General features: G+C 36.5%; 8 protein-coding genes across 12 annotated transcripts; 5 read left to right on the forward strand and 3 right to left on the reverse strand.

Moving 5' to 3' along the window:
- Positions 1-8847: 8847 nt before the first annotated feature.
- On the forward strand, positions 8848-17259 carry LOC110697283 (phytochrome B-like). Its single transcript, XM_021874648.1, has 4 exons — positions 8848-11228; positions 12357-13164; positions 13688-13981; positions 16562-17259. The coding sequence occupies exons 1-4, from the start codon at positions 9179-9181 to the stop codon at positions 16779-16781; spliced, it is 3372 nt and encodes a 1123-aa protein (XP_021730340.1). The 5' UTR covers positions 8848-9178; the 3' UTR covers positions 16782-17259.
- A 3164-nt stretch (positions 17260-20423) lies between these two features.
- Positions 20424-29679, forward strand: LOC110697284 (tyrosine-protein kinase receptor UFO-like). Its single transcript, XM_021874649.1, has 13 exons — positions 20424-20924; positions 22087-22504; positions 22657-23308; positions 24674-24714; positions 25249-25317; positions 25528-25628; positions 25857-25935; positions 26051-26149; positions 26249-26317; positions 26447-26496; positions 27197-27278; positions 27786-27880; positions 29070-29679. Exons 1-13 carry the CDS (start codon positions 20482-20484, stop codon positions 29194-29196), a joined length of 2325 nt encoding a protein of 774 aa, XP_021730341.1. The 5' UTR covers positions 20424-20481; the 3' UTR covers positions 29197-29679.
- Positions 29680-29987: 308 nt separating this feature from the next.
- LOC110697285 (huntingtin-interacting protein K-like) lies at positions 29988-35654 on the reverse strand. Its single transcript, XM_021874651.1, has 4 exons — positions 35356-35654; positions 35183-35238; positions 30459-30525; positions 29988-30385 (listed from the first exon to the last, which is right to left on the reverse strand). The coding sequence occupies exons 1-4, from the start codon at positions 35482-35484 to the stop codon at positions 30305-30307; spliced, it is 333 nt and encodes a 110-aa protein (XP_021730343.1). The 5' UTR covers positions 35485-35654; the 3' UTR covers positions 29988-30304.
- Positions 35655-36416: 762 nt separating this feature from the next.
- LOC110697286 (NAC domain-containing protein 68-like) lies at positions 36417-43161 on the forward strand. Of its 2 annotated transcripts, XM_021874652.1 has the most exons (4): positions 36430-36989; positions 39610-41424; positions 41689-42023; positions 42165-43161. In XM_021874652.1, exons 2-4 carry the CDS (start codon positions 41244-41246, stop codon positions 42816-42818), a joined length of 1170 nt encoding a protein of 389 aa, XP_021730344.1. In that variant the 5' UTR covers positions 36430-36989; positions 39610-41243; the 3' UTR covers positions 42819-43161. The 2 variants fall into 2 exon arrangements, 1 of the variants encoding a protein (XP_021730344.1); XR_002506479.1 differs by lacking the exons at positions 39610-41424; positions 41689-42023; positions 42165-43161 and adding an exon at positions 37541-37599 and having other exon boundaries at positions 36417-36989.
- On the reverse strand, positions 37664-39602 carry LOC110697287 (probable pectinesterase 67). Its single transcript, XM_021874653.1, has 5 exons — positions 39248-39602; positions 38755-38917; positions 38464-38670; positions 38117-38364; positions 37664-37837 (listed from the first exon to the last, which is right to left on the reverse strand). The coding sequence occupies exons 1-5, from the start codon at positions 39538-39540 to the stop codon at positions 37681-37683; spliced, it is 1068 nt and encodes a 355-aa protein (XP_021730345.1). The 5' UTR covers positions 39541-39602; the 3' UTR covers positions 37664-37680.
- Positions 43162-44763: 1602 nt separating the features above from the next.
- Positions 44764-46214, reverse strand: LOC110697428. The gene is made up of 2 exons (XM_021874805.1): positions 45638-46214; positions 44764-45559 (listed from the first exon to the last, which is right to left on the reverse strand). The coding sequence occupies exons 1-2, from the start codon at positions 45734-45736 to the stop codon at positions 45104-45106; spliced, it is 555 nt and encodes a 184-aa protein (XP_021730497.1). The 5' UTR covers positions 45737-46214; the 3' UTR covers positions 44764-45103.
- Positions 46215-54873: 8659 nt separating this feature from the next.
- On the forward strand, positions 54874-58451 carry LOC110697288 (pentatricopeptide repeat-containing protein At2g37320-like). 4 transcript variants are annotated; one of them, XM_021874655.1, is made up of 4 exons: positions 54874-55280; positions 55537-57294; positions 57404-57462; positions 57880-58451. In XM_021874655.1, exon 2 carries the CDS (start codon positions 55607-55609, stop codon positions 57212-57214), a length of 1608 nt encoding a protein of 535 aa, XP_021730347.1. In that variant the 5' UTR covers positions 54874-55280; positions 55537-55606; the 3' UTR covers positions 57215-57294; positions 57404-57462; positions 57880-58451. The 4 variants fall into 4 exon arrangements, with proteins under 4 accessions (XP_021730347.1, XP_021730348.1, XP_021730346.1 ...); XM_021874656.1 differs by having other exon boundaries at positions 55547-57294; XM_021874654.1 differs by having other exon boundaries at positions 54874-57294.
- A 3007-nt stretch (positions 58452-61458) lies between these two features.
- On the forward strand, positions 61459-62892 carry LOC110697290 (peroxidase 29-like). Its single transcript, XM_021874658.1, has 2 exons — positions 61459-61908; positions 62200-62892. The coding sequence occupies exons 1-2, from the start codon at positions 61491-61493 to the stop codon at positions 62358-62360; spliced, it is 579 nt and encodes a 192-aa protein (XP_021730350.1). The 5' UTR covers positions 61459-61490; the 3' UTR covers positions 62361-62892.
- Positions 62893-63823: the final 931 nt, after the last annotated feature.

Consider the following 63823-nt stretch of genomic DNA (forward strand, 5'->3'; position numbering starts at 1 on the left):
CAGTTTGATGCCGAACTGATCTGTATACCGCTTCAGCGGTAATTTATCGAATTGCCTCCCATGATCGAAGACAAATACTCTCGGGATGCCGAAACGAGTGATGATATTCTGCCAGATAAATTTTCTGACAGTTTGCTGTGTAATGTTCGAGGCTGCTTCGGCCTCGATCCACTTACTGAAGTAGTCAACACCGACTATCAGCCATTTTTTCTGGTACACAACATCTGGAAATGGTCCTAGTATATCCAGTCCCCATTGGGCAAACGGGAGTGGATTAAGGATCGACTGAAGATCCCTAGCTGGCTGGTGGATAACTGGTGCGTATTTTGACATTTTTCGCATTTCCGGTCCAGCTCCTTAGCATCTGAGATCATGGTGGGCCAGTAATATCCGGCCCTCAATGCCTTGTGGGCTAAGGTCCTTCCCCCGATGTGGTTCCCGCAGATGCCGAGGTGAATCTTCCGTAGGATATAATCTGCATCTGTTGGTCCCACGCATTTCAGCAATGGGGCTGAGAAGGACTTTTTCAGAAGCTCCCCCCTGAAGACAATGAACCTTGAGCTGGTTCTCTTCAGCTTGGAGGCCAAAATTCTATCTTCGGGAATCTCTCCCCGAAGCTTGAAAGCTAGGATGGGGTCCATCCAGCTAGGCTCTGGGTCAGCGCAGCACACTTCAGGTGCTTCGTCGACACTTCTTTCTCAACGCACTTCCACATACACAGATCTGTTCAGTTCAGTGAGAGTTGAACTTGCAAGTTTGGAGAGTGCATCGACTTGAGTATTCTGACCCCTTGGGATCAGCTGAAGCTCAAAAGTTCTCAGCTTTGCAATGACTGATTTGATCTTGGCAAGATAGGCTATCATGGAGGGCTCTTTGGCCTCGTAGCTGCCACTGATATGATATGCAACTAGTTGAGAGTCTGTTTTTAGGCAGACATGCTCGGCTTCCAGGGAGATGCACAATTCTAGGCCAGCGATTGCTGCCTCATATTCAGCTTCGTTGTTCGAAGCCTTAAAAGAAAATTTTAGTGCATGCTCAAAGGATTTGCCTTCGGGAGAGGTTATCACTACCCCTGCCCCCGAACCATTTACGGTGGAGGATCCATCCGTAAACACGGTCCAGACTTTCCTTTCATTATCTTGCGTCTCCTGGTACGAGCATTCGGCCAAGAAATCCGCTAGAGCTTGAGCCTTGATGGCAGCCCTCGGCTGGTAGCTGATGCTGAATTCGGTGAGCTCAAAAGCCCACTTGGCCAGCCTACCAGATTTTTCAACTTTGCCGAGAAATTTTTCCAGCGGCTGATCAGTTAAGACCACTATCTGATGGCAATCAAAATAGGGCCTCAGCTTCCGAGCAGCTACCACTACCGCAAAAGCGACTTTCTCGAGTAGAGGGTAGCGAGTCTCGGCATCCGTCAGAGTGTGACTGACGAAATAGATCGGTTGCTGAATTTTGCTTTCTTCCTTCAGCAGCACTGCACTGATGGTGGATGGGCTAACGGCCACATACAGATACAAATTTTCTCCTTCTGCTGGGCTAGCCAGCGTTGGGAGTTGAGCCAGATGCTCCCGAAGCTGCTTGAAGGCTTCTTTTTGCTATTTCTCCCAAACAAGCTCTTTTGTTTTCGGGAGTTTCAGGGCTTTGAAGAAAGGTAACCCCTTATCCGAAGCTCTGGAAATGAACCTCGAGAGGGCTGCCATTATTCCGGTGAGCCGCTGAACATCCCGCTTTGTTTTCGGCTCAGGAAGGTCGAGCGCTGATTTGACTTTGGAGGGATTGGCATCAATCCCCCTTTTGCTGACCATGAACCCAAGGAATTTCCCTGACTTCACGCCGAAGACACACTTCTTCGGATTCAGCTTCATTTGATGCTTTCTTAAGGTGGCGAAGGTTTCATCCAGGTCTTTAACATGGTCCTCATATTTTTTGCTTTTGACGATCGAATCGTCGACATAGACTTCCATGTTTCGGCCCTTTTGATCGGCGAAAACTTGATCCACCAGCCTTTGATAGGTTGCCCCCGCATTTTTCAATCCGAAGGGCATCACTTTATAATTGTACACCCCGGCGTTCGTGACGAATGCCGTCTTTGCTCGATCGTCAGGGTGCATGAAGATTTGATGATTCCCCGAGAATGAGTCCATGAAACTAAGCAAGGCATGGCCACTTGTCGAATCGACTAGCTGATCGATCCTCGGCAAGGGATAGAAATCCTTCGGACAAGCCTTATTTAGGTCCGTGAAGTCAACGCACATCCTCCAGGTACCATTGGCCTTCTGAACCATCACCACATTTGCCAGCCATTCTGGATATTGACAAGGCTCGATGAAGCCTGCCTCCAGCAACTTTTTGACCTCGGCTGCGATGTCTCGGTTCTTATTAGCGGAGTAATTCCGCTTCTTTTGCTTAATTGGTCGACACGTTGGGTCAACATTAAGTTTATGGGAGATGAGGTCTGGACTTATCCCGGGCATATCAGCTGCCGAGAAAGAAAACACATCTCTGTTGTCCCGAAGGAGCTGAATAAGTTCACAACGGGTGTCCGGATCAAGGTCCATCCCGATTGTTACACATTTCTCAACGTCTCCTTCGGCCAACTCGACCGTTTCAGTCTGCTGGTCCATGTCCATTGCTGATGGACTGGACTCTTCACAATCTGGCCTGCTGCCTATGTCAGCAGGTGTCCCAGTCTTTTTGTTCTTCGGCTGGCTCTCTGAGTCTTTCGGCTCAGCTGAAGAGCTAGCCTTTTCCCTTTCTGGCCCTTTTTCTCTGGGCACAGATCCTTGGGCCGAAGCACTTAGGTCTTTCGGCTTTTTTGTGCTTGGCTCTCTTTCTTTTTCTTTCTCCTCCTCATCCTTGTCGTCGTCATCTGGGCGACTAGTGGATGGCTTGAGGTAGTTGCACCTTCGGGCGTCCTTTTGGCTGCCCTGGATCCTTTCGGGGAAGCCGGCGTCTGAGACGTAAATCATCAGCTGATGATAAGTTGAGACGACCCCTTGGATCTCGTGAATTATGGGTCTCCCCAAAATCACGTTGTACACTGAAGGAGCGTCAATGACCAAAAATTCAGTCATGACATTCCTGGCTGCCTTATCGCAGCCGATGGTGACAGGAAGTGTCACCTTCCCATCTGGATAAGTTGAAGCCCCGTTGAATCCGGATACCGGGTAGGGTACCGGCGTAAGGTGCTTGGGCTTCAGCTTGATTTGATTGTAGGCCTTTCGGAATAGAATGTTTGCTCCGCTGCCACCGTCAACAAGGACCTTGCTGACGTCGTGGTTGGCCACCGTGGCGATGATCACCAACGGATCCTCGTGAGTCGGCGGCTGTGAACGTCATGTTCGGCACCGGCGACTGGGGAGGCTGAATGTCAGCGTTGTTCACCTGGTGGGTCAGAGCCCTAAGGTGTCGCTTGTGTTCCCTTCGAGAGCATATTCCTCCCGAGATAACATTGATTGGAGAGAATTTTCCCTCCGCATTTTTACTGTTCTTCCGGGGGAAGTCGAGGTCTTGCCGAGGGTCCTTTGCTGACTTCTCGGCCTCCTTTTTCTCGCGGTGATCCGCGATGTATTTTTTCAAGTATCCCTTCTGGACCATGTCCTCTATCTGGTCCTTCAGTTGGATACACTCCTCAGTGTTATGTCCCGGAGATTCGTGGAACTCGCACCACTGATTTTTATTTTTTCGCTGATACCACTCTGGGAGTGGTCTCGGCTTTCGGTAACACTGCTCCTCCTTCGTCACGCTGTAAATTTTGGCGCGTGGAAGAGAGAGCGGAGTGTAGGACTCGTATTTGGCTGTGTATGAGGCAGATTTTTCCTTCTTCGGCTCGTTGGCCGAAGATTGTTCCGAGGCCTTGGCCTTTCCCTTTGTCCTCTGGCCTTGGCCTACAGACAAGGGTGTTTGTTTTTGCTTCCCTCCCCCAGATTGAGGCTGGGTTTTTGTTTTGTTCCACTCTTCGGCTCGGATGAATTTATCTGAGGCGTTCAGAGCTTCCTCCAAGGTCTGCGGGGTATGCATGACCATGAAGTCTAGGAACTTCCCGGGCTGAAGTCCATTCTGCATTGCAAAAACGGCTAGCCCCTGGTCTAGCTGAGAGATGCTGGATGACTCGTTGCTGAAACGGGTCAGATAGTCTCGGAGGCTTTCGGTCTCCCCCTGTTGCAGACCCATGAGTTCTGCAGTAGTCTTCTCTCGGCGGTTTGCCGTGGAAAACTTGCTCCTAAATTTGGAGGACAGATCATCCCACCCTGTTATAGAGCCTTGCTTCACTCCCTTGGAGATCCATGCTTGCGCGACCCCCTTGAGAGTGGTTGGAAAATATTTGCACCAATCGCTTCAGATCTGGGGCAAAGATGCATATGAGCCTCATACGAGGCAATGTGGTCCTTCGGATCCGAAGTCCCATCATATGTGATGTGCGACAGTATTTTAACCATGGGCATGTGCTCTTCCAGTATCGATTGCTCGAATGGGGAACTGGTGGGTAGCATAACGGCCTTGCCCTTGTTCCTGGCCGAAGGGACCGCGCTCCGCCCTCTTAGAGAGGTAGGAGTGGTTTTCGTCCCTGGCTGGGAAGTCTGGGCCTCGGCTGCAGGGAACGAGAGGCGATTGTGCACGCTCGGTTCCTTGCCGCCGAGTCGGTCGAGGACGCTTCGGCGAACAGTCTCAGGTTGTTCTCGGCGATCAGATTCTGGCCGAGAAGCTGAGCTGCTGCTCTTATGCGTTTCTGGTCGGGGCTGAAAAATTGAGGGTTCTTTTTCCTCTCTCTTTCAGTTCTCCAGGTATCCTCTTCCCACTTTTCCAGTTCCCGGAAGGAAGGAGGTTTCCCACCATCATGGTCTAGCTTCCTCCGCTGATGCCGGGTATGCGGAGGAGTTCGATCGCGAGGTGGAGGCATATTTTGTGCCCTCATTGCCTCCATGAGCATTGCCAGCGCTCTCGCCACCTCCTCCGAGCTGGGCCCCGTCAAAGGGGTCCTCGGCTGAGTGTGGGAATGAGAGCGGATGGTCGATGGTTGGCTTTGGGCCACTGAATGAGTCCTATGATCGGACTGACCTCTGCTAGACCGTGAGGGACTCAGCCTATGATGAGAGTTGTGAATTACGGGAGAAAGGGAATCCTCCCTGTATGATCCTCTCCCCGAGCTGGCACCCTTGGGAGAGTTCCGGTCCGGTGAGGGTGATGGTGTAGGAGTTTTAGGCTTTTCGCCTGCTCCTTGACGGAGGCTTTTGCTCTTGCGGTTCTTAGCCATTGCTACTAAGATGATTGCAAGATGATTTTGATTAGAAATTTGGCTTAAAGATTTTTGAAAGTCTTCCCCACAGACGGCGCCAAATTGTTTCGGGTGAAAACAATGGGACCTTGCCGAAGGTCCGATGAAGTGGTGAAGACTGGATTCGGTCCAAGTGATGTTGGGCCGAAGGTTTCCTGCACAGCAAACGCACGTAAACTAGCGTCGGGGGTGTTGCCGAGGGAGGCCCCTCCGATGCTAAAGTCAGTACAGTGTGTAGAGAGAGAAAGCTATGCAAGAGAATTAATTGCTTGAGGCTTTGTTTGAATAAATGTACAAATGTAATATTGATGGTTTTTATACCTTTGTATATATGGAGAATGTGGTCCTTGGCCCAATTGACTTGCCTTGTGGACTGATCTTGACTTTAGCACAATTGGAGAGTTGAACCTTGACCTTGGGCTTTTAATTGGATCATTTAATGACTAGGCCCAATTGGACTAAATTGGACCCAAACACTACCATTTTCATGATATTTGTTTTCCAATAAATTTTCATTTTCTAGGAGGCATGCAAGATTATTTGATTCATCATAAGAAAGAAATAAATAAATTATTATTATCTAAAGAGACATAGCTACATGGACACAAGTAAAGCAACTTGGTCCATTTCATCACGAGCTAGAGATGAAAATTTGAAGATATCCTAAAATTATTTGATTCATCATGAAAATTTATTTGAAGAGTACCTAAAATGCAAGATTATTTGGTTCATTGTGAAAAATTATATGAAGATATCCTATAAATGTGTCAACCAAACAACTCTTTATACTTGATCAACTTCATAATCTCATAAAATTTCAACTTCCCACGACTTCTTATGTGAATCAAACAAAAACTATAAATTTCACGATATGCCTACACTCACACAAAGTAAACTTCCGAGCTTAGAAAAAACAAACGAATAATAAGATTCAATATTCCATGTCATAATTTAATTTACACTCCACATAGCTTGTCAAAATCACCAAATTTATCTATGATATTTTATGATTATATTCCATCATTAATTTGGATGATCAAATTATTCTGTTCTATGGTATATACCTATGAGATTGAAGAATCGTTTTGAAAATTATGAGAAAAGCCAGGAAATGAGTTTTAATTTTTCCCCCTCTTTTAAAACAACATAAATTTTTTTCTTTCTAATAGATTATTGATATATTTTAGCATATAACTTTAGGCATAAAATTATTGTATTTTTCTCGAAACATGACAAAATGTATCCAAGGTAAAGTTCTAAAGGTGGAAGAGCACTAGAGCTTACAGAAGTTTGATGAGATATTGATGGGACCAAATGGCCCCAATTCGCATGTAAATCTATAAGATCTAAACATATAGCATACTTTCTAATAAGTGTAATAATTATTGGTGTTTTGATATGACATTCCCTAGGGGATAACAATAATTTTTTTTTTTTTTTTTTTTTTTTTTTTTTTTTGTGAATCGAAGATAAATGATCAAATTGATATATAAAAAATGCTTGTAGCATAATCGTTGGGAAAAAAAATAAAAATAAAATAACCACAAGCAATTTTAGGATGAATAATTATTGAAAGTTATAAAATCAAACAAGTTTTAAACTTGGCTGAATATAATACTAATAATAATAATAATAATAATAATAATAATCAACACTTCAATAATCCTAAGCTCCTTGCCTTTTCACCCTCTCATCACTTCTTTCAGTTGATTTTAACCTTTTCTTATTTTCATGCTTGTACGTATCTCGTTTATTATCTATTTATCTCCGATGATAGAGATACATTCTTCTCTTTCATTTCTCATTGTTGTGAAAGAATCAAGTTGAGTGAGATCACGTCAGTGCGAGAGAGAAGAAATGACCAACTAAGAAAGATAGTGAATTCAGGTTTTTCTATTTTTATTTTTATTCATGATAAGCATAAAAGACATCGGTATCAAAAAAGATATATAATGTTTCAAATTTGTACGCAATAATAAATATAAATAACAATATAAGGAAGAAGTAAATGGGAAGGGGGTGGGGAAGATGGTGCTAGATTTTATTCTAGATCTACTCTGTATCTTGTTTAAGTAGTTTTTAATTTAAATAATGATATTTTTTTATGAATAAATTAAATAACAATAAATTATTTATGATGGAAAAAATTATGAGAATTTTATTATTAGCTAAGTTGTTTAAGTATGAAGATGGTAACTATAAGCAAAAATTGGAGAGCATAACCTAATTTGCTAAGAAGTAATTTGTAAAATATAAACATTCCTTTTGAACATCTTTAATCAAATTTAAGGATCACTTAATTGTGACTTTTAAGTACGATGGAAACAACTTGCTAAAGTAATTTTTTTTTCAAGTACTATAATATTTAGAGAAACATTTTTTATTATATAGACCAATCAAGACATAGATTAGAATCAAGCAAAGATCCCTTAATAAACCACCCATTCATGTCTACGTCCCTCCATGATTTGACATCTTACCATCTAATTAGGGCTATTGTACATACTATATAATCTTATTTATTTGGTTTGTCCAATAATATATTAATATACTCCGTATTATTGTTCACTCTTGCCCCCCTTTGCTACTCTTTATATTAGTTAAACATTGCATCATATTCGTCATAATTTTTGTTGATTTCTCTTTATTATCAACAAAAAATTATTCAATATATATATATATACATATATATATATATATATATATATATTACATACCATAGCTAATACAATTTGATCATCAAACTAGTTACTACTAACATCTACTGTATCAGTTGAGAGACTATACAATTGACAATCCACTAATCATCAAACTAACCAATACAAATATCTATTAGTTACTACAATCTACTACCGCTAATATCATCAAAATAAGATTACCGATTAATGAATTAAATTGAATTTCTATAACCTAAACCCGATAGTACGGAATGGTCCGTATATAGCCAATTTAGTAAGAGCACAACTAGTCATAAGCAAGGCGTGGCATGGTGGTATGGAGTGAGAATTCGGGAGAAGCAATACAAATGTCATTTATGATAGAGAGTAACATAAGAGGAGATATTTTTCACGAACAAAAGAAAAGAAATTTAAATGATATGCTTCTAGGGCTTTGCTGGGTGCATGATAAGGAATCTCAATTTCACAATAACTTTTTTCGTTTAAAATTACAACACGACACAACATGAGCACATAATAGACACTGCACAACACATATACAATGATGGACCATGTGCGACATTATTTAATTGAAAAATCACGATAGAACATGACATGACACGACACGACATGACAACACAATACAAAACTCCTAAGCTAATCCATGAGCCGAGACTAACCAACTCCAAAATATGCAAATTCGACATGAAACACGACCTGACACAACCTACCCAACACAATACAAAACTCCTAGGCTAAACCTTGAGCCGAGCCTTACCAACTCCAACATACAAATTCGACATGAAACACGACCTACAACCTATCTTTATCGTCTAATCAACCCCATGACACATAAGTTAGCATGAGACATGATTCGACACGAGTCACATGACCCACAACCTATCTTTATTGCACATGCTCATAGAGGGGCAGTAATATAAAAGGTAAAAACTCGACAAATGCAAAAATGGAAAACCAATCTAAGAAAAGAAAATTAATGAGAAAGTGTGTTGGCTTACAGTCCATCTAAAAACAGCCACGACTACCAAATCCAAAATCCAAAATCCAAAATTTCACACTCTTTCTCTCTCCTACAACCCCCCTTCTTCTCTAGTTCTCTATCACTGTTGTCTTTGCCACCAACATTTTTCCGCAGCACCCCAATAAACACCCTCTCTTTCTCTCTCTACTGTCCCTGTTTCTCTCTCCTCTTTGGAAAAATAGGGAGAAAACAGCATAATCTGAAATGGGTTCTGCTAGCAGAGGTTCACAATCCCACAATCAAGTTCATAATCCTTCTGATTCAATGAGCAAAGCAATAGCCCAGTACACTGTTGATGCTCGTTTACATGCTGCTTTTGAACAATCTGGGGAATCTGGTAAGTCCTTTGATTACTCACAATCTGTAAAATCATCTTCAATTCAATCTGTTCCTGAGAAACAAATTACTGCATATTTGTCTAGAATTCAAAGGGGTGGTAAAATTCAGCCATTTGGGTGTATGATTGCTATTGATGAATCCAATTTTAGGGTCATTGCTTTTAGTGAAAATGCAAGGGAAATGTTGGGTCTTAATCCTCATACTGTACCTTCAATTGAGCAAGAAAGGCCTGAAGTTTTGATGATTGGAGTTGATGTTAGAACCCTATTTATGTCTAATAGTGTGGTTTTGTTGGAAAAGGCATTTGGGGCTAGGGAAATTACTCTTTTGAACCCTGTTTGGATTCATTCTAAGGTTTCTGGGAAACCCTTTTATGCAATTTTGCATAGGATTGATGTGGGGATTGTTATTGATCTTGAGCCGGCTCGGACGGAGGACCCGGCGTTGTCGATTGCAGGGGCTGTTCAGTCTCAGAAGCTTGCCGTGAGGGCGATTTCGCATTTGCAGTCTTTGCCTGGGGGAGATATTAAGCTTTTGTGTGATACTGTGGTTGAGAGTGTAAGACAGCTTACTGGTTATGATAGGGTTATGGTGTATAAGTTCCATGAAGATGAGCATGGGGAGGTTGTGGCTGAGAGTAAGCAGCCTGAATTAGAGCCTTATATCGGGTTGCATTATCCTGCCACGGATATACCTCAGGCGTCGAGGTTTTTGTTTAAGCAAAACCGGGTTAGGATGATCGTGGATTGCCATGCCAAACCTGTGTCTGTGGTTCAGGATGAACGTTTACAGCAGCCTCTTTGCTTGGTTGGCTCCACACTTAGGGCTCCTCATGGTTGTCACTCTCAGTATATGGCTAATATGGGCTCGATTGCCTCTTTAGTCATGGCAGTGATTATCAATGGAAGTGATGATGAAGCTGCTGTTGGAGGTAGGAATGCAATGAGATTGTGGGGTTTGGTGGTATGCCATCATACATCTCCACGGTCTATTCCTTTCCCGCTCAGATATGCTTGTGAGTTCTTAATGCAGGCGTTTGGCCTACAATTGAACATGGAGTTGCAATTAGCTTCGCAGATGTTGGAAAAACGTGTTCTAAGGACTCAAACTCTGTTATGTGACATGCTCCTCCGAGATTCTCCCACTGGAATTGTTACTCAAAGCCCGAGTATTATGGATCTGGTGAAGTGTGATGGGGCAGCCCTCCTGTACCGGGGTAATTACTATCCGTTAGGTGTGACCCCAACTGAGGCCCAACTAAAGGATATTGTGCAGTGGTTATTGACTTACCATGGGGACTCTACTGGTTTGAGCACAGACAGTTTAGCTGATGCAGGTTACCCTGGGGCAGCAGCACTTGCTGATGCAGTTTGTGGCATGGCTGTTGCTTATATAACACAAAGGGATTTCCTTTTCTGGTTCAGGTCACACACTGCAAAAGAAATCAAGTGGGGTGGTGCAAAGCATCATCCTAAGGACAAGGATGATGTACAAAGGATGCATCCACGCTCTTCATTTAAAGCTTTCCTGGAAGTTGTCAAAAGTCGGAGCATGCCATGGGAGAATGCAGAGATGGATGCTATTCATTCGTTGCAGCTTATTCTGCGAGACACGTTCAAGGATGCAGACGCTGCCAATTCCAAGGCAGTTGTGTATACTGGGGGTGGAGATATAGAGATGCAAGGGATGGATGAACTAAGTTCAGTTGCAAGAGAAATGGTTAGGTTGATTGAAACTGCAACTGCACCAATATTTGCTGTTGATGTAAATGGATGCATTAATGGGTGGAATGCGAAGATTGCTGAGTTGACTGGGCTCTCTGTGGAGGAAGCCATGGGAAAATCTTTAGTTCATGACCTTGTCTTTAAAGAATCTGAAGAAATTGTTCAGGAGCTTCTTCATCACGCTTTAGGAGGTAACTTGCTAACATAAATTCTTGTTTTGATAGATTTACTGAAGTTTGGTCTCAGAAACTTTATTGGACTATTGGATTACAAATGAGGACTACCTTTCCCTTTTTATGGTTAATAAAAGGTTAATTTAGCTTTTCTTATTATTAGACTGCTGCTTTGAGCTTTTCCACTGTAATAATTAATGGTACAAATTGGCCGTAAATTATTGTTTTCAAGTAACCAAGGTCTTGGATTAGAGGGAGCAAGAAATCAAGGTGCGTCATAGGTGGTTTATACAAAATATTTAGAATTAATTTCTTGTAAAATGTTCATACTTTGGAATGTAAGTACAGTCTGCTAAACCAAATGGAATTAACTTATTACCTCCGTTTCTTATTATGTGCGACAAGGGGTATTATTTGTGAGATATAAAATATTCCTTTGTTGCACATAATAGGAAACGGAGGTAGTATTGCCAAAGTTTTGAATATTTCCTGTATTGTAATTTTATTATGAGTAGCTACATGGCTTCACTGGTGATAAGAAAGAGATTAGTGTAAACAATAAAACAATAACAGTGTAACATACCTTTGAGTAACACTCCAATATGAAATGTTATTTTTGTCTAGATTAGGTAGATCCATTAAAAGGATGACGTGTGGTGAGATACCTTTTACTTTATATTTTTCTTGTTTACAAAAGAAAGGTATGGAAGTGGTGCCTCCTAAGGTTGTGGTAGTTCCATTATGATTATGATGGTATTATGGTATGTCTTATTATGATGCTTCGGGTTAACTGTGGTAGATTAGTAGTATACGAAGTATTTGATAGTGTTGTGGTATGTTTAATACACTTGATGGTAGGGTGCGTAATGTGCAAGATTTGGTATCTTTTGAGGAGTTATCTCACTTTACACAACAATGGCAAATTGACAACATCCTTTTGGCAAAGATTATCAATTGATCACCAAAGTTGAATTTCACCCCTTACTTTGGTCCATGTAAAACTATATTAGGGTTTCCAAACACCTGAGTATTTATTTTTCTCTCTTTGTGGTGCATCTGTTATTGACAACTTTTAGAATTTCCTTGGCATTCTTCGTAAAGGTAGTAACTTGACAAGTATTTAACTCGCTAAATTGGATGTTTCAGGTGAAGAAGATAAGAATATAGAGATAAAGTTGAAAACATTTGGTTCCGAGCAGCATAATAAAGCTGTTTATGTAGTTGTGAATGCTTGCTCCAGCAAAGACTACATAAACAATATAGTTGGAGTATGTTTTGTAGGCCAAGATGTTACTGGTCAGAAAGTTGTAATGGATAAATTCATCAACATACAGGGTGATTATAAGTCTATCATTCATAGCCCTAACCCTTTAATTCCCCCTATCTTTGCTTCGGATGAGAATACTTGTTGTACCGAGTGGAACACTGCCTTGGAGAACCTTACTGGATGGAGCAGAGGAGAGGTCATGGGAAAGATGTTGGTTGGGGAGATTTTTGGTGCTTGTTGCCGGCTTAAGGGTCAAGATGCTTTGACCAAATTTATGATTGTTTTGCATAGTGCCATTGGAGGGCAGGATGCTGACAAATTTCCATTTTCTTTCTGTGACCGTAATGGAAAATTTGTGCAAGCTCTATTGACCGCGAACAAGAGAGTTAACATGAATGGCCATATTATTGGAGCCTTCTGCTTCTTGCAGATAGCAAATACTGAATTGCAACAAATGATCAAAGTCCAGAGACAACAGGAAAAATTGTGCTTTGAAAGGATGAAAGAATTGGCTTATCTTTCTCAAGAAATAAAGAATCCCCTAAATGGGATACGGTTTGCTAATTCACTTTTGGAAGCTACAGATTTGAGTGAAGATCTGAAGCAGTTTATTGAGACAAGTAATGCCTGTGAGAAACAAATTCAGAAGATTGTGGAAGATATCAATGTGGAAATCTTTGATGATAAGTAAGTTTTCAATTGTCATATTGAACACTCTTTTAATGCTCATGTTCAAATACTAATATTGAACACTCTTTTCTAAATATTATTGCAATTCATGCATTCAACCCTGGAGTTCATTCTCACACAGATCTGATATTTTTGTGGCCTATTGTTATGCTTGTATTCTTCTATTTTAACGGGATCATCATTATCTTGGTGTGTGTTAGATTGTGTTTCTCAGACCATAGGGCCGGGTTTTTTTTTTTTATTTTTTTTTTTCTATATAAAAAAAATGTTCTATGGATCTTATTCAGCAATATGCTTGCACGGGCAGGGAAGGAACTAATACTTGCATCATCCCTTCTAATAATCTGCACCATTAGAATTTCTTGGATTCTACCTCTCTTCAGATTTTTTATTTTCATTGCTTCTACCTTTTGCTGTCAAATATGTAATGCTTAACTTCCATCTAGATTTCCATATTTCAATATACATTACTTTTAATAGTGATTGATGACTGATATATAAATCTTTTTTTTTCCTCTAGTGCTTTAGAGCTGGACAAGGCTGAGTTTATGCTGGGAAGTGTCATAAATGCAGTTGTGAGCCAAGTCATGATACTGCTGCGAGAAAGAGGCTTACAGTTAATCAGGGATATTCCAGAAGAAATCAAAACTCTGGCTATCTGTGGGGATCAAGTTAGAACTCAGCAAATTTTGGCAGAATTTTTGGTAAATATGGTTCGTCATGCACCTTCTCCTGATGGCTGGGTGGAGATTCATGTTCAACCAAGACTGAAGCAGATATCTGATGGGCAAAATGTTGTTTACATTGAGTTCAGGTATGGTACAACGTTATGACTGCTTTCATTCATTAACTTATTATTCTTTCTAATGTGACTTGGATAAATACATGATCCCTAAAGTTAATACTTTTCATTTTCATTTGCTTTCCTCCTGTATAGTTCGTACACCAGTATTTTAGTCATCACTTTCTATAATGTGACTGTATCGGAAATTTTGGTTAGGGTGTGTTACTGAAATACTTTAATATTTTTGCCGGTACTTTTTCCTTCGGATTTCATCTTTATATTGAAAGCGTATTTGCTACATATGGACATATGGTCAAGTCAAATGACTTGGTTGAAACTTAAAAATAATATATTTGCTGGTGAGGCGCTGATGTATTTTATGAGAATTCTCAATTTTACCGTAGTGTAAACTTCTGAATTTCATGCTACGTACCTTTTTGTGGTGTACTTTTATGTAAGTCATTTATATCATACTGTACAAGAGAATCTTGTTTGTGGACTTTGTGGTTCACAAGTGATATTTTGACGTGTTTACTGTATACTTACCCAAGCACCCAAGATTGCAGAGTTCAGGTGTATTTTAGAAAGGCACAAATTGACTAGCTACCTCACTATAGAATGTAGTCCATTGTAACTCAAAGCTGTTAATTGTTCCTACTACTATAAGCCCTCTCTAGTTTTTCTTCGTTCTTCATCTTCCTGCAGAAAGGACATATGTACCTTATAAACTCTACAAGTTTCTGTAAACATTAAAAAAATCTTTGCATTTCTTTCCTCTGAAAATGAGTGCAGAATACAAGCAAAGTAACTATTCCAAATTCCAATAATCTATTTGAAAAACTTTCTTGACACTCCTAAATTTCTGTTACAGACTCTGCTGCTTAGAATCCCTGGCCTATGTTGCTTGGAAGTGATTATGTGTCCAACTTCTCTAGTGGCAAAACTGCCATTGTATGAAGGTGTGGGTACTTTGGAAAAGTTTAGGTGTTTAACCACCCATAATAGCTTAGATTGGGAAATAAATGATATTTTGTATAACATTATTAAATTATATGTGAAGGCTCTTAAATACAAGCAGTTATCATGAGAGTACTTAAGAGTGAACCCCGTTTTGTTTCGATGTCTGAATTAGGGAGCTGGGGGAAGGTAGCTGTTAGAACTTCAGAAATGATGCTTTTAGTCATACAGCCTCCAAGATTATGGTCAGGTTTAAGTGACTGAAATTTTTCCTATACATATCTTGTGGTGGAATCCACCTACCTGCTGTAGACATAGATATTAGCCCTAGAAGATGTAATCCAGTAGCCTGGGAGGCATACTCTTTACATTCAGTTACTTGTGTCTTAGGAGATGCTTTAGGCCTTCTTATAACCCTTAATATGTGGGTTGTTTTATTGTAGTCATGAAATACTAATGAAGCTGGAAGTTGCTCATCATCAGCTGCTCAAAACTCAATAGTGAATCGTGTCATAAATTAATGGGTAATGCAAGAAACAGCTACGTGCCTACGTGCATGTATGAGAAAAGCCTTCTGTGACAAATGTGAAAAAGGGTGAAAGATCATGCTAACACAGTTACTTGAGTCAAGTAGAAATATATTTTAAGTAATACTTGCAAAGATGGTAGTACTTCACTACATTTATATTTGCAGAGAACAAAACTCTGGTGTAAGATTGAGTTTTTTTCCAGTTCTGTAGAACTTCCCTAATTTTGTCTGCATATATAGGCAAATCCGATTCACATGGCCATTACTTTCCATGATCTTCAGTTTGTTGATGATTATTGGTCCTGACCTTTTCATTTGAAAAACCATATGCATTCCTTGATCTGAGTGAACACCATTCAGAAAATTTCCCACACATAGCTTATGATTCTAGCTCCCTATAAATTAATGAGAAAATCACCCTGCACCAGGGATAAAGGTCCTTGATTAAAGTTGGCTCCTGGACTTCAAACTTAGACTTCATGGATATGAGACCATTTGCTTATAACAAAGATGATCCGGATGTCATATTGTTTAGGCATGCCTTGGAGCGTAAACAACATAAATTTATCATCTTTTAATCCATTCTCACTTCATCAGTCAGCTCTTTTAAAGTGATTTGTCTGGTCCAATGCTGGCTTGCCTTGTAACATCATGATCTGTGGGTTGAATTTCGATTTTGTTATTATTGTGTTTTTTTCCCCTGTAAAATAGTGATGAAAGAAAGGGGGGGCAAAGAAATAGTTTAATTTTCTTAACATTAAAATTGTCAGTGTTAAGTCAGGAATATAAGATGTACCAATGTAAAGAAAGTCGAGTTAACTAGTAATTTGGAACATCATCTTATAGTGCCGTAGCAAATTGGTTGTTGTCAGAGATCCTTAATATGTTGTGATTCTGTGAGAAAGTTGTGTTGCTTCTTCTCATGATGCTAGTATTGTCATTTGAGATATGGCAGACTAAAAGGAGCAGTTACAGTTTTTGTGATCGTCATATACCCTTAAAATTTTACAGACATTTCTTTTTATTAACATAGTTTTCAGTTTTTCATATGAGCAAATTGTATGAGCAAACTGTTAGGAACTTCTGTATCAAACTCAATTGATTTTCTTTACTCTGTTAAAAAGGTTGGTGTGCCCTGGTGAAGGCCTACCTCCAGATTTGGTCCAAGATATGTTCCGCAACAGTAATTGGGAAACTAAGGAAGGCATTGGGCTGAGCATGTGCCGAAAGATTCTGAAGATTATGAATGGTGAGGTTCAATACATCAGGGAGTCTGAAAGAAGTTACTTTCTCATCATCCTTGAATTTCCCATGCCTTGGAGGGGCCTGAAGGGTGTTGACTAGTCTGCTCATCTCCACTGCCAAAATTTATGCTCGGAGATTAACCAAGAACCATCCCATTTTTTGGTTGTCTCCGTGAGGGTGGCTGGCCCTAGCACATGAACCAAACTATATCTCTATCAAACATACTTGCCAGTGGGTAGCTTCAACTTATCCGGCAGAAGTATTGAATTACTTATGACTCAGTTATGACTATCATGAGGCCATAGTATTAACCTAACCGGCATTAGCTGTATTTTGTTGTACTTAAATCTTAGATTGACTGATTAGCATTTCCTCGCCTTTAAGCAGTGTATAAATAAAAATATTGTATGAATGGTCCAGGTATCTGAGTTAGGATATTTAATTCAGGAGGATTGTTGTATCGGTTGAAAGTGGCTTAGTCACTATCCTCCAGATGCAAATAATCTTTTCGAGCAAATTTGAAAACCAAATGTAATTAATCTAATTGAAGTACGTTTGCCGCATTTGATGCAACAAAGCATGGTGGTCTTGCACAATCAAGTCTATTATGTTGTCAATCTATCTTACTGAATCATGCTATGCTGGTTGCACACTTGCACCTGATGTAAGTAGCCAAATGTATTTACACTTTCCTCTAGTGGCAATAAACTTTTTTGATAGAACTAAACATAGGTCATTGTTTTGTTGCATATGATAGTTTTTTTTAGGGTCGAGACGAAATCCGATTGCATAGGATATTAATGAACTGTCATTTTAACTACAAATTTTTGTGACAGGCTGACAGCATATCCCTAACAAGTTGATGTGGATGTTATCTATAAGTATTGTAGGCAGCTAATATTTTTTTGGCAAGTTGTCCATTGCCTTATTGTAAGGCTATGTATGTCTGATGTACAATTAGGTAGCAAATTAACAAAGATTAAATAACTCAAAGCATGTCTGACTATTGTATAATTCATATTTTGCCATGTCACTCGTTTTCCATTTTCCGAAGGACTTTAATATTTAAGAATTTGCTTCTTGATTTTTTTGTGAGAAAGGGTATGTAACCTACTTCCCTGGATCCTTAATTATTGTAACATGTATGAGATGCATCATGCATACTATATTAAGAGATCATCGGGATGAAGAGAACAATAAAAATATACTCATATAATGAGAAAGAGATATAGAGAATTTATGTGCAATCTGAAAGAATTATAAAACTTTCATAAAAGGAAATAAAAAATCAACGTTGTAATATTTAAAGAGCAGATGAATTATGTTATTGAGCTCATATTCAATAATATATTAATATGCCACATAAATATCTTGATAATGCTGATTATATAGCTGATGTCTTAGTTGCTGCCCCTCTATCCTACTTTAGCTAATAGAATTGTTAATTTATATAGATGTTGACTTGGAATATTATTTGTTAGCTTATCCACGGATAATATCCTTTTCGTTTTGGCAAGAGACTTGTATGTTCAGTTCTTACAATATAACTTATTGAAAAATTCAGATTAATTATAACTTCGTGTACTTTAAAAGAAGACTTGTTATATTTCTAGAGGATAACTTTTAAAGTCACAAAATAAATTAGTGTGAGACAATCTCACATATCTGCTCTTTTTAATTTTCAAGGCGTAATAAGATAATAACCATCACCACCAAACTACAACGAACTATCCAGCATTGGCCTGGTAACCATCAAGCTGGATGTTTGATGGTTTAGCTCGATGAAATGCCAACTACTATTAAATACGAAGTATGAATTATACAGCTTGTTAATGATATCTAATGAAGTGGGAAGCACTTTGAAAGGAACGATGTTCCTCACACTTTGAAGTCTACCATTGTTGGAAATTCATGATCTAGGTTAAATTATTGCGCTAATTAAGTACGTATAAAAGCACACCACCTTTGCTTCATTCATGAGAATCACGAGTATAAAATATAGGTTGAAGATTTTTTCAAGGAATCATTTATCATGGCCAAAATAGGTGAAAAAAGGTTCTCTCTCTCTCTCTCTTTTTTTTTTTTTTTTTTTTTGACATGAAATATTGGTTCTTATAATGTACTTGTATACATTCAAATAAGTTAAGATATTATAACCTCATGCATGCAAAATAAGTTGAATTAAATAAAGCTTGAGTTTAATGAGAAAAAAAAAAAAAACAAACTATCAACACATGCTAAGTTAAATTAAGCTTAACAAAACACATGTATGACTTCATCAAACTACCTAGGTAAACAATATCCTAAAAAAAAATTAAAAAATCAGGTACTTCTTGAGCCATAATCGGCTTTATGTATCATGAAAAAAAAACTAGTATTAGGCAATTATTATATATTACAAATTCTTATATAGACATTAATCAATAAATTAAAGGTTCTCATTTGAAATAGAAATTACTCCAATTTTAATTAATTACAAGATTAGCAACATTTTCTATAATGATTCACTAATATATTATTATTTTTCTTCCACTTACCCTACCTATATTAATATTATCACCTTTCTCACTAACAAATAAATAACCCTCCGTCCCTACTTATACTTTGTGTAACTCCATATAAGATTTTTACTTTGGCTCCTGCATCTATGTACATACCCTGCTATTGCAATTAATTAATTATAAATAAAGAAGTACGTCTTTGATTAATAATATTCGTACTAAGACAAGTGTTTAGAGTTCCAATGTACATTGTAAGAGACTATGACTGATCTTTTATTTAGTTTTGCTTAATTAATGTGATTAGGAGGAAATTCAAATTAAAGAGGTCAAACTTAAACGTGGTTGTGATGGCTGATCTCGCTAGCCTTGAGAAATTTCTAATAGATTATCCCAAACACAATTCAAACCCAAAAGTTATCGTGTCGGTCGTGTCGTGTCGTGTCGTGCTTACGTGCCTAAGTCAATTTTTTTTTTATATTGACATGCTTTAACATGCACTTTTTATGAAAAAAGTGGTACATGGCAAGACAAACACATAAAGTAACGCTTACCTTGTGCCTAACTATCCATGTCATTACCTAAACCCGACCAAATGTCATCTTTACTCAAATCTAATCTAGTGGACTCCACTCACTTTATTTTACGGCAGTTGAGAGTACTCACCTTAGCCAAGTACCCACGACCCTACCCCTCCTAAGAGGATCCCCCTTTCTTCCTAATCAAAACCGCTACTACACTGTTTCTCACCACTTTTACGCACCATTCATTCGCCCCTTTTTACCGTGCAAGATGTAGTTGTTTATCCACCATATTGATTGTCTCCAATATTCACCTTAAGACGATTTATTTTGGTAATTACAATAATTAAATCCAGGTTCTTAATTTATCCCATTTTCCTACTAACCTAATGCAATAATAAATTTTAAAATTAGAAGTAACAAATACAAGTATCATAACTATATTACCCAAAGTAGCTAAAATTTATGTCACTTGTACATAAAATATAATCCCAAAAAAAAAAAAAAAAAAAAAGAGCAAAACTTGCACGAAGGGTGAAGGGGAGAATAGGTAGCCATTGCACTTTGACCTTCATCTTTCTCTCTCCTCCATTTTTTCTTCTTCTTTTTCAGTGCTACTTCTCAATTAAGTGTATTTCAAAAAAAAAACCCAGAAATTTTGCAGAGAGGGGGAGATCCATAAACCCATGAATCTCTCACTCTCATAATCAAATCTGAAAAAACCCCACAAAAATTGAACAAAAACCCATTATTAATCCCAATTTCTTTCAAGTTTTGGCCATGGAAACTCCACCAGCAGAGGAGTTACTGAGGAAGATCCAAGACCTAGAAGAGGGGCATGCTCACCTTCGAGAAGAGATGTCGAAGTTGATTCTAGCAGATGGGGTTCGCCAGAGGAGGGCCCACTCAGTTTCCCCTCAACGGTCGAGGTTGCCGGCGCCGGTGCCGCCTCACCGGAGGAGAGAGAGTGAGTGGAAGAAAGGGTCGATGTCGTTTGGGCACTCTTCGACGTCGGTGTCAATGGGGTCATCTTCGTCGCCGTTGCAGCGAGAGAGTCGGTGCCCTAATGAATTGCCGCCGCCTGTTGGCGCTGGTAGTAGTGGTAGTGGTAGCGGTGATTCGACTGAGCTTCGGAAATTGACTGATAAGCAGTGTTTGAATATATTGCAATCTATGGGACAGGCGGTTCATATATTTGATCTCGATTCTCGCCTTATTTATTGGTAATTTTTGCTGCATTTTTGAGAATTTAGATTATATGGGTGTTTGAATTTGGTTAAGTGGTTTATTGCTCTTGTTACCAGGTATATAAATCAGTAAATCATCATATTATTGTGTAATACACTTATACTCAAAATAGCATGTTAAGTTATATATGCCATAAGTTTTTGGTTCTTGAAATTGTGTTGTTCTGATTGAGCTTTTAGAAATGAATTTGAGATGATTGGCTCGTGTTGGATGTCTTGGTTGTTGATATTATATTGTTGTTTACAAGCCTTATGAGATGATATTGTGATGATTCGCTCGAATGAATGTTAAGTAGTAAAATTTATATTGTTCCCGGGGTTATATTGCGTGTGTCAAGTCATTGGATTTGTTTTAGATAAGTGTTCAGTTAATCTGTAAATGTCTCAATTCTTTGATGGATATGGGGAATTCTTGCTGTATTAGCTAGGCTAATTGAGTTTTGTAGTTACTCTTGTGTCTAATTGGAGATGGAAATCTAGAATTAGGGATTCTACGAAGTTTGTTGATTAATGAGGGGTCTAGGTTTCTCAGACAATATTATCATGTTGAATTTATGCAAGCAACTATTGACATGACATAGTTTGCTCCTCAACCAACTGGTTTGCTAAGAAGTTTTCCAACTAAAATCCCTCAGCTCCAGCACAAATGAAAGTAGCCACATTATAGGCTCCTGAGTCAATTATTGCATCTGTGCTGATAAAGGCCATACTCTTTCTCGGGCCAGTTTCAGACTTTAATATATTCCTATCCTGAACAAAAAAAAGTATTTCTCAATAGTTCTATGTATAATTCTATGAAGAACAGTGCTGGTGGTTCTGTTAATGTGCCCTGGATTAAAGTTGCTTTGACTTATCCTGCCTTAGTTTATTTTAAAAAATTGTTCAAGCATGAATAATGAAAGCCTTGAAGTTTTGAAAGTTGAAACCTGAAGTCAATTAAGTGAATAGCTGAGAGTGAAATAGTCAATTTGTTTTGCCTGATGTTATTATGGCTTTATGGGCTGTTAGTAGCTAGGTCTATGATTTAATATAATGTGTGGGTTATCTTTGTTGTTTCTAGTTAAGCTCTTTTTGGCCTTATCAATCAACATTGTTTTCCAAGTTCCTTTGAATGCCAATTGCTAAATTAATAATGCAGGAATCGCTCTGCTGAAGAACTTTATGGTTATTCTGCAGCAGAAGCTCTTGGTAAGGATCTATGTGAACTACTAGTTGATGATCAAGATACAGGTGTTGCTGGTAATATTATAAATCGTGTAAAACTGGGAGAGAGTTGGACCGGGCAGTTCCCTGTCATAGATAAGAAGGGACACAAGTTTCTTGTTGTTGCAACCAACACTCCATTTTATGATGACGATGGTACTCTCATTGGGGTTATTTGTGTATCAAGTGACTCAAAACCATATCTGGAAATGAAAGTTTCGATTTCAGAAGCAAAGGAACAGCAGGAGGCTAGTCTAAATTCTAACAAGCCCAAAATTAGTGTTGCGACCAGGCTTGGCCTCGATACTGAGCAGCCTTTGCAAACAGCTATTGCTTCAAAGATAACAAACTTGGTAAGTTACTTGATGTAGTATTATGGTTAAATAGCAAATAATCTTTTTTTTTTTTTTTTTGAAACAAGTACTGTAGCAAATAATCTTAATGAATCAATTTTTTGAATTACTCTGTGAGCCTATTGTTGATTGTCTGATACAAAATTATATAGGCCTCAAAGGTTAGTGACAAGGTTCGATCTAAAATAAAGACTGGAGAGAATAATGTGCTCCGAGAAGGTGGGAGTGGAGATAGTCGTCACTCTGATCATGGGTTTTCTGATGCTGCATTCTCGGATCAAAAAGATGATGGAAACTCTAGTGGAGCGAGTACACCCAGAGGGGATCCCGTAGGCTCTGCTCTTGGTGTATTTTCTCAGTTTGCTGGTGGAAAGTCTCCTGTCAAAGCTCAGAAAGAAGCTAGTGAAGAAAATGAGGGGAAATCTGCTATTCACAAAATGATAACTTCCAAAGCTGAGGCTTGGATTGGTAAGAAAGCAATGCAGTGGCCGTGGAAAGGAAACGAAAAGGAAACATCAGACACCAAGAGTGGGCAATTTGGTTGGCCTTGGATTCAAGGCGAACTGGATTCTGATCGTCTACATTCTGCTGCAAAATCCGAAAGCCATACCGGCGAATATAATCGGCCTGCTGGTAATGAGGCCACTGGGTCCTGGTCATCCTTTAATATAAACAGTACAAGCAGTGCAAGTAGCTGTGGAAGTGGAAGTAGCAGTATTGTAAATAGATTGGATGTTGATACTGATTGCTTAGACTATGAAATATCATGGGAGGATTTGACAATTGGAGAGCAAATAGGGCAAGGTATGGATAATCGTGACTTCCACCCCTTATTTCTGCTTTTACATGGACTTTCTGCACCATATTTCACTACTTTGTTCTTAGCTTCACTAATTTGGCTTGAACCTAAACTGTGCTTGTCTCATTATGATCAATATATTGTAGCTTTGGACACCTCAGTGTATATACCATATAGCTCTATCACACTTGACAAGGTTTTGCGCTCTTGATCACTGGAGTCAAACCAGTGGACGTCCCTGCTCATTTCTGAGTTTGTTCACCTTGGTCTGTTTGAATTCTGTGTAGGAGCTAAGATCTTCTTGATTTCCAATATTTTCCCTTTCATGAGAGAGATCTAGAAATGACCTTTTACGATCCCTTGTTTAGTAGCAATATTTGTTAACTGCCCCTTGGAAAAGCCTCTGATATGGGTGAGTTATAAGAGTTTTGGGTTGTCTTGTGGCAGAGTGATTGGTTTGGTCTTTGATATTACTTTGCTTTTTTTTTACGTTGTGCATAGAGTTTAGTCTGTTTTCTTCAATTAGCACTTTTCATCTAAATTCTGAACTTCAGACCTAGGTTATGAGCACAGAGCACCACAGAAGAGGACCATATGAACCTGTTTTTCTATATTTATTTCCATTCTTGATGTGAAGAGACGAGTTGAAGATTTGAATCGGCGTGACGATACTTTTATGTGCACTATGTTTTGTTTTATCTGAAATGATACATTTACCTCTTAGTTTGGTTTTAAACCCCAAGAATCTCTGCGTTTCATGATATGCATGAAGCAGGTACTTTCAAACAGGATACTAGGTTGTCAAAGTAGTAAATCTTCTTTACCTTAATTTGCCAAATTCAGTGCCATGCATAGAGTGGCGTTGAGACAATGACAGTCAATTGGTATATACATCAGACCTAAATATACAAATTCATTGGTTAGATGGTGGAATGTTATGTTTAATTGATTTAATTAGGACACATCAATTCATCAAGCATTCTATTTGTATTGTTTTTCTATGATGTTCATCCAAACCTTTTCCTTTTCCTTTTCCACACACACACACACACACACACACACACACACACACAAGTATCAGAAACTCCTATGCACTAGAGGGCCTTGTGATGTTAATAGTTTTTTACATGTTAACTTTCTGAAGGGGGAGGAATTGGGAACTTGTACATTGTATATGCGACATTCATTTTATGTTGAGGAGCGTTTAGCCTTTTATGATCAGCCATGATCAATTTGAGAATTGTGTAATCATCTATATTGCTTTTAGTCTTGGTAATTAACTTCCTTCCCCAGAAAAGAAAACTCTCGAAATGTTACTTTGACATTTTTTTTTATCTTCTTACACCTATCTTGTTATAACTTGTGTGCAGGTTCCTGTGGAACTGTGTATCATGGTCTGTGGTATGGATCGGTATGTTGCTATTGACTCTTCACTTGATTTTTATTTTATAAAATTGTTAAATGTTTTAATGGGAAGTTTATTACAGAGTGGTCAATTTGTCTGATAAAGGAATTGAATAAATTAATACAAAAAATGACATTATATTTGAGTATTGTGCTGTAATTATGGTCTTAGTAACCTTCAAATATGATCAATTTCGAGTTAATCCTTCAATATGCCACCAAACTATCAAAGCCTTGTCTTGGAGGCAGGATTAGTGTGCCACATAACCTAGACTTGGAGATGATAGGATCAATATTAAGAATGCTTCTAAAATTGGCTTATAAGGATAAAATTAGTTCTTACAATATGAACATGGGATCCCTCACATGTCTCACTTTTATCACTGTAGATTTGGTTTGGCGTGACATATAGGTCTATATTTCTATATTCTTTGTATTCATTCATCTTTGAATGTCTTTATTGCAAGTGCGTTAAAGAAGTTGATGTCAGATTACATGTGTTTCATGCATGATCATATTGTCCATCTGTTTGTTATTGCAGGATGTTGCTATCAAAATTTTTTCCAAGCAAGAATATTCTGAAGACGTCATATTTTCATTCAGACAAGAGGTATTTTATGTCTTGGAAGTTATATTTCTCCCTTGACAACAATGTGCTGGTGTTATTTTTGTAATCGCTTTTACACCACTTTTTCGAAGACAGAATACAGTGATGAAATGCATTCTGAAACTATTGACATGAAAGAAGTTAATTTCCTTATACCATAAACTGACATTTTTTTCTCCTTATTTAATATTACTGTAATTATTTAATATTCAGGTGTCCCTCATGAAGCGACTTCGGCACCCGAACATTCTACTATTTATGGGTGCTGTAACATCACCTCAACGTCTCTGCATTGTCACCGAGTTTCTTCCACGGTTTGTTCAATTTTAACTTTCCATTCAAATTTGACCTCTGAATAAGATTTCCTTTTGACATTTGGGCCATATCTTGTGATGCTTGTTGTAGTATTTTTCCGAGATATTATGAATTTGATTTCTTTGGATTTTGCACTTGTCAAGGCGCGAAAATTTGGATTTTGCACTTGTCACGTTTCAAAAATCACTAGGCTTAATAACTTTCTAAACCTTTTTACTATAATACAGAGGAAGCTTGTTTCGTCTACTACAAAGGAGTACAGCCAAACTAGATTGGAGGCGACGGCTTCACATGGCTATAGACATAGTTGAGTATTATGCTGCCCAAATCTCCCCACAGGGTTGATGTCTACAATTTAGTTGTAACCTAAGTTGTGGTTGAGTGTTGCTTACATTAGATATTCATTTGCAATCGTATGCAGGTTCGAGGAATGAACTATCTTCATAATTGTAACCCACCTATTATTCATCGTGATTTGAAGACTTCCAACCTTCTGGTTGATAAGAACTGGATGGTTAAGGTGTGGCATTGCTCAACTTTGTCTCTGTTGTTGTTGTTGCTGTTGCTGATCTTTAGAGAGCAGTCTCTCCAATCAATACTTTTACGTTGTTTTGAGCAGGTTGCTGATTTTGGCCTTTCACGTGTGAAACATGAAACTTACCTAACTACAAAGACTGGGAAAGGAACAGTATGTTGAATACCTTTGTATTCTTGTTGTGTTGTTTGTGTGGCTATCGACCTGATTTTCCATGTCAGATCTTCAATAAATGTTCCCATCTTTTTTTTTTTTTTTTTTTTTTTTTTTTTGGTTTTGTAGCCTCAATGGATGGCACCAGAGGTTCTTCGCAATGAGCAAGCTGATGAAAAGTAAGTAGATTGTAAATAGCTGTTATGTTTAATTCACACACTTCCTCCATTTTTATTTACTTGACCCATAGCTCTTGGCTCAATATTTAAGGAGAGGAGAGATAAAGTGTAGTTAGAGCACACGGTTTACTTTATTACTGTTTGAAAGCACATGAGAAAAGACAAGATTATCTCCTTAATAAACACTGGTTGTTTATAAAGTGAAACTTATAATTAAATTGCGAAATTCTGTACCGGTCATAGGTTAAACCGCTCATAGTGTTAGCGGTTTTACCTTGTTTTATCCCAAATGTTACAACTTTGCCACTTGATATCTAACCAATGATTATCAAGGTGATAAACTTGTGTTTGCTCGTTGTAAGGGTAATTTAGTGAATCTGATCACCAAAAGCTTACCAAATATAGTATGAGTTAAGTAGTATGACATTTCAGCTTTAAGAATTTTAGTCAAGTAAATACTACGTAAAAATGGGGGAAATATTTTCCCTCTCTTTAGATTAGGTGAAGGTATTCTCTGAGGTATAATCTTTTTAAGAGTAAATCTTGTATACAACCTACTTAGTCATACCAAAACCAAATCAGTCTTTTATGTAATTTGGGATGATTAAACCTGTTTCATTCAATATACCCGTTGGATACATGTTTTTGCCTTTTGTTTTCCTTGTATGATTTCTTCTAACCAATAAATTGGTATATGTAGGTCTGATATATATAGCTTTGGTGTCATATTATGGGAGCTTGCTACTCATAAGATTCCGTGGGAAAATCTCAATGCAATGCAGGTAGGATTCTTCCTCTTCCCTGTGGTTATACTAGACATGATATTTATGCATATGATGATGGTATGGACAATAAAAAAAGTTTAGTCTTTGTTTTGGTTGTTGGGTCTGTTATTAATGTTATGTTTGTTTTTTGCACGTCGGCTTTTATCACTATTATCCTTAATTGCTTGTAAAGAAAGAGCAAATTATTTTGCCGAAAAGTGCAAGAACGACAAGTATAATGAGAATCCCTGTATTAAGAAGATATTTGCTCTTTCTTTTCTTTAAGTCTCACTGCTGATAGCCAAAGTCTGATACACGTTCCAATCTCTGTTATATCTCACCCGTGGTGTGATTGGAAAGTTGCTTTAACTTGTCCGGATTTTTTTAAACATAAGGAGAGTAGATAATTATTTTCCCTGATAGCCACACCCGCATGGCATAATACATCGTATTCACGATTTGAAGATGTGCATATTTATTTATTGATTTTTTTATTAATTACTGAGAAATAACTGGTGCATGCAGGTGATCGGAGCTGTTGGGTTCATGAATCAAAGGTTAGATATACCGGAGGATGTAGATTCGAGGTGGTCTTCCATAATTGAAAGCTGCTGGCAAAGGTTGTTCCTTATCTCAGTGCTTTGTCATTTTTTTCCTCATGTATCCTGGCACTGGAATAACAGTAGCAATTTGCAGACCTCTCTTGTCTGGCATGAGCAAGTCCTGAACTTGTGGAAGTTTTGGGGTTTGATACCTAGAGGCCTAGATGCTTTGGTTCTTTCTAAGCTAGCTTTCAGTTGGCTGAGGTTGGTTCTGTTAACAGGCATTGGCTTGTAATTGAACAGAATTCTGCTACACCTATTTCTTGGCTCTTCAGAGTTCATAGTCTCCATCACGGGCCTGATCCTCCCCAGAGAGGGGGGGGGGGGGGGTTGTGGGGAGGTGCATTGGTTGATAAATGGTTAGTTGAGTCTAGATAAAGAGTGTTGGATGGGACGGAGTAGTGATGGGTCAAAGGAGGGATGGCGAGATTATTGCCTTCATTTTAGAGGTCACAATTCCCATACTCCTCCCTCCCTCAACCACGACCCATCTCCCTTTCTTTATTCTATCTCCTATTATCCGTATCCATCAATTCAACACTTTTTTATCCAAGTATAGGCCTGGGTTATCGAACAAGTTGCTTATTTATACTTGTTCAGGTCAATGCATCCTTATGCAATGACTAAAAATAACCTTTACTCTTTCCATACAGTGTTAGCCTTGATTCATTTGCATTAATTTGATTAAGTCATTGCTGCATGCACTATTGAGAATCTGTCTGTACTAATATATTAAAAAGCGTTCTTAAACAAGTGTAGGTGCCATGTGGGTGATGTGGCATTACAATTTGGGTGTCTTATTCCGTGTCATCTACATACAATTTAAAAATTAGAACATGCTTTGTACAAGTTATCTTATGACCTGAGGTATGAAATCTGAAGTCATAATAACTATAGCATGCAATATTTGATGTATCTTGTTAAGTAAAATATTACTCGTAACAAATGAATTTATTGACCAAGGGCATTACCTGAACCTCAAACCTAGTTATGAATTTATTTGTTTACTGTGCCATCAGAATGTATATTTTGAGCTAAGCTGTTTAGTTATGAGTTTGAAATATATTTTTGGCTCTAATTCTCTACTTGGTTACCTATGGGTCTCAAAAGGGGATTTATGTACACTACCTTTATTAGATGATTATTTGGGACTTACAACACATAGTATATTTTGAATTAACACAGCCTACTATTGCTTAATCTACAGTGATCCTCATAGCCGGCCAACATTTCAAGAACTGCTGGAGAAGTTGAAGGATTTGCAGAGACAATATGCAGTCGAGTTCCAGGCTGCCAAAGCTGGTTCTGCAGATGTTGTCGTGAAAGAACTATGACACCTCAGTCTTGGCTAACTCTTATATGTTGCTGATTTCATTTGGCACAGCTTTTGGTAAATTTTGATGGATTGCTGGTGCCCTCAGTAAGGATTCAGTAATCACCTTACTGCGCCCAAAATTCTTGATAGCCACTTGAAATTTAATCCCAAATGATCAATGGCCTCTATGAATAAGCAGAAAAGAGACCTTGATTGATTGAATGGCTGCAGGACGGTTGGTTCTAATTGAATTGCAAGCATTGATTTCTGTCTCGATGATTGATATTATTGAAGTTTTGGTAGTACACAAATAGAAAAGAATGTAGTGTTCAGCATTTGCCGTGTGCAAGCTCTTGGATGCATGGAACTGTACAAAACGCTTCCATTGTATTGTAAATATTTGTACCACACACAAGTTGTGTCATTGGTGTAGATTATATTATTCTTTACCCTAGAAATTCTTTTATACATTATACTTGGTACCTGTTTTGGGTTTGCAATACTTTTTTCTACTCTTATGGAAAACAAGTACCAACATTCAACTGCTAATATGCAAGCAAGTTACCAAACTTCAGTGATGGTTGAAGATTTAGGGTTTGCAATACCTTTTATCTACTCTAATGGCAAACAAGCTCAAATATTCATCTCAAACAAGTAACAAAGTCATCCCGCAATTGTGCAAATAAATTTGATTATTACGGAGTAAACATTAAGCTGGATTTCAGCTTGCCAAGACTACCGAGTAGCAAATAAGTACAAGTCTTTTAAATTATCAATTAGCAAAGATGTCATTGTATAGTACAAGCAATATAATGTTCATGATAAGAGGGAAATTACTAAAAATAGGTTCATGTTGATCTGTCTCAATTAGCATAAAACTCTTTTGAAAAATTCTTTATACATCATACTGGTTTTGGGTTAGTCATTCAAAAATACTGTGTAGTAAAACAAACTACGGAAACAACTACCAACTTTCACCTGCCAATAGGCATAGAATTTGCCGGCATTGGCACATAGCTAGGACCCAAGAAACAAAATTTCCATGAAAATTCAGAAAAACAAGTATAATAGATTGGATGTTCTATGATAATTCAGCATGCATATCTGCTTCAATTCACAGAGAACTTCTAGTGAAGCAGGGATCGTATGGCTGCCACAGCATCACCCTTGTGCTCTCGCAAGGTTCTCTCAGCAACTTTTTTGTCCAACTGTCACGAAGATTTCAAATATTACTAAATTTAGAAAATAGAACCTCAATGTAAACTATATAATGAAATTAACCTCAAGTTCATTTGCAATAACATCAACATCAGCCGCATTGATCTTTACAGCAGCCAATTCTTTTTCCCTGTTAGCAGGTGAAAAAGGAAGAGAGTCAATTTAGGACAAACACAAAAAGAACCCAAGCAAATGCTATTTCAGAAAACGACAGCTATGAAGATTGATAACAGAGATGAAGGTAGGTCATAGGTCAATCAAATCAATAGGTCAACTCGGGGCCACATTCTCGTACTGAATTGAAATAGCAGGCCCAAACTATCATAGTGGAAAATTATTTGAATATGCTTAATGCTCGCATCACAGACAATAGTAAAGAATAACAAGAAAGAACAAAGAGCTCTGACACAAGTCTCAGAAAGAGATCAGAAATACTTCCTCTGTTTCTTTATAGTTGTAACACACACTTTATCACAGTATTTAAGAACAGTGAACCTCACATGATATAATACACTTAAAATGGGGGTAAAGAGGTTATTAAGAGTATAATCAAGTGGGCCATGCGCTTTAAATAAAGGTAATAGTACAATTTTCACCATAAAAACCTTCCTTTTATAGTGTGTTGCAACTATTGTGACATTTCCATTTTAGGAAAGTGTTGCAACTACAAAGAAACGGAGGAAGTATATTGTTCCTGATAAGTCAACATAAGTCAAGTTTTGCAATGAACTCTATGTATGATACATCATGTTCTACATGGAATCCAGAGCAAAAAGTAACAATGTCTGATAGAAAAAAAGAAAATTGGTCCTGAAAGCAAGTGCTTCCTCCGTTAACAATTGCACTATTTGAACTTACTTTTACACTAATCAGACATTCCATCTTTAACCATCTGTTGTGATTTCATGTACGGAAAATTAAAGTCATGTGGGACCTTGACAGTAAGCATGATCAAATCTTACTGTCCATAGACATGTTTGATTTTCACAGAAATAATCTATCATGGGTCAGAAACTCGGGATTCATGTCCACCCTTCAGTCACATAGAGGAGATAATATTGCTAAAAAAACAGAGGGCAATAGAATTATTAAGGTCTGAATTGTTTAAAGCAAGCTAAAATACAAGTTCTTCAGTAGTGAGGAAAAACACATCATAGATAAGGGTATAATGCCAATTGCCATACCAGCATAACAAAAAACACAGAACTGTACTCAAAGACTTGCCACAAAACTGGATGTTAGATTATTTAGATATCTTCCCTTACAAAACCAGAACATACAAGTCTAGAGGAAAGAAGATGTGCTCTTACAACAGATGTGCATAGCATTTCTATTTCTTAAGTTACTTCAGGTCACCCATCCCTCTAGCGAATTCCACCACTGAAGCATCAGTCTAAAACATAAATCAAATTTTTGCGAATTTCAAATAGTGGTAAAATTCCTCATAATACTGGTAATAATGTTTTTATCACTTTTGAAATAAAAGAAAACACCACTCCCGCTTCAAAAGGGCAGTCAGTAACTGAGCCCAAAATCAATGTATAAAAAAGCTCAAGGCGCACTAAAGCGAGAGGGGTTTTGCGGCGCCTAAGAGACGCACTATATGGCTAGTTAAAAAAATTTGGCTGTAGTTTGGTTCAGGTGCGCCACATGTGCGCCTTACCAAAAAGTCAAAAACGCCTCGCCCAGACCAAATCACGCGCATACCCCTTATTGCCTTGCGCCTCAGCGCCTAGGTGCGCTTTTTCAAACACTGCCCAAAATTAAAGGTTAACATCAACTTCTGTACCGATAACAAATTCCCAACAATAGTAGTATGGAAACCGATTGAGATTTACAAACTATATCAGACCTATTTCATCATCATGTTACTGCAGTTTTGGTGTTCAGTGTTCACTGGGAATGATTGCTATATACAAAATAAAGCTCTTCAGGGAATGATAATTAATTAAATGATGATCAAAGCTTCCTACCTTAGCAGTTAGTACATGAGTTGTTTATTGCCTCTGTTTTAATGCCCCCTAGTCCCTCCCTAGGCATGTGTTACACTGTCACTCATAACTCATTCTCTTTGTTGGCCCCACTTGTCTTGCTTAATGCGTCCAAGTGCCAAATTGATCCTCATCCCTCATTTTTGTTACCCATAGGCAAGAGTGTCCTTTCCTAAAGTTGAAAGTGTGCACAATACTCGTGAACAAGCCCGCCCATGGCCTGCCTGTTCTTCCCTTGCTCCCTCACCACCCTAGATCAAGAGTGCGTTGCACAATCCGGTGTCAAAACACTTTGACCGTGACACTAATCCAATAGCCACCGTAACATATTTTTGGAATCTTTGCTAATTTTTTTACCTAGGTTTGAACAATCGCTAAACTTTTTAGAAAGAATATATAAAGCACAATTCTGGCCCCCATATGTTAAGCTTCAATCCATTTCCAACCCTGGAATTATGAAATACCTATGTACCCTATACTTCATACACAAATGGGAACTTTATGAACAGATGAGTTGTACTTTCATAGTTTCATGTGTAATTGTAAAAAATACACCAACAATATGACAATATAAGTCAATTCTACAAAAATCTCTAGTAGTATGTCCATCAAAAAGCAACAAGCCAGCAAAAAGGAGCAGATCTTAGTCTATAAGCACATTGCATTTTCTACCAGTTTACCTTAGTACTTTAATGACAGGATATCTTCAACTAAACCTTGTATCTACCACCCCGTAAGAAGACTGCTTGAGTGATAGACTCATCCTTAGTCACCAAATGATCCACTGTACTAGAATATCTTTTCAAACCATGAAGTTTGTAGTATCCTAATAACCCATATATAATCGTTGAAGATAATTTGCAGTTATCCATCGGACCCAAACTGAAACCTATTCCAGTCAATGTATCATATGAGCTTTAAGATGGCAGCTTAGTTTGGACATACTACCAATAGATAAGTAGCAATTCAATGACACTTAACGTAATATTCTGATTTCTAGCCCACAGACAATACATGACATACTAGATGTCCTAAATGAGTTGACCTTTGTACCTAAAAAGGATGGAAACATTCACATAATTAATGCTAAGAAGAAAATTTTTCACTTCAGGAGAAGGAAAGACCCTCTAAAGTATATTTCAGTTTAACTGCATTTGCAAGAAATCCTATACAATTGGAAAACTCCTGAACAGAGGTCAAATCCCCCCTGACAAACAAGAGTAAGTCATTAGCCAAGGTTAGGCGGTGAGGGGGATAAGCTTAGGAGCCCTTCACTTAAAAGGCTAAACAAAGCTATGAGACAGGTTTATCTCTTTCACCAACACGCACATAAAAATAAGTGATCTAACAATATAAGGGTAAGAGGACCCATCCTGAAAAGTGCCCATTAGGAGAGCAATAACAGAGATGGAAATAATTGTAATCAACACACATTCCATGATAAGTAAAGTGTTAACAGAAAACATGAAATTTTTTTTGACACACCCTAAATGGAAGTGACAGGTTTATCTGGGAATACTATATTGAGAATGATGATTGGATAAATATCATTTATTAGATAGGAGGACACTTACATCGGAGACTTACAAAAATATGTAACACTTTAAACTGCAGAGAGGGTACTAATTTTTCTCATGTAATTAGGAGAAACATACTTCCTCTTAGACTGAAAACGACAATTCATGAACAGAAATTATGTTAACGTGAACCAGCCTACCCTTTACAAAGCACAACTACCTCAGTTTTACATTGCAAAAAGCACCATCACACACCTCAGATTCAGCACATGAAATGAGCTGCATGCATCAAATGTCCTTGGCATAAATCCTTGCAACAGCTATTATAGGTATTCACAATATAAAATTTTAAAAAATACAAGTTCTATTAAGCTTAGGATTTCATCTAGTTCAAACATTTGAGATTTTTGTTTTCTTAATAAGAAAAGGGACATACATTGGTCATGTGGGTTGTTTTGGAGTTCCAAAGTAAGTGGCCACGCCTTACCACATGAAGTGGAAAGGTTGTACCTCTATATGACTCATATGATACACTTAGAAAACTACGGACACTATGACATGCTATAGCCCTAAAGTCCATGACCAGCTAAGGATCTAACTTCTTAGGCACTAACTTCCAACATAGTAGCATTGGTAGCTATCAAAAGTTTTCTGATAAAGAATTTTTGCATTGTTGTGGTCACCTTCTTACTCACTACTCTGTACTTGCCAACCATTTTGCAAATTATGCACTACTTTGCCAACCAATTTGACAATATATAGACTAGATAGTTGCAAAATTTGCATCCACTATCACTTCATCAGTAATAAGAGCAAGCCATGGAGGATGTACTCTTGTAACATCACCAACTAATTTCATCCTCGACATCCTTTACAGGCAAAGAGAGCATTCTATAGAAAATTTATATTTTTACAACAAATTCAAAAACTTCAGTGACCACTCTTCCCAACTTCTCAAAACCTCGTCGAGTTGTCACCGTCAGGTGTAAAAGTTTATTTCTGTCATCACCTTGTTAAATTGCCTCACAATAACCAAAATCTTCACTCCCACATCTCCTCCACCCCAATTAATCTTCAAAACCTTTCTATTCCCCAATACTATTCCATCACTAAGCATGTTCAATTCGAACCCTAATGTTTTTATCTTATGCAATTAAAATCAACATTTTCATGAAATTACGCCAATTTTTAATTGCTAAAAGAGTTCAATTCTACACAACACTACAAAATTAGAATCACAGCAAAAAAATTAAAAAAAAAAAAAAAAAAAAAAAAAAACCTCAATCTCATAGCATTGGCATCAGCTTCAGCAGCAGCAGCAATCGACGCCATAGCCTACAAACCACCATTATCAACCAACAAAAATTGTCAAAAAAATCATGAAATTGAGCAGACATTCACAAAAAAAAAAAGTAGAATTAAAAAGTGGGAAAAATGGAGAGAGAAAAAGACCGTTTGAACACGAGAAGAATCAAGCTGACGATCTTCGACACGATCAGTAAGCTTATCGAAAGCTTTACTTTGCTGCTGCATATCCTTAGAATCCACCATTCTATCAACTCCTTCATCTCCTCCCTCCATTGTTTCTCTCTCTTCTTTCTATGAAAACTGGGTTTTTCTTCAAAGTAAGGAGTAGCCTAATACTTACGAACTGCTGTTATACGGTAATGAAGGTTTTTTTTTGTAGTCGTGACGCCTGGTTTTATTCTAGGGCATTGGCTCAGACCTTGGGCTTTACCCTTTTGGCTGTTTTGGAAATTTGAGGGTTGCGTTCTACTTCTACCAAATCGGGACCTTTTTGTGATTGAATTATTTTAGTCTGGTTTAAGTGTTTAACTGTTTAAGGGTTAATATATGCGGTGGTCATGACTCGTAAACTAATATACGTGTGGACGGGTAGATAAAATATGTCCTTTCTAGTTTATTATTACTTCCATTAATTAACCACTTTCTTTTTAACCTTTGCATGAACTTTCAATGAGAATCTTTTACTTGTGTAACTTTATTAAAAGTAGTTTGTAAAAAAAAAAATTATTAAAAGTAAATGGACTTTGAAATTTGAAGATACTATGTAAAATTGTTCTAAAAGCAGACTACAGTAATTGTTACACTACGAATTAGGTGATGATCATACAAACTTTAAACTAGAAACTCTAAAGTGAGTTTTTCAACCCAAGTAATTATGAGAAAAGATAATCATGAGAATAACTATCAGAAAGAGAAACTCTTATTATATTATCAATATTTTTTTGCATATATCTAATACTAATACTAAATAAAATGTTTAAACAAAGAAATTGAGGTTACCATCAATATAATAAACACGATAGCAATCTCAACAATAATTTAATAAAAGCTCGAGAATCAAGAAAAACAAAAAGATAATATATGTATGTATAGAAGCACATACATATTCACTTACTCAGTAATTACTGGTTAGAAAACAACCAAAATTCTATTAAAGGAGTCAATTCAACAAATTAAAGGAAGTATGATCAAGTAAATTAATTACAATGAAAGCCCTTGGATGCATGAAACGATCTCTTCCTTAGCTTGTTCAGTGGAGCAGTGTATACTGATGCAGGGGCGGATCTAGGGGGGTTCATTGAACCCACAGATTTTTTTGGAAAAAATTTATAAGTTTTAATTTTTTTTTTTAAAAAAAAAAAGAAAAAGGGTTAATACAAATTTCTGTGAGAATAATAATCACATGGGTAAGTTTGGTGCATTGGTAAGGCTTTGAATAATAGAGCAGCGTGCCCTTTTAATGTCTTAGGTCTTAGTTTCGACTCCTATTGCCCTCTTTTTTTGTACTTTTTTTTTATATTTTTTTTTCTTTTACTCCTTACATTCAAATTTCAGATTTCAGAAATCAAACATCGACATTTCTTATTTTCCCCAAATTCCCAAACACCAAAACCCTAACCTTGACACCCTATGACCCTAGCCAGTAGCCACTAGCCGTCGCGGCACCGCACACCGAGACACCAACCGGCGACCGGGAGCACTGACGACCTCACGGAGTGACGGAGACACGGACGAGGGACGACTGTTCTGAATTCAGACTTCAGAGTTCTTCTACAATTGTGAGTCCTCTTAATCTCTTATTCCTCTACTCCTATTAATTCTTAATCTTGGTTTGCTTGTTTTATTTTTTAAATTGGTTTATGGTTTTGATATATTGTTGAATTCTTGAATTGTTGAGAAATTGAATTGTAGAAACTTAGAAGTTAGAATTAAAAAAAATTTACTTGTTTTTTTTTTTTTGAAATAAAATTTTTACTTGTTCTGTTAATTGAAATTTGATAATTAGAAGAAGTTTATATTGTCAAATTTGTGTTTATTGGGGACTTGTGATTTTAATTGATAATTAATTGTGTATTATGTAAAAAATAAGTTGCGGAATAGTACGGGTGATCAACTATTGAATGATAGTTTAGTTACTTATCTTGAGAGAGACTTATTTGCAAGAGTTAGTGATGATGATGTATTAGCACGCTTTCAAAGTAGGAAAACTCGAAGAATGCTTTTGTAGGTTTTTTTTTATTTTTTTTATTGTGTAATTCATCCGTGATAAAAATTTGATTTATGTATTGAATTTTTAATCAAAATATGATCATCGTTTTTTTTTTTTAAGATTTCGAACCCACAGTTCGGAATTCCTGGATACGCCACTGTACTGATGGTACTCGTACAAATATTAAGCAGCAAACAACTCTCTCATCATTTTAATTTTTAAATGCTCTACTAATTAATTTTAATGAATGAAAAAACACATTAATCCATCCATGCTGGTAACCATTGCTTGCCATCAATGAAGTTTATGGTGAGAAGAGGAGCTGCCTCTTCGTCGCTTAGACGCATACTCCACGAAGCTCGATCCCCTGTGCTTGATCCAGGTCCATGGCATGCATACTCCGCATGAAATAAGTTGCTGTTACATAAACAATAATCGGTTTATATAATCAAGTCTCTTATAGGGCTTTAAACTCGTTTAGACTACAACATTAAACGTATTGTGATAACTTTCCAATGGATATAATATCTCCATTAACTTTTAGGTGCAATAAAGGGGTATTTTTTGTGAGATATAAAATATTCCTTTGTTGCAATTAAAAATTAACGGAGGTAGTATATGAATAGGTGCATGCATTATTTTAGAATGTTAAAAAAAAGTTGTCACTTTTTATAAGATAGTGACAGAATGACTTACTCGGTGGATCCATCATAACTCCAATTAGTCCATCCTTGAGATGTAACAGTTCCAGACATGTAAGTATTTGCAAAGAGCACCCTTGAATAAGCACCTTTAGCTCTACCAAGATAAATTTGTCCTGTACCATAAACCTTTGTTTTATTGAAGACATATCCACTTGGTTCATCTGCACTCTCCCTGTTTTGTGCTGTAATTGAACCATGGATCTTTATCCTCCGGTCAACCAACACGAAGATCTCACACTCCTACAATTGATTAATAAGTGTTTAGATGTTTTAGGTGTTCCACTCGTTTAGAGGGTACAATTGTTATCACGGACACATAGAGAAATAGAAAATACGTACATGGAAAAGGGATCTGGCACGACCAAAGATAAAGTCGATGGAACCTTGGATGTAACAACCTTGGTAGTAATGCCTACCCTTTTGATCAAAGAGCGTGTTATGTGTGCTAAAAAATCCACAGTGATAGAATGCAGCCATGTCTGATGCTACATATGCTGCCACTGATTGATTTTGTGAGGTGTATGCTTCTCCTGTTGGAGCATCATTCTGTGTATTATAACAAGTTGTTAAAACTTGAAAAATTAATCAAATATTCTAGTGTTTTTTTTTTTTTTTAGGAAATTACATTACCTTAAAACTTATTCCAAATGCGACAAAATTTGAGGCTTCAACCTTGAATGTTGCAGACTCAATGTTATCAGTAGAGCTTTGAGACCAAACAATATAGGTCCTACCTTTACCATTTCCTCTCAAGAATATCTTTGGTTTATTGTGGGGTATATGTACTTTCTCCCTGTTAATCAAAACATACATTTTAATTAAGCAAATAATGTACGTAATTAAATTAACAAGATTAAACATTCATATAGTAATCATATTTTCCTTAGGTATGCTATATGCATTATAAATTACTCTAAAGAAATGGATTATTAGTACCGTATTATATTAGTTAGGGTGAAATCACAGGTACAAGCCTAAGGACATTTTACGAATTATTTATAGGATTGTTGTAAAATCTTCAAAAGATCGAGGAAAAATTTATGTATCGTGTCATTTGATCATGTTGCAAACTTACGTTCCCTATATATGTAATGGTTATGATGTACACAAAGAAAATGTTAACCTGTAAATTCCTTTTCTAAGATGGATGGTGACCCAATTAGAATTCCCTACAGGAACTGCATCAATTGCTGCTTGAACACTTTTATAATCTCCATTGCCATTAACATCAACCACAATCGTACGATTACCACCAATTTTCCCCGTTAGGAGAGGCGCGTCTATGACGTTCTTACGGATGGTACCTTGATGTTCATGATGAGAACTATGTCCTTCACCTATGTTTACATTAGAAATAAGAATTACATAGATTATTATTGCTAATGCATTCACAACTTTGGTATCATGCAAATACATTATTTTTGATGATTTTATTTTTTTTAATTTTTTTTTTGTTTTTTTTTTTTAATTTTTTTTTGCGTGTAGGACTGAGAAATTGTTTGACAAAAAGGAGAATGGTCTTGTAAAATTGTTGTTAGCCAATATTTGAGCTTGGCATTATTAGATTTGGAGCCGTAATACAAGGAATTGAGATTTTCTATATTAGAATTTCACCAGAGATTTTTTAGTGATTGCTTAAATATATTATCTGTTGGCTCTATTTTTCATTTGGAATTTTTATGGTAGTTGTGAGAAGAAACATTACGCGAAGTCATCTTGATTTGACTCATTTATTTGAGGCTAAAGGTTGTACATCAACTAATTTGGTGGTAAGAAAAATGACTCCTTTTTTGGGAGCTATATACACCATTGTCTTAGTTGCTCTATTCACTTTTTCACCTTTAAAATGCATATTTAAGTGTTTGGATATAAAATATTTAATCCTAAAGTTTATATTATGTTGATATAAAATAAATAAATAAACATTAAAACAAATTTAAAGGTATTCTATATGAAAATATATAATTTCCTTTAACTATAAAACATGGTCAAAATTAATAAACATTGACTTTGAAAAGTCAAATGAAACAACTATAGAAGAACACAAGACTACAAGAGGATCTTTATTAAAACTCATAGAGCTGAGGTGTGACCCCCAATAATTATCTTAAGAATTATTAGATGTACTAATGAATATATTGCCTTTAATATATATTGATATATAAAACTTTATGTTTCCATAGTTAGTTAGATATCTATAATCTTACTAGAGCTGAGGTTAAGGTTTAAATCTTGACCTTCCATTCCTTTTGGTCCAAGATCTGCTATTGAGAATGAGATTATTTTATACGTTGATGAGATGGACCACTCCTTCTCAAGTTCTCAACAAACCAAGTGAATGAGATTATTTTATACCTTAGATTAGTTGGGTGCATGGTGTACCAGGTTTATATAATTAATAAAATTCTCGTATTGATATTATACCTAGAATGTATAGCTTTTTGACAAAAATCCTAACATGGATGGAATACCATGCAGATTAGAGGTGTCTCGGTCTTTATATGTAAGTATAGTACATCGTATATGACGTTAAAATTTACAAATAATATCTTGTTAAACTCGTAAATTACATATTTTTCTCGCGTCATAGATATATTTATGTGCAATTGTTGATTTTCTTGATTTTAATCTTAATATATATCATTATGTAATAGATAGAATATAATTTGTTTATTCTTAAAGTGTCTGACCCGGCCCGCAAATACGTACGGACAAAAAAATCGTGAAGGTTGAAATACAGTCAGGGTCCTTTTCCTTACCTTTAAAAATAAATAGATAGAATTTGTAAAAAATAATCAATTAGTAATAGACATAATACTTGGTTATTTAATGATATTTAACTTGAAGATATTTAACTTAATTATCTTATCCTCGTGTCCTACGATCTATAGAATTATATCAAAATTCATCAAAAATCTATCTTCACGTTGCATGCTTGATCAAATTAAAGGTCAACCACCTAATATAAAAGTCAATTGAGGAAGAATTATAAGGGTAAATCTTGATTATAGCAATCATTATTTACATCAAAGTTTTTTAATTCATCAACAACGTAACTTTCTTTCTCTAAATCTCTAACACTACAGCTTTAATTTCCTTCTCTAATCTCCAATATTCCAATGGAGAAAAAACCTGGAGAATCGTTCGATAACCTTCCACCCGGCTACAGATTTGAACCCTATACAAAAGAACTAATTAATCATTATCTCAAACCCAAGATCAATGGCTTTGATTTGCCCATGAATCCCATACATGAAATTGATCATATCAATGTCTACGGCGGTCCTGAAGATCTCACTGGTACGTACAATCACACTACTATGTTACTACTCCGTAGTAAATACTATCTCCATTTTATGTCAAATCGTTGCAAATAATATGAGACGGAGGTAGTAAATTCAATTTTTAGTGTTTTTTCTTTTATTTATTAAAAAATTAGCGAAGGACCATAGGCATATATCGTTATTTCTATATTGTCTAAGTCATACTTTCTTAGATATCGCAATTAGACGCTTTTATGATTTTTTAGTTTTATTAATTTGTTTTCATAATTTAAACATGCAGCCAAATTCAAACCACAAGGGAATGGAAAGAATAAAAAGTGGTATTTTTTCACATCAAGAAACAGAAAATATAAGAATGGGAAGCGTCCCGATCGAACTGCCGGAGACGGGTATTGGAAGGCTACGGGAATAGACAAACCAGTCAAGGATGATGATGGTACATTGATCGGACACCAAAGAGCTTTGGTGTATTTCAAAATAAACCCTAATAAAAAGAATAAGGACGACAAGGATGAGAAGACGCAATGGCATATGCTAGAGTTACGAGTCCGTGATGATGAACCCAAAGTAACACCTAAGAGGAAAAGAGATCATCAAGATTGTACGAGTATGGTGGTATGTTATGCTTCTTATTAGATTTATTTTTTAACTTATTTATTTCTATTATATCATAGAATAATTTATTTTTTTTGATATACTATATGTAACGGAAGTAGTATATCATTTTAATCAATTTTTTTTGTGGATGAGATGCAGTTGGATTACGTGATATATAGAATCCATCACAAAGAAGTAGCCAAAAAAGAAAAAAAAGCTGTACAAGTTGCAGAAAATGAAGAAGCAGAAATACCTAATACGGAGGCAAACGTTAATAATCACGAACAAGAAATTAACAATGAGGGAGCCCCAGTTCCTCATTATGATCCATCCATTAACAACTACTTATTAGATGATCCATCCGTTAACAACAACTACTACAACACCAATAGTAGTTCCAACACCTTCTTTGACACCAACAGCAATTACCAATTTTTAGGTTATGATTATGAGTTGGTTAATAACAACAACCTCATCGATGGCTCGAACATTCAGTGTGACTCCATCTATGGTGGTCTTCAGGACCTCGTGCCGGGCTTGAACCTTCCGTGTAACTCCATCTATGGTGATTTCCAGGACCTTGGATCGGACTCGTACCTCCAGTGTAACTCCATCTATGGTGGTGTTCAGGACCTCATGCCGAGCTCAAACCTTCCGTGTAACTCTATCTATGGTGGCCTTCCGGACCTCATGCCGGACTCGAACCTTCAGTGTAACTCCATCTACGGTGTTGTTCAAGACCTCGTGCCGGACTCAAACCTTCCGTGTAACTCCATCTATGGTGGTCTCGTCCCAGACTCTAGTTCAGTGTAACTCCATCTACGGTGTTGTTCAAGACCTCGTGCCGGACTCAAACCTTCCGTGTAACTCCATCTATGGTGGTCTCGTCCCAGACTCTAGTTCAGTGTAACTCCATCTATGGTGGCCCGATTATTTTAAGATTCTATCGGATATATTTTAGGGCTAAAATAGGATATTTTAAAATTATTTTATGAGTTTTTATTTTTATTATCTAGGATTCTATTTTTTCTATCCTATACAAATTATATTTATTTGCAGTTTCGTTAATAACTTTCATCCCTTTTGCCGTTTTGTTCCTCTGCGTTGGAACAAGCAGACCTTAAGCTTTATCATCAAGCAAGCAATATTCTCTTAATAAATCTTTTAGCCCTTTGATTAATACTCCGTTTGATTCCCATCAAACTTTTATCATACCTCGTTTAATATGCTGGCATGATGTTCGTTCCAATGATCTTTTACAAACAATATACTTCGTATAAATTGCGCTGCTTTCATAATAAATTACAACACTATAATACATTACAAAGGCAATAGAATACCTCTAGGTAATCACACGAAACTTATTTTGGAGTTGTTTGTATTATTGCTAGGGTTTTTATTAACGTTATTGCTCTAGCTAGGCATGTATGCTATATTGAGGTTTTAGGGTTACTAATATTATTATTTTGGGTTGTGAATCGATTATACTTGGGTACTAGTTTTATTGCTCTATAAGAGTTAAGATATTCTATATATGACCAAATCGAGTTCATCATGGTATATTATTTAGTATGAAATCAAAAAGTTAAGGAATATTATTTTGTTTTTGGTTTGAGGCTCGGCGTTACAGACGAGTACAATCTTTATTATCATTTTTTTAATTGAATTACCCGTTCAAGACTAGGTATAGAACAAAGAGCATGCTACACTACTTGTTAGTTAGTTAGATAAGTTAAAGAGTACAAAGTTATTTTACCCTTAGAGTTGATCGTAGCTAAAGGCAAGTATTTTGGTTAACTAGTCTGTTATAACGAGTTTGTAAAGTTGTATAAATAGCTAGTTAATTAGCACCTGATAGGTTGTCAAGTGTGGCGGTAATACTTCTGATTTAGGTTGATTTAGGTGTATGATTGCGCAATTTTATTCAAAGATTGTTTATTTTTCCTCTAATTTTTATTTATGTTAAGTTAGCAAATCGAGGTGTTACAATGGTTTTTATGACAAGATCATTAATATCATAACATAATTAGGCCCTGTTTAGTTCACCTTATTCTAATCTGGTCTGATCTGATTTGATTTGATTTGATCTGATCTGACTAAACAAGTGAGATCTTGTTAAATTCGTAATAATGTGATTTTATTAATATGTAATTTTCATAATTTTTTTCATTACGAAATTAAAGATATTTGGATTTTTGACAAGATCACCAATATTCACACATCATCACCTCAAGACACGTTTTAGGAGAGGTGGCTATACATTCATGGTTTAGATTTAGGAATTTTTTTTTTTTAATTATTTTACTTATTTTAAAAAAAATATATAATTATTTTACTACTTCATAACATAATTAGTTGAAAAGGAAAAGCTAACATTAATTTGTTAATTATAGCTAGAGTCATGACATAGTCTTTTACCATCCAATTGATGCGTGTTTAAAATGTAACTAGGATGGGGAAACAAATTTAAAATCCGACTAATTATTATGTTTTCGGTTTTTGGAGTTGTTAGTCATCCAAATAATATAATGAGTTGCTGGGTTAATAAATTTATTCTAATTAGTCGAATTGTAGTTTAAGATTATTATTGAACGGTTTTGTTTAGCATATGAGTAATTTTCTTTAATAGTAAAATTAATTCATTAATAATTTGACATACGACATCTACAAAGGAGATTCGATTATAACAAATATATAAGATATTGAATCAAATATAAATTCAAGTCTTAGGTTAAAAGAAATGACTAGAATACTCCAGAATTCTATTTTTCATCCTTATAGCCATGATGTTCTACAATTTTCACAAACTATATCTTCTAGACTTGTAGTTGCTTCCAATTTTAATAATTCCATAGAATGTTAAGGAACTTCCATAATATTACTTGGTATAAGATAGTAGAAAAATCTAGAGAAATTGTGAGCAAGCACTACCCTTGCTTGATTCCAGATCCTTCTAGAACATGTATAAATAACGGGCCTAAAATATTTGGGCCACACCCAACAAGTAGTACAGTAGTAGTCATCAGTCATCACCATCTATTTTCATTTAGACATATCAACAAACACCTAGCAGGCACAATCCTCATTACAAACTCACACTACTTCAATTCCCTAACAGAAGAGCTGATCGATGAACAGTGAGTAACTCCCCAATTAGCAATAATATCAGCAAGACTCTTCCTCTTCTGAACATTCTTCTTAGATCTGGGTTTCGTCTTATAAACCGGGTTAAACACCTGCTTCGGCTTCCTGACCCTCTTCCTCTTCCCACAAGCAGTGATCTGCAACTGGGTATCAGCATTATCATTAGTGAAAGAGAATGACTTGAGAGATTGAACTGCAAAACCAGCATTGTCATCATCATCGCGCCATCGAAGAGTATCAAGATCAGTGTTGACTTGATCCATGGAAAGAGGAAGATGAGGTGATGAACAAGTATCGGATAATGAAGAACGAAGAGGGTTCATCAACGTGTTGTGGCCAAATCCATTCAATGCTTCCAGAACCTTCTTGCGCTTCTTCTCGACTTTCATGAATCCGTGCATTTGTATTACCTTTTCATAATTAATTAATCCAGAAATTAGAATGAGCAGTATGTAAAATGGAGATGGATTCAAGTGAGTGATGTACACCTGATTAAGTTGGATGACGGTTAAACTACTCTTCTCTGGATCTTTGAAATAGCGATGGTAATCCTCAATATATAGACTGCGGGACTTCATTTTCTCCATTTTCGCTCTCCTTCCAAACCCTTCTGTCTTTTTCAACTTTATTATTCGGATAAACAAAAAAGTGGTGACATTTATCTAAATAAGTCAACACCTTCTATCAAATGCGGGTTTTACAAAATGTGAAATTATTTTACAAAAATGCGAGATATTTTGCTGGTTTATTTACACAAATTTCACTAAATAAACCATTTTTTTTTATCATGAAATAAATTGGGCTCTCTCTTTTCGATTTGTTTGGAGGAAGACCCGTGACAAAATGATAGATAAATCAACAAAAAAAAAAAAAAAAAAAAAAAAAAAAATCTTACATTATCATATTTTTGTAATTATATCAGCAATTGTGAGACCCAATTAGGCGAGAAGGTTATACTGCAACACTCTTCAACCAAAATAATCAGGAATGGGTTATTTCTTATATAATTGTATTTGAGTATGCATATATAATCCGCAAGCAAATGGCTCCTCTTCTGCCCCATCCTCTTCCAAATGGGTTAAGGTGGACCCTAGGAAAAGGTCTTTTCCCTCTAGGAGAGCTAGAAATCCTGGCCTTATTAAGCTCAAACCTAGTTCTACTGTCATTAAGCCCCAACAACCTATTTCCTTCAGGTCCCACGGTTGTGCATGTCCCTTCCTCCTCTTCTGTCCCTATGGATAACCAGTATTTAATGTTGCTTGCCCATGAATCTATAAAGGATGTTATGAAATAGGCAACCCCTCTAAATCCTTCTGCTGCTGCTGATGTATCCCCTCTTCTAATAGAAGATGATAGTTCTCCCTTTTCTCATGGACCAACTATTGGATCATGATTTTGCTACTCCAAATGTATCAACTCCTCCTGTTTATGAGTATGGCACAAACTCCAATCAGCATACAGGCCTCTCCTCTGATGATGAACAACGCTTTTTTTATGCTATGGGGATTAGGGGTGAGCAAGACCGGGTACCCGGTCATATTTGCAATACCCGGATCCGGAACCGGTTATAACCGGGTCCTAAGAATTGGAACTGGTGTCAGAACCGGTTAATACTGGATCCAAATTTCTTGGAACTGGTCCCAGACCCGGTAGGAACCGGTTCCAAAACCGGGTACCCGGTATTATTTCAAATTAGCTTGAATTTGAGACATAGTGAGATAGAATATTGAGTATGAATGCAAATCAGACACTTCTACATACTGTGAGTTTAAAGCTATAATCTTTTGGACTATAGTTAGCAAGTTCCTGCATCATACTATATCAAATTAAAGTAAAGTCACATCATAATGCTATAATCACTCTCATGTTCATATAAATGTGCAATATCAAGAAATTAAAGTAATGCAATTTTTGATTTGTTAATTCTCCATCTGACCGAGAGAATTAGGGAGTTGATTCTTTAATAAGTCATTACACAAATACACAGTACACACTAACTATCTCCAAAGAAAATTCAAGCAGCAATAAACAGTACTAGAGATCTACATATACAAAATGAAAGAGACCGTCGTTCGATACCGGAGAACACCGAGAGAATCAGGGAGTTGATGAGAACGAAAGAGAGGATGAGATTTTGAGGAGAACGAAAGACAGGATGAGATTTTCAGAGGAGAACAAAAGAGGAGAACAGAGAAGATCGAGAGTAAACAAAGAAGAATGAAATACCCTAGAATGAATGGATGAAATGAGAAGCTGAGTGGCTGACAGAAACCCTAGCAGAAATGAATTGGATGAAATGGGCCTAATGTTGTACTGGACTGTGGATTGTTGGGTTTTTTTTTTAAAAAAAAAAAAAATTATAACTAAATCAGTACCGATTCCGGGTACTCGGTTTGTCTGGATCCGGGACCGGGTACCCGGAACTGGAATTGGCTTAAACCGGGTACCCAGTGGGTACTGGGTCCGAAATTTTAGGACCCGGTCCCGGAACCGATTACAACCGGGTCCGACATTTTGGACCTGGTCTCGGAACCGGTGAGACCAGTTCCGGGTCCGGACCCGGCGGATCCTAACCGGTTCCGGGTCCGGTACCGGGTACCCTGGGTCTTTGCTCACCCCTAATGGGGATTGATGTTTCTGCTTGCTCCTCTGACTCATTTGGTAAGAGGAGGAGGACTGAAGATGCTGAAGACTCAGCTTCTTCGAGGCTCCCCAAAAACTGATCTGTTCTTCTGCTGAACTTTTTCTCCTATGCGGCCTGCCTTTAATCTTTTATTATCTGTCCATTCTCCTACTTAATATTTGTAATAGCCTTATCTTTTATTTTGGTGTACTTGTATGTACTAGTTCTGGTGCTAGATTTCCCACTGTTTACATGCATCTTTTTCTTTTGCTCTTCCTTTGTATTATAGTTCTACTATCTGTACTCATGATGTATAACCTGATGCTACCTCTATATCAAATTATTATGATATATGTACATATTTCTAGCCTTTTCTTGTTGTGGGTCCTTTATCTTTTTGCCTTTATTTCCATCCTAGTCTTTTTATCGCTTTGGTCTGAGTTTCTTTACTCTCTGCCCTCTCTTTTTGCTATATGCTTTCCCTCTTTTGGGATTCAGGATCATTTGTGGTTTCCCCACTTAGGACATTTGTGGATTTTACTTTATCCACTAACATACTTTATTTTTTCTGCTCTTCTCCTTTTCCCTTATGATTTATGTCTTCTATTGGTTATATGCTTTGTTAGCCTTCCCACCTTACATTGTAGGACTTCCTGCTGTTTTGTGGTTAAGTGCTATGATGATTTTTACTGAAATCTTTTTTATTGGGGTTACTTGTCCATTTGAGCCATTTATTACATATATGCATGCCCTCCTCAGGTAAGATTGACATTAGGGCTCCTTTTGTTTCTCCTCCTTTGCATTGTTGCTCCTTTTCCCTCTCTCATTTATAGGTTGAAGTGACTTTGCTTTGGAATTTCTATGCTATTTTGGTTGCCTGTTTCAAAGCTCAAAGGGTGGTGCATTATTGGCTCTTCTCCCTTTGGACTGAGTGTGGTGCATTATTGGCTCTTCTCCCTTTGGACTGAGTATCCCCCATATGATTTAACTTCAACTTGTTCTATGAATTCCCTTATGTACAGGTTTAGATGCTCCCTCATACTTTTCATTTATAAGGTTGAAGTGACTTCTCCTACTGTCGGGTCTTCTACGCTTGTTGGTCTAATTCCTAGTATTTAGGATCTGAGCACACTTTGTCCAGTGTTTCTTACTTCTTGTTGCATTAGTTTTCTTTTATTTTTCAATAGTTTTCCTTTCTGGGTTGTATTTTCATTTTCCTTTTTTCTGCTTATTTTGGGCAGTGCTTATTTTCTCTTTGTTTATTTCTTTTCAGTTTGTTATTTGTCTTTCTTATTTTGGACTTATGTTTCTGTTATTTGGTATACTTTTGGTTTCATTTGTTATTTTTATTCTCTTCAGATCAATTATATATTTTCTTTCTTGTTGTTTTGCAGGAACTATTTTGGATGCCTTCTTATTCTGACCTATTTTCTCACGTCTCCCCCCTTCACCATGTATTTGCTCTTAACTATGTTGTTACTGTTCCTATAGGAACTTATGACATTGGTTTCTATGAAATCTGGGATTTTTTGTTATTTAATTTTGTTTACAGTTGTATAGGTCCCTGTTCCTACATTCTTGTAGTATGTTGCTTGTATTTACCTTCTCTTATACTTTTTTTATGAAGATTATTAGTTGGAATATTAGAGGGGCTAAGCGTTCACAGGCTATTAATGAGATGATTTTTCCTAAAGAAAAAAAGCAATCCCAATTTTTTTATTGCAACTGAAACTATGAGCTCCCCTACGAATAGTCATCGTTTGAGTAAAACTTTAGGCTATGAATCTGTTCATGTTATCAATCCGGAAGGGCATTGTCGTGGAATGTGGGTCTGCTATAACTCTCCTAATATCACTGTCATTGTATACAATTACAGCCTAGGATTGCATCCTTACTTATTCATGATTTAACACATGATTTTTTGTTTATGTTATATTTTTTTGTTTATGTTATATTCTATATATGCTCCTGCTCAGACCTCTCAAAAACGATGTTTTGGTCAGAGCTCTTTGACCTTATTTCAAGTTCTCCCCTACCATGGTGTAATATTGGGGATTTTAATGACTTATATTTACTTAATGATAAGCAAGGTGGAAAACCCATGTCCCTTGCTAGATGTTTTAGACTCATTTTGCTCAGTTTACGCAAGCTATAGACATCCCTGCTATGGGAAACTCTTTTTCGTGGAAGCGTCCTTTTCACTCCCACTTTATTTATGAAAGATTAGATCATTCCTTTGTTAGTTCTCAATGGTCTTTTTTATATCCGGATGCTACTCTCTTATATGAACACTTCTCTATTTCAGATCATTCCCCTATTGTGTTTGGTTACTAACAATAATATGACGCCCAGACTTTCTTCATTTTGATTCTAGAATATCTGGACTTCAAATGTAGAAGCTCATAATATAATCGTTAAGAATTGGAAGACCCATCATACTGGCTCTCATTTCTTTTGCATTTTACAAAAATTGAAGCGTGCTAAAACAGACTTAAAGCATTGACATCATTCTAAATATGGCCTGGTAATGTGCAAGCTAAACTAAGTTTGAATCAATCAAAATTGATTTCTGTAGAATCTCAATTGCTACTTTTTCCGAATAATGCCCATATACGTCTACACCTTATTCGGCTGATTCGTCAGCGTGAAAAGCTTCTTTTGTTTGGTAAAAAATTTTGGGGTAAATATGCGAGAAAATTATGGTTAACTAAAGGTGACCGCAACTCTATATTTTTTCATGAGTCAGTTAAGTTTTGCTCTAGTAAAAATCAAATTTTTCGTCTTCAAAATGATGATAATCAATGGGTTGATAATCCATCCGATATTATAGACCTCTTTTTACTGAATTCTCTAATAGATTTAAATCTGCTTATACGCATGATCAAACCATTTATTTACCTTAGATTAACCCGGTCATCTCTCTAGATGATAATCTGCAACTCACAATGGTTTTTACAGATGATGAGATTCGTACGGCTTTTTTTGACATGTCCCCTTATAAATCTCCTGGTTCGGATGGTTATAGCCCAAAAAAATTTCAATTTTATTGGAACATAATTGGTCAAGATATTTGTAAAGCTATAAAAGGTTTTTTTTACAATGGTATTCTTCTTCAGGAATTAAATCATACTATTATCACGTTAATTCCTAAAGTCCACTCGGCCTCGAAGGATAGTCATTATAGACCCATTAGTCTATGTACTACTATTTATATAGCAATCTCCAAAATTTTGGTTAACAGATTGAAACCTTATTTAAAGAAGGTTATAGGTCCTCACCAAAATGCTTTTGCCCCAGATCATGCTATTCAGGATAATATTTTGTTGGTCCATGAAATTCTAAACTTGTACAATAAGTCCAAAAGTAAGAAAGGTTGGCTAGCTCTGAAATTAGATATGGAAAAGGTCTATGATCGCACTGAATGAGAATTTTTATGGGCTACGCTTTCCTCCTTTGGCTTTAATGCTACTTGGATTAATTGGATTAAAGCTTGTGTTACCATTGTGTCTTATTCTCCTGCTGTCAACAATGTCACTACTGTTTTCATTAAACCTTCCCTTGTCCCCTCCCACTCTCTTTTCCAATTTCCGACCACTTCCACTTCTATCCCCCTGCTGACCGCTGCTGCCCCTCCCTTGTCCAGTTTCCGACTACCCCCACCTCTATCCCCCTGTTGACCGCTGCTGCCCCTCCCTTGTCCAGTTTCCGACTACCCTCGAAATCGAAAAAGGGGTTCTGTTATTCGAGGAGGGCGAGCTGAGATTTCGGTGTCGAAAGAGGGTAGGTGGTGGTCGGAAATTGAAAACGAAGAGAGAGAAATTGAGGACAATAAAGGGAGGTTGGCAGGGGTGCGTGGTTAGTCGTGGGTAGCTGGGTGGAGGGGATTGGAATTAATGGAGAGTGAAAGGAAAGAGAAAGGAAGGAGGAAGGAGGAAGGAATGGGCTGTCGGAAATTATGGAGGAGGAGGAAGGAGGTGGGCTGCTCGGAAATTGGAGGTTAGGGGTTGGGCTGGAGGTGGTTTCGGTGGTCGGGAGTTGGCTGGGAGGTGGTTTCTGTGGTCGGGAGTTGGCTAGGAGGTGGTATCGGTGGTCGGGAGTTTGCTGGGAGGTGGTTTCGATGGTCGGGAGTTGGTGGTTGGCCGGATTCCGGCAAGGTTAGGGTTAGCGGGGTGGCTGGGAATTTTTGGGAATTTTTTTTTTGTTTTTTTTTTTATTTTTTATTTTTTACTTTTTTTTATTTTATTATTTTAAACATAGTGCCCACCATGGGAATTCATGAGACCACCATGTAGAATTTCCCAAATAAAATTGCATAATTCAAATATACTAAGCCTAAAACAAGAAAAAACCTTCTCATGTGAGAAATAAAAACTTCTAGGAAAACTTCTGAAACGACTACTATCATCAGTAACACATACACATCTAAATCCCTTCCAATTCAAAGTGGAATCTCGATTTTGATAACTTTGATATAAATTATTACTATAAAAATAATGTTCATTAAGATATCTTTATTTAACTACAATTATAATAAATTATTTTATAATAAATTCAGACATTTAATACAAGAAAATAATCCCTCCATTTTTTAAAGCATCACTTTAATCGGTATAATTTTTTAGGAGATTGACTTGAATTCTATAAATAATATGCACAAAAAAATTGATACATTGTATAAAATTTCATAGTATCAACTATTTATAATAAACATACGATCAAAATTATTAAAGGTAAAATAATGTTATGTATCAACAAAATGTATATTAAAGTGTTTCAATTACTTTAGAATGATTTTTTTTTTGACAAAAACTTTAGGATGATTAATTTTGTAGGGTACCCCTCCGTTTCTTTTTATTGGTTATTATCAGATTTTAAATACTATTCATAATACTTCCTTCGTTTCTTTTAATTAGTTATGTTTAGATTTTAAACATTATTCATAATACTCCCTCCGTCCCAAAATATATGAGACGTTGAACTTTTTTCACTATTCATGTATTAGTTTTGATCATAATTTTTTACTAACATAATAAAAACATATTTTATCATAAAATATGTTGTTAAATAGGTATATATATAAAGTTTTAAAATATAATTTTTAAACTTATAATTTTCATTAATATTTAATTATATACAAATAAATTCAAAGTAGTGCATTGACATGTGTGCAATGTTGACTGTGCCATGTTTCCGGGATAAAAGGAGTATTAGATAATCTTCAAATTTACTCACAAAAGTAAAAGAGTCAGGTGAGATCATGTTTGATTCATCTCAACAAATGCTCTATTAATATTCAATCGTTATAATTTTAAAAAGTATGTAATGAATAATAATCAAATAGGTTTATTGACAAACGTGTAAAAGTCAAAACGTATCCAATAAAAAGCGATGAAGGGAGTATTATACTTTAGATATAGGGTAATTTTGTGAAAATTTAAGAAAATTTTACCAACAACTACCATTATAATGACTACTTTGAGAACAACTACCATTTATTTATTTATTTTTTTTGTAAAAAAAAAAATCTATAAAAAGCTACCACAAAAACCTTGAGTAACACAACTACATTTAATTTCTTGGCAATAATCTCCTATTGAGGGAGCTAAAAAATTGGTTGTTTCAATGACGAGGGAAGGGAGGAGGGGCGGTTTCATCGACTTGAGAAGAGAGGGGCTATTTTGGGGATGGGGGAAAGGGGGTGGTTTCGATGGTGTAGGTGGGTCACCCAAGTGTTTTTAGGGGTATGAGAGGGCCGACCGGCTGTTATCGGTTGCTAGGGGAGGCGGGCGGTCGAATTTCAATCAGACTGGGGGTTGGGGCTGAGGGGAGGAAAGATGGTGGCTGGCTGAGAAGGGTTTTTAATTATTTTTTTTTTCTTTTTTTACAAAAATAAATTGGACCAATTATGTTGCGGCACATCACATATGGCTTTTACAAAATAAAAATCACCCTTTCTTTAAGTCACTGGTAAATCAACCTTGTGGAAGAAAATCAACCCAAAAGTTCATGGTGCTCCCTAATAAATGTAAATTGCGATTATTGAGAGTAAATCGCTGAAAGTTCTGATTAATAAATTAAAGTGAATTTTTCTAAAAAAATATAACTTAGAATTTGGAAGCACCCAATATAAAAGATCGAAAAGCGAAGACAAGTCGAATTCAAGGTTAATTGGAGGATGAAATGGAGTCGTTTGACTCTTGGAATTGCCTTTTTTAATCTCTTTGATTTTAATAAAAATGTGTTCCTTTAATGGAAGTGGTGTTACTTATGTTTGTTGGGAGATGTAGCAAAATTTCAATTTCAGATTTACATAAACCCTTGTTGAAGGAGGATGGTAGTAGGTGTTGTTAACCCATTTGTATGTGATATCGGTAAAAGTCATTATAACATCATGACCTTGTATGAGAATATATACTCCTTCTGTCCCACAATATAGTTTTTGTTTTCCTATTTTAGAGACCCAAAATGTTGTTCATGTTTCTATTTTTGAATAGTATGTAAAGATTATTATACCCTTATTTTTTTTTACTTTATTTATTAAACTTCCTAATTTACCCTTAACTTATCTACTTGCATTGCACTTTTTTCACTTTCTCTCTCTAACTTTTGTCTATAATTGTACTTTGCACTTTTTCCCCTTTAAATTATCCACTTGCCTTGTACTTTTGTCTAGCTTTTTTCCACTTCTCCTCCCATTTCTTAAATACCGTGAAAAAAACACAATAGGAACTATATTATGGGACGGAGGGAGTATAAGATATGGTTTTGTCAGATCACAGAGAAATGTGATTGACATGTATGAAGCATAGATCTCAAGAGGATTTTATCCATTTGAATTATTGGGGTCCCTTAGGGTAAGACATAGTAATTTTGAATTGCCTCCGTCATTTCAGCAACATTCATATTGTATGTTAGAAAATACCTTGCATAACACAAAACATCATCACCAACTTCCCTCGTTCTATCAATAATCTCATCGCATGTTTAAATGTATATTGGTAAGCCTTATATGCGTTATCCTCACTCGTTGTAATAACTTAAAGGTAAATATCGTTAATGACCTTAATTGATATTGTGTAAGGGCTTCTTATGCCAATAGTAACTTATGTTACTTACTGTCCTTTAGTTTGTTGTAAACTCAGTTTACTTAATGTAATTTCAACTGTTTTTTTATTTTTTTTTTTTTTTAAAAAAAATCTAAAAAACTTACAAAGAATTGATACAAGCTTTGGTGTATAAAAATATTTAAAACATTTTTACATAAAACCTTTATAAAAGTTCACCTGTCTCATAATTAGACGATCATATAAAAACCCGCCCCATTTATTTATCAGACGGATCTAACCCATATTATAATTATGGCGGGTCATGGCTTTAAAGGCCTCTAGTCCCTCCACTCCTATTTCCTACCTGTCTGAGTTATTTAATTGAAGTGCACTCAACGTTCTCCATTGAAGCGTTCTCCGTTGAATCTACTTCTTGTATCCCCCATTGAAGCAGCTTCTAAGGTAAGTTTGTTGTTGTTATCATCATATCAATTTCACAATCTAGGGTTTATATTTGATCTAATCTAATTTAATTATCAGTGCTTTAAGTTTAGGGTTCGTAAATTCTTAGATTATGAAACATCATATTCTTATGTCTTAAGTTCTTAACTAATGTTAAATTTTACATTACTTGACAAAATCATTCAACACCATGCTGCAATTTTGTCTGGAGTGTAAACTACTTAATTGAGCTGACAATGCCAGGCTTTATTTCTAGAATATTTCAGTGATTTTAGCTCTCTGCAAGGGAGGGAGCAAAACATGGGACTGGTTTTCTTAGCTTAGGGATGGACATCTTGAATCTTTCCGGGTGCTATTGGAAGTGTAAAAGGACATTTTTCAAATCCGTAGTGTACTTTACCATTTTGCAGACACTTTCTCAATTCAGGAGCTTCAGTATTCATAGACTAAAACAAAGCAGTGATATCAAAAGTCTGAACAAGGCATTGAGAATTATTGATCTTGTGTCTCCAAAATCCACCTATGTCAGTAATAACCAACATTGCCATCTTCAACTTATTCAGGACTTGCTACAAACGCATTCAAAGAATCTTAGTGAAGTTAAAGCATCCAATGAATTTGCAAATCCATGTTTCGGAAACCAAAATCCACCTGATCAAATGCTTCCATCTTTCTCTTTCAAGGATGATGTGATTTCAGGAGTTTTTAAACTACATAGGGAAGGGTTTAGAATTGATGTCACATTGCTTCCACATGCACTAAGTATTTGTGGCTTTAGGGGGAATCTTCATTGTGGAACTCAGCTTCAGTGCTTAGCTATCAGAAATGGGTTGATTGTAAATGTCTATGTTGGAAGCTCTTTAATTAGCATGTACTCAAAGTGTGGGGACTTATGCTCTGCTTCTATGGCGTTTGAGGAGATGCCTGTGAGAAATGTTGTATCATGGACTGCTTTTATATCGGGATTTGCTCAAAAGTACCAAGTTGATGTCTGTTTGGAACTATATAGCCAAATGAGACATTCATCTCTTGAACCTAATGATTATACACTAACAAGTCTCTTGAGTGCATGTGTTGGTAATGGCTCCCTTGGACAAGGAAGAAGTGCTCATTGTCTGGCCATTCTTTCGGGTTTTGATTCATATCTTCATGTTGCCAATGCTCTTGTCTCAATGTATTGCAAGTGTGGTGATGTCGAAGATGCATTTTCTGTATTTGAATCGATTCATGATAAAGATATTGTTTCTTGGAATTCCATGATTTCAGGGTATGCGTTGCATGGACTAGCTTGGAAAGCAATTGATCTCTTTGAGGAGATGAAAAGGCAGAAAATGAAGCCTGACAGTATTACATTTCTAGGTGTTCTCTCATCATGTCGTCATTTTGGACTTGTTAAACAAGGTCATATGTATTTTGATTCAATGGTAGAATATGGTGTGGAGCCTGATTTGGGCCATTACTCATGCATTGTTGATCTTCTTGGTCGAGCTGGCTTGATTGATGAGGGTCGGAATTTAATTTTGGACATGCCAATAAAGCCCAATGCCATCATATGGGGCTCGCTTCTTGCTTCGTGTAGGCTTCATGATAATGTATGGATTGGTATAGAGGCTGCTGAGAACAGGCTTGCACTAGAACCTTCGTGTGCTGCCACCCATGTGCAGCTTGCAAAGTTGTATGCAAGAGTTGGAATGTGGGACCAGGTGGCAAAAGTTTGGAAAATGATGAAGGACACCGATCTCCAATTAAATCCTGGATACAGCTGGATTGAGATTGGGAATGAAGTCGTCAGCTTTAAAGCAGATGACACTACCAACTCCAGAATGGATGAGGTTTTCTGTATGTTGGAGGGTTTGAAGTGTCAGCTCAAATCAGATCATGTGCCCGAATCTCACGAAGAGTTTGATATTTATTCCTGCACAAATATTTCATGATGAATGGGCAGAATTATGCTAATACACAAATTTGTTCAGCTGCTGCATGTGTCCAGCCATCTACTAATTGATTTTGTGAGGTACATGCATCCTTCTATTGGAGCACAGTTTTCAATGAGATGTTTTTGTTTCAATTTTTTCATGATGACAACCAAGTTTATTGCCTTTGTTTCTGGTTCTTTTGTTTAGCCCACCTACATCGGACTCTTGGTGTACCTTTGTGGCCTTGTGCATGCTATGTACTAAGGGTGCGTTCTATTCACCTGATTTTCTCATATTTGAATTTAATAGAACTTAACTGAAATGATCTGACTTAAATTGAACTTATCTTTTATGGACTTATTTGAAATTAGTAAAAGTAAGGTGAACAAAATATGGCCTAATAGTAGCAAGTAATTAGTTTGTAAATCAAAACACCATTACATTACAATTCTTAATTAGCCTTGTATGCTGTTCATGTTATAAGGCAGGGACCTATACATATCCATACACATTCAGTCAAGTATAGTCTCCACTCTGATGATTATGCTCTGCTCTAAATTCTCAATTGGCTTTTCCGTAGTTTTTTCTGGATGTCAATTGACTTGATATTGGATTCTGGTAAATCTGTTGTGCATGTAGTTTCTTCAAGAGATCTGTTCTTAATTGGGAAAATTTGACTTTAGGTGTTCAATCTAGCGTCGAATCTGGAAAAATAGAAGTTCTCATGCATCTGGCAAAAACCTAGACATGAAGACAAGATATGTTGGGTTTACCAGCCCCTATGGGATATGCTGGTTGTCTCTGCTCTGTTCTGCTCTATCTCAGCATGTAACCCTCCACAATGACACGGTAGCAACACATAGCTTCTTGGAAGAAGTAAGCAAATCATTGTTGATTTTCACAGTCCTGAGTTCATTTCCCATAGTGATAACTAATCCTGGTCCGTCAATACCTAGAAAACATCTGCTTGCAGACATTTCAGAATTGGGTTGTTTGTCCAGATTTTGGGGATATTGTTAGGGATATAGGTAGTGGAGTTTTGAAGTATGTAGACATTTAGTCATGTATGTAATTCTCATAATATCTGCAAAATTTTGTTATGTTATGAATAACACATATGTACTCCCAATAAGCAAAGTTGAATTAAACTGAATCCATTTCTTGCACAGTATACTCGCTGAACAACTTTGTATCTCGCACACTCTCATGTAACCTAATTGATTTGATAGTGCATGACTTGTTTATAATTTTAACATCATAACGCCATTTATTATAGTTGTTCAATTGTTGCTGAATTTATTTAACATTTATAGTGCATTTTTTTTTTTTTTGAGTCTCATCTGAAGGTAACCCTGCCATAGAATGTCAGAGAATTCCTCTGCTGTACTTCATCTTGTTTTTGACCTCATAAACATTTAGTGTCTGAAGAACAGTTTCACAACATTTTTTCTTTGTAGTGTTTGGCTGATGGCAGATTCTCTTTCTTTGTGAATATCTCCCTGCCCTATTTTAGGAATCAGGAATGCAGGATGCCGCAATTATATATTGAACCAAAAGTGTATTATGGTACGAGTAGTTAGAAGTCCTTATCAATTATGACTCCAGTCAGGTAAAAGTGGTAATTGGAAGGGAACAGGGTTTATATTTTTCTTTTGCTGATAAAGCTATTGTGAGTCATGTTTTTACTATCTAAAGAAACTTCTTGGAAACAGGGGAAAAATGATAGGGGGAAGGAATTTGGAAACATCCAATATTCATATTTTTATTTCTCTGCTATGAAAAACCCAAAACAAATGATAACTTTATAGTCCCTATTGACCTTTACTTAATAATATAGTGAATAAAATTTGCGGTTGAAATCGAGCTTCAGAGGCCATTATTGACATAAAATTAGCACTGTTAACATGTCATTCTGTTTGTTACTCTGTGACAGAAAAAGGTGATGACTTCTTAGGTTTGGTGTGTGGTAAATGACTTTATGTCATTTTGGATTTCTTTTATAATTTGCAAGTTCAAATTTAGGAAAACTTGAACTGGCAGCAGGTAACATAACTCATTGGGGGGGGGGGATTGCTTGGATTGCAAGCAGTAGTATTATGAAAATTTCCGGGTTAGTCCACTTCATCCTCTTATTATATACACCTACAATATTTTGGAAGCTTGTTTATAGGCATGAAATATAAATTAGTGAGGAGGAAATAAAAAGAGAAAGAGAATGGGATGATTAAGCATGTTGATATATTTCTTGAACAAGTCTTTGGTGAGATTGTCTCATAAAATTACATCTTGGTCATCACCTGTAGAATATTTCATAGCAGACTAGAAATTTGAACATCAGGAAGTCCTTTCGAACGATGTTGCTGGAAAGACTAGAATTTTTTTAGACCAAAGACGGGAAAAGCAGAAGGCAGATAGCTAAAATCAGCTTGTGTGCGTAGTGCTAGATTACTATACTCTTGAGTCTCTGATGTCTGCAACGAATTTGAATGCCACAGATGTTATTAGTAATTTTTACTATAAAAGATAGTATGCATCATAAAAGAGAAAGTCTGTGATTCAGTAAAGATGGCAGCTTGCTAAAGATAGTATGCATCATCTACTATTATTTCTGCTTTCATTTGTCTAAAATTATATATTCTGATCATGTGGTAGGTTTACAAATGTACTGTATGTTCATGTATTCAATCTTCTACAATGTAATTCATGATTGTTGTACTCTGCAAATTTATGGAGTTACTTGTTCGGTAAAAGCAGATTACAGCAATTCATCTCCAAAAAAGGGAAGGTACTTCAGCCCATTACTCCAGCAATAGGAAATTACAGCTATGCTCGACTTGCTGTAAAATAAAAAACTATTTTTAGGTACGCTCGGATGTATGCATGCTTTGGCTTAAGACCTACGAAATATTTCAGAATATAGAGATGGGGTAAACGTTTCTCCTGTGTTTATTTTATGTGTAATCTTTGGAAGGTTTTATAAATTTCTTGCATTCAAATGTTCATTTGAAATGTGCACTTGGAATAACAGAGAAGAAAGGATAGCCCGACGAATTATGCTGGCATGAACAATAGAGCATGAGTTACAAGATTAATATGGAGAAATGGAGAATACTAGAGAATGAGAACCTAGTAATAAAACTTCAACCGAAAAATAATATTGAAAGGAGAGTGAACATCTATTTAGAGAATTAGAGATATTTCATAATAGAAATCGGCAAATTCATCTTTGTTATGCCCGATAATAATGACATACTCCGTATAAAAGGTGAACCTTACTATCATAATCTGCATTGTTGTACAAATGACAACTCCATTCCCATCTTAAACAGGTTGCAATGCAAACAAAATAAGATAGTATGTAGAAATTCTATAAGCTTAATGTAAACCTGTAGTTAAGATAGCTCGTAGTTGTTCTATAACCTTGATCATCAGGCTTCTTTGATTTTGTTACTCGAGTTTTAAAACATGGAGAAAGAAAGTGAAGTGAACCTTTAACCAGATAAGCAAGATAATTATAACCAGTTTTAAGTTTTAACTTAGAACAACTGTAATAATTCACAAACAAAAAGGTAAAATAATGTCATCCCATTTGTTAATCAAAGCCAACCCCTTTATTTTTTTTTCCACTTTTCTGGGGTTATAAATACACCCCCTAACCTCATATCTACTTCCCAACTACTAGTCCAACATTCCCTCCTAAAAATTTGGACTAATATTAGGAATAACATGGGTAGAATTACAATTTCAAGTACACTTACTTTATCATTTTTTCCCATTATTCTTGTTTATTCAGCTAGTGCTAACAATTCTATTCCTAAAGGTCTTTCCTATGATTTTTATAACAAAACTTGCTCTCAACTTGAGGACATTGTCAGAGCTACTCTTGCTCCTGTATTTACCAGTGATCCTACTTCTGCTGCGGCTCTCCTAAGGCTGATGTTCCATGACTGCCAAGTTCAGGTACTCTTTCTCGACGACTTCCTGGCTTCCCTCGAATTCTGTAACAAGTTCATACTTAGCTTTGTACTCGTCTGTCTTTCAAATTATTGTACTTAATCAACTAGCTGTTGAGTACTGTTTTTCTTTGTTCTACTTTTAAGGATATATTTCAGCACAATCTTTCTGCTTGTCGAAGTTATTGGTTCTTACATATGATACCTCCTAAAAGTTTTCTTATTGTGGTTTATAGTTAATAAATTTAATAGTGTATCATGGTAATGGTACAATGCAAGGTTGGCAAGTTACACTGGCCTGTTAGTACTTAGTACACGTTGTTACTAGCAAGTTTTCATGCATGATGCATCTTGGTATGAGTTTTTCTAACAGAAACATTTTTCTTTGTCAGGGTTGTGATGCATCAATTCTAATCGATGTGTCAAACTCAGCCTCCTTAGAGCCACCAGAGCTGGGGGCAAAAAAGAACTTTGGGATTAGAAAGAGGGAATCAATTAATCAAATAAAGTCAAGGATTGAAGAAGAATGTCCAGGACAAGTCTCCTGTGCTGACATTATAGTGTTGGCTGCTAGAGAGGCAGTGGCTATTTCTGGGGGTCCAAGAATAATAGTTCCTTTAGGTAGGAGAGACTCAATCTCGGCTTCAAGCTCTGAAGCCGCTGATGCTTCCCTCCCTTCACCTGATTTTGGAGTTGATGACGCTCTAAGCCTTTTTGCCAAGCTTGGGATGACTACTCGGGAAGCAGTTGCCATTATGGGTACTTTCATTTTTCGGTGAACTTTTTTCACCATAATCTGGCTCTCTACTAGTGTATGGCCAGTGAGCCGGGTTGCCTAAGGCTATGTCGTATATTATTGACAGATCAAGCTGACACATTGCATAACAAAACTCGCAAAATACTAGCTATGTTATCCTCAAGAAATTGAAAAAGTGTGCTTTAACATGTTTCATTTTGCATTTCAAGTATAAAAAAAAGAATTTTATACTTTATCATTCAACATTTCTTTGATCATTTTAACATAAGTAAACCACAAATTTATGGTTGCAGGGTCACATACTTTAGGAGTCACACATTGCTTAAACATCATGGATCGTTTGTATAGGCCATCTGACGCGAGAGGGAGCAACATGGATCCTAGATTTGAAGCACTCTTGAAATTCAGCTGTCCTGAAAACATACCCTTTTCTCAAAAGCAGCTGAAGAAATGAGGCACCTGCTGCCCGTTTCGAGGATTTACAGAAATACCTCGAAGGGTCCCACAATCTCTTCTACGAACAGATCCAAGGGTGGTTAATGAGCTCTCGCCCTCCTGCCTAGCGGTTCGGAGCACTGCGGTTGCTTTTAGGAGAAATCTTCCCCTCTTTTTTTCCGTGTTCGATACCGCTTAACAATTTGTACTACAAGAACTCCCTGCAGCGTCGAGGTGTGCTAAGGATTGATGCAGAGTTGCCCCTAAACACTCGAACTGCAGGGATTGTGGAACAATTTGCATCTAATGCCGATGATTTCTTTCAAGAATTTGGTTCTGCTTTTTTAAAGCTCTCATATGCAGGAGTGTTAACTGGTAATCATGGCATAATTAGGAGCATTTGTAACTTCGTAGACAATTAAGAACTAAGTAGTCATGAGTTGCTACCTAGCAGCATGTACTATTGTATTTATCACTAATATGTTGTTAAGTTATGATCATCATGTTATGTTAAAAGCTCTGTTGTGTACTTAAATTTGATTTTATGAGAATGGAAGAAATTCATAAATCATTTCTGCTTAGAACAATTTTTTCCTATATGTATATTTGTGGTATGTATTTTCCAAACAATCAGTCTCTTTTTTCTTCAGGAAATTCTATTTATTTATGTATTCTTAGGAATCAAACTACCATTGTTTTCCTAGCTAAGATTGAGCAAGAGTTAGTTAATTGACTAACTAAGATGAATTTCTACTATTGTAATTAAATTTTATCAATGACAATATTAACCACTTTGTGATATCTATTACTTTGTATGAAGAAAAAACCAAAATAATACAAACTACAATCAAAATAAAATCATGAATAAGAGTGTTAATGAGCCTAGCTGTTTAACTCCAAAATTTAAGAGACTGAGCAGAACTAAGCTTAACTCAAAAAACTTGTGAAAAAGCTCTAAATACCTTTTAATTATTTTATTTTACATATTATTATAACATCTTACTCAAATTAGTACAAGTAGTAGATATGTGTACAATAATGTTAAAAAATTCAAAATGGAATATTCAAAATGTAATTATATGAAGTATAGGCTTGAGGATAATCAAAGTGTGTCAAGCTGAGCCCTAGTAACCCTGAGCTCGATTCAGCTCATTAAGATCCCTACTTTAAAACTAGAAACAGAGTTCCATATTCTGTACACTTTGCATTTCTTTGTTTAACTTGATCAAACTTTTGTAGTGATATTTTTTTTGTCAAACGTAGACTATGCAATTTTTATCAATATGAAAAACTATCCACCCTACGTTGCTTTTTTTTTTTTTTTTAAATCCCTAATTTTAAAATCTAGCGAATTCAGGCCAATGCTCTCACAACGAAGTTAATATGCAATATTAACAAAACATGTTAATATGGTGGCATTTTCGCAATTATGAGCACTTTCTGAAATATTTTAATGCTATTTTTGGATATTGCTGATGTGGC

Source organism: Chenopodium quinoa, unplaced genomic scaffold, assembly GCF_001683475.1.
Source record: "Chenopodium quinoa cultivar QQ74 unplaced genomic scaffold, ASM168347v1, whole genome shotgun sequence".
In the NCBI taxonomy this organism is placed as follows: domain Eukaryota; kingdom Viridiplantae; phylum Streptophyta; class Magnoliopsida; order Caryophyllales; family Amaranthaceae; genus Chenopodium; species Chenopodium quinoa.

What these genes read in the sequence shown, in the direction of transcription:
- LOC110697428 (XM_021874805.1), bottom strand. Translation starts at nt 45,736, where the DNA reads ATGGAGAAAATGAAGTCCCGCAGTCTATATATTGAGGATTACCATCGC. An exon ending in CCGTCATCCAACTTAATCAG is followed by an intron (nt 45,560 to 45,637) that starts GTGTACATCACT and finishes AATTATGAAAAG; the next exon opens with GTAATACAAATGCACGGATT.
- LOC110697288 (XM_021874654.1), top strand. Translation starts at nt 55,607, where the DNA reads ATGGACATCTTGAATCTTTCCGGGTGCTATTGGAAGTGTAAAAGGACA.
- LOC110697284 (XM_021874649.1), top strand. Translation starts at nt 20,482, where the DNA reads ATGGAAACTCCACCAGCAGAGGAGTTACTGAGGAAGATCCAAGACCTA. An exon ending in GATTCTCGCCTTATTTATTG is followed by an intron (nt 20,925 to 22,086) that starts GTAATTTTTGCT and finishes TTAATAATGCAG; the next exon opens with GAATCGCTCTGCTGAAGAAC. An exon ending in TTCACATGGCTATAGACATA is followed by an intron (nt 25,936 to 26,050) that starts GTTGAGTATTAT and finishes AATCGTATGCAG; the next exon opens with GTTCGAGGAATGAACTATCT.
- LOC110697283 (XM_021874648.1), top strand. Translation starts at nt 9,179, where the DNA reads ATGGGTTCTGCTAGCAGAGGTTCACAATCCCACAATCAAGTTCATAAT. An exon ending in TCTTCATCACGCTTTAGGAG is followed by an intron (nt 11,229 to 12,356) that starts GTAACTTGCTAA and finishes TGGATGTTTCAG; the next exon opens with GTGAAGAAGATAAGAATATA. An exon ending in GTGGAAATCTTTGATGATAA is followed by an intron (nt 13,165 to 13,687) that starts GTAAGTTTTCAA and finishes TTTTTCCTCTAG; the next exon opens with TGCTTTAGAGCTGGACAAGG.
- LOC110697285 (XM_021874651.1), bottom strand. Translation starts at nt 35,484, where the DNA reads ATGGAGGGAGGAGATGAAGGAGTTGATAGAATGGTGGATTCTAAGGAT. An exon ending in ATTCTTCTCGTGTTCAAACG is followed by an intron (nt 35,239 to 35,355) that starts GTCTTTTTCTCT and finishes GGTGGTTTGTAG; the next exon opens with GCTATGGCGTCGATTGCTGC. An exon ending in GCCAATGCTATGAGATTGAG is followed by an intron (nt 30,526 to 35,182) that starts GTTTTTTTTTTT and finishes ACCTGCTAACAG; the next exon opens with GGAAAAAGAATTGGCTGCTG.
- LOC110697286 (XM_021874652.1), top strand. Translation starts at nt 41,244, where the DNA reads ATGGAGAAAAAACCTGGAGAATCGTTCGATAACCTTCCACCCGGCTAC. An exon ending in CGGTCCTGAAGATCTCACTG is followed by an intron (nt 41,425 to 41,688) that starts GTACGTACAATC and finishes TTAAACATGCAG; the next exon opens with CCAAATTCAAACCACAAGGG. An exon ending in AAGATTGTACGAGTATGGTG is followed by an intron (nt 42,024 to 42,164) that starts GTATGTTATGCT and finishes GATGAGATGCAG; the next exon opens with TTGGATTACGTGATATATAG.
- LOC110697287 (XM_021874653.1), bottom strand. Translation starts at nt 39,540, where the DNA reads ATGTATTTGCATGATACCAAAGTTGTGAATGCATTAGCAATAATAATC. An exon ending in CTTAGAAAAGGAATTTACAG is followed by an intron (nt 38,918 to 39,247) that starts GTTAACATTTTC and finishes TTTGATTAACAG; the next exon opens with GGAGAAAGTACATATACCCC. An exon ending in AGTTATGATGGATCCACCGA is followed by an intron (nt 37,838 to 38,116) that starts GTAAGTCATTCT and finishes TTTATGTAACAG; the next exon opens with CAACTTATTTCATGCGGAGT.
- LOC110697290 (XM_021874658.1), top strand. Translation starts at nt 61,491, where the DNA reads ATGATGCATCTTGGTATGAGTTTTTCTAACAGAAACATTTTTCTTTGT. An exon ending in GGAAGCAGTTGCCATTATGG is followed by an intron (nt 61,909 to 62,199) that starts GTACTTTCATTT and finishes TTATGGTTGCAG; the next exon opens with GGTCACATACTTTAGGAGTC.